The following is a 72,089-nucleotide window of genomic DNA, read 5'->3' as shown; positions in this document are numbered from 1 at the left end:
GGTGCGGGAGCAGCTTTTTGATAGAAATTCTTCCGTCATTACACATCCTTGAAAATGAAATGGTATAAATGAACTCGTTTATGATCTGTTAGAGTCATCAGTCATTTTTTTTCTATGTAACCGTGACATTAATGAATTTCAGTAAAACAAATCACATTTAAACAGATTCCTTTTTTCTTCTGATGCGTTCATGTTTTCTGACTCATAATACATTCAGGTTGATTGAATCGTTCCTCGGTGACTTGTTAAATAAAAGTGGCTCTTAAATGCTCAGGCATCTAAATCTGCATCTGCCCCTCCAGTAACTGTATGGCATAGTTCTGTAAAAGGACATTGACTAGCAGAGGGTGTACATGACAAGCTGGACAATAAGCTGGGAATGTTCAGAAGCAGTCTTAGTACACTCTAAATAATGAGTATTTTGTGGATTATTATTAAAAATATCCTTAATACAATTTTCCCTTTTTTTATTTAGTAACAGCATACAGCATATAAGCCAGGTAATACAATTAGCCTGTTCATATTTCTCATATATCTGCTGATGATTTCCAAATGATTTCCTTCTTCTTGATGGTCTTGTCATCTTTTCTTCTTCATTCTTCATTCAGGTTTGCGTATACTTAATGTTTAATGTAGATTGTTAGAAATGAAGGTTCTGTGCAGATACATGTTTCGTTTATCAAGGTACAAGGTGCCCTCAAAGGTACAGCAGTGGTTTTAAGGTCCAGTTGTGAAGTTTTTGCATTTATACCTCTTCCTAACCTAAAATTTTAAAATAGAACAATAAAATAAAAAGGCCGGAGACGAGACGGGGTGTGTGGAGTCAGTACAGCTTAGAAAACATCATTTTACTAGATTATTATGGTTCAGTTATGCTCCCTGACTAAAGGTACTGAGATGTACAATTGAAGGGACCACCCAGTGACGAGAGGGGCACTGACCCAGTGGTCGTTTCATACCTTTATTTCTGAGAATGTATGTGATATTAAACCAAAGAAAAAATTACAGCCTCATGTAGACAATAATGTTCTATGCGGCCTCATCCTGTGCTATTCTGATATATCCAGCTTTCCTTCTGAACCTCTTTGACAGGATCGGCCCATTTCTGCACTCGCTCTGGTCTCTCCTTTCCCCCAAACTCATCCAAACTCGACCAACCTCATCCCCTCCTGCGCCCCCTGAGATGAGCTGTTGTTTACAATTGAAGAATGAAATAATATTTCTGAGCTTAGCCTGGCTCTCCCTCAGGAAGACACCATTACAACAGTAACAGAGGATTAATTAGAGCTCGTCCCCATAGAGACTCGCGAGGATCCAGGCCCGGTCAAAGGGGAAGCATTAGCAGCACTATGTGCAGGTAACCCAGGCTGAGCACATCGCAGGTAATTAATAGGCCTGAGGTGCAAGTGAATGAGTTATTTACTGATGTTGGCCTTAAGACATTTCACAGCTCTGGTGAAAGCTGAATCTTTTTAACAGTGCTGAATATTTCATGGCCTTCTTGCTGTGTCGAGAGCCTGCCACACATACCAGAGGTTTGCAGCATGGTGTAGGGCTCTGTGTCTGCCAGTAGAGGGCGAGGGGAAAGACTTTTCTAACTTGCCTTACTGACATCTGGAATTTAGACTGTTCTCAGGAAATTTGTCATATGGTATTGTGTTCTGTAGTTTAAAGCTGGGTTTTTCAGGAAATTTACCCCTTTAAACCCCCCGTGGTTGGCCCACATTGTATCTTCACACTCTAATAACTACAATCTCAGAAATAAAGGTTTTCAAAAAAAAGCATGATACCATTTCACTGGTTTTAATTGCTTTCTTTTTTTTTTTAAAGAATCTTAAAGTTGAAATGTAAGTTATTCCTGTGTGGCAACACTCAAAAGAGCCTTTTTAACACTGTTATTGTTCCTATCATCACCACTTCCAAACAACTCCAACTCATTAGGTTTCTCCGGTGCCTTTCACCTCAAACCACTCTCAAAGAGTTTGTACACATCATAAAAATGTACTAATGCAGAATTCGTTTTATAAATCAGTGTAATTCAGATTAATAATGGAATGATGGAATAATCTTTGTGTTTAAGTGGTTCGACCTGCAGCAGTCAGTAATCTAGCATGTCATACGTGGCCATGATATTACCCACATTGTCGGGACAGATGTGCGAGAGGCCTAAATCAACAGAGTATATATAATATTAGAAGCTTGCCTTTACAACTTCAGCCAAAACGATATCTGACACGTAAGTCAAACCCTCAAGAATAACCAATTTAAACCAGACCCAGTTCCTAACCACGGCAACATGCACGATGGGCCTATAGCTCAGTATAACACTCCTCCCCAGCCCACTTTAACCTCCACCCTCTCTCTCTCTCTCTCTCTGCCTCTCTCTCATGAATATGTGGCCACCTGCTGAGTTCAGGGGCAGCCTCGCGCGGCGCTGCCTGGCCACCGTGTACCGCAGACAGCCAGACGCTCCAGCTCCAGTGTGAGTGTTGGGGATCTGAAGCCATTTTGAAGTTGCCATGCCAGTAATCTTTAAAGAGTGGCGCGGACGGGGACGGGAGGAGGGGTAATTCTGGGATGAAGAGAACTGTTTCCATATGGACAAGAAGGAAGAATACCTGGAAAAAAGCCACTAATCTTTGGCTGAGAAGTTGAGGAGATTTTTTAATGCTAATAAACGTGGCATTGGCAAGTGCTCGCCATAAGGATGGACAGCTATATCAGGCCTGTCTTTCCTCAAGAGGGAGGTGGTGTTGTCAAGTGTGGGCTAAGCTCTTTGGAAAAGACTCAAAGTCTCACTATTAAGCTAAGACACACTCTTCTAACCCTCACTGAGAGGAAAAAAAAAACCCTGAATCTTTAAGAAAAACTATAGAAACTGACATTTCATTGCTGTCAAAAGAAAACGTAATTGCTCCTAATATATATATTTTTTTTCTTTTAGTATTTTTGGTACACTTTAAATGCTTTTAGAGCCATTAAACTATTCAGAAGCTCCTATCAGCACCGCTTTGGACAATTTCAAGTCAGTAAGTTTCTCTAAAATGGAACATTTCACATCAAATCACATCATACCGCTCGTGATGACTTTGTGTACGTCTTAACAATTGAAAAATGCAGAATTCTTTGCACAAATCGTTGGAAATCAATTTATTTTTATGCTTTTTTTATGACAGTAATGATTTTCCAGATAAGGTCATTACATTTTTAAGATCAAGGTATAATTCTTCCCTGGTTATTATACTGATACATTCAACTATGCAGGTAGTATATCATGAAAGTTTTTTATCCATTGGTCAGTACAGTCAAAAGGAAGCTAGGTGAACTTCCTTCTCTTAAAGGAAAGCTGTAATGAATTTTCTCTCCGTATCTTTGTGTCTTTGTGAGTGAAATAAAATAACAGGGAGGGTTTCTGAGTTAGCTTAGTGTTTTCTCTATGTAGGGTGGTGGAAGGGGAAGGTGAAGCATGATATCATTGGCTAATATTGTCGTGGCATCCCGAAACTGGCTCATGCTGCTTCTTAAGAGCTTGTGGTGTAACCATGCAGAGAGCCATGCAAAGAATCTCATGGAAGGTGCACTCCCCATAAAATAGGCTTGAATGTTGTTTAAATGTCTCTGTTCATTAGATAAAGCTATGTGTATGTGTGTTATTGTGTGTGCAGGGTGGTGGGTTTAATTTGGTTAAATGTCTACCATGGAGTGGGACAACAAAGCTTTGAGTGGCTCCTTCAGCTCCTCCAGAGGTCAGTTATGAGCCTTTTCTGCTGATGTTAATAAAGTGCAGAAATCTTGGCCTCTCCTGCTCCTTCTTCTTTGCCAAGATGCTATTTTTCATGCCTGCTGGTGCATAGTGATGTAATAAAAAATCTGAAGATATTTTGAGGCTTAGAAGCCACATAATCATTTTATACTGATGCATATGAGTTGTCTTTCATTGGTGCATTTGAAGAATGCAGGATGTATTGTCTTATATTGATGCATTTGACTAATGCAGCATATATTGTCTTATACTGTACTGTAAAAGTATTTGACTAATGCAGTAAATCACTGCTGTCTAAACAAAACCTTGTATCTTCATTTTGTCATTTGTCAGTTTTTGATATTTTTGGGGCAGTCATGGGCTGGAGGTTAGGGAGCTGGCCCTGCGATCAGAAGGTTGCCGGTTCAATCCCCAGTGCCGACAGCACATGACTGAGTGTCCTTGAGCAAGACACCTAACCCCCAATTGCTCCCCGGGCGCCGTGGATAGGGCTGCTCACCGTTCCAGGCAAGTGTGCTCACTGCCCCCTAGTGTGTGTGTATTCACTAGTGTGTATGTGGTGTTTCACTTCACGGATGGGTTAAACGCAGAGGTGGAATTTCTCCGTTTGTTGTAATTAAAAAAGTATCACTTAACATGATTTGAAAATACTTGTTGCTCTTCATATATTGTGTAAGTTTCTTGATGAATGAACCAAAAGAAACATCTGGTTCCATTGACTTACATCAAAAGTAGAGTAGGTTTTTTCCTTCTCCTGTGAAGTTACCATGTTGGAGATACGAGGATTTGTTCTGACAACAACAGTATTTTACAGTGATGTGTTTGAATGATGTGGTATGCTTTACCTTATATAGGTTTTTTTATAAACAGAGTAGGTTTTTTCTTATAGTGATGCCTTCATAATGCAGTGTGTATTGTTTTATATCCACACTGTATGTATTGTCCTATACTGATGTGGTATATAGTGTTTGTGTGATTTTTCTCAGAGGCCAGAAGGCTGTAAGGTATCTTTGAGGCGAATGCTTATGAAAGGCAGGTTGGTGGCTCACACTTGGCCCTGTCTTGCATAAACAGAGCACTCGAACGGGCCACGCTAGCACTCCCGTGAGTTTGAGAAATGTCAACATCAGACCCACGGGTTGTTTCCTTCTTCAGGACCCAATGGCCTTCCGTCTTTTCCCCCTGTGGATGGCCGCTGGATCAGACGCCTCTAGACGCGCCTAGACTCAGGGAGACTCCAAATGCCACAGCATTGCGACATTCTCTGACAGTGTGGGGCAAAATGAGCGACGCTGAGGCGGAGGTAGACCCACGCTGATCCGCGATATGTCAGAGCTAGCACGGCCCATATTCTCCTCCAGCTACTCCAGACTGGATTGGCTGCGGCAAAAGGGCTCCCGCACTCCAGGGGTATCTGGACTGCATCAAGAGAGCAGCGGAGAGAGGGAGAGAGAGGAAAAAAGTGAGAGAGAGAGCCTGGGAAATGCTACAGCGGAGACAAGGATAAAAATGTAATAATGTGCATGACGATAGGTCCTTTTCACACCGCTCAAACTGTATTACTAGACCTGTCCTCAAATGAAGGGAGGAAAAGGGACATTTGGAAAAAGAGCAAGTGACGGGGACAAAAATAGAGAACGAGAGCAAGAGAGGAAGGACATGTAGGGGGGAAGGATATAGGGAGAGAGAAAGGGAGAGAGAGAGAGAGAGATGATCCTTAAAAACAGTATAAGGTTTGTCAGAGGAACAAAGGAGATAGGATATCCCTAATCCTTGCAATATTAATGTCTAAAATGTCATTAATAAGCTGCAGATTCTGAGCTCTAGACCACACCAGGATGAAAAGTCTGCGTACATGAAGGTACCTGCCAGGGCTTGTCTGACAGGGCCTTGGCTAATGAATGAATATAAAGCTACTCCAATCAATCACACAGGATTTATCTTCGCCCCGAGTATAGGTGAGGTCTGCTACGGGGTGACCACGACTGTCAGGCGCAGCCGAGCCGCAGCCAAGAAGCTGTCGCGGCATTTCAATGAGCCGCGTATTAATGGGAGCTTGTGCTTCCTCACCATGTGGGGAAGCAACTGTGTGTGTGTTTGTGTGTGTGTGTGTGTGTGTGTGTGCGCACTAATTTTTTTGGTCGTATTCCAAGTCTATCTGTGAGGAATCACCATTCTCTCTTAAGAGGGAAAACCTTGACTGGAAGTTTAATATCAGGTTTGAGCCACAGTTTCATACAGAGCTTATTCATACCAATGACAATGTTAATTATAACAATCATGAAAATCTGAGCAATCTACTACTGCTAATATTAATATTAATATTAATAATAATAATAATAATAATAATAACCAAGGCCTTTATTTTTATATATTCCAGACAAAACCAGCCATTAGACTCTAACACTGGAAATTAACCTAAACTAAAAAAAATAAATAAATAAATAGATAAATAAATAAATATTCATGATATAGAGAAAATGGGTCCCCTAACAACTGTGCAAGTCCTGGTAGACCCCAAAACTGCCCCCATCAGATAAACAGCACTGACAGCTTTTCTCTCTGAGAGAGAGGAGAAAATCAAGGTGCTTCAGATCTGAAAACATCCACAGGTGTTTCTGTCCATCCACTCAGCGCTGTGGGTCTGAAAGGACGTGTAGCTGAATCAAGAAGAACCTCACTGAGAAAAGGAGACGGACGCATCAAACGAAGAAGCTGAGACTGAACTTTGTAATATTTATACATATATACGATGACATGGACCAACTGGGATGTTCATTGCGAGCTTGGCCCATGGTTTTGGAACGAGATGTCAGATAAACTCATATCGTTGTGTGGGTGTGTTTTGGCCACGTGTGTATATGTATAGTTTTATGTAAAAGTTTGGAGGCCTACGATCAAATGACATTTTGTTGAGTTTCAATGTGTAAATAAGTGAAGACATTCACTGCAGAGGACACAGTTCTAAACATTTCATGCACAAGTACTGTTTATTTGCTGTATGGAAAGTATTTGGAAAAACTCAGAATTTATGTTTACTTTATTCCAGTGTGTTAAACATAACATAAATGAGAAATAATGCTCTAAAATTTGAAGATAAGTGTCATATTTCATAATGTTTTTTGTTCACAAATTCAATAAGACATGTCACTTTGTGAAGAGATGTTTGCATATGACTGTAAATATATGTTTATGATAATAATAATATTAATGATAATAATATTAACAATAATAATAACAACAATTATTATTATTATTATTATTATTATTATTAACAATAATGCCAACAGCAACAACATACTACTACTACTACTACTAATAATAATAATAATACATTTGAAAATCGCATTTCTTGGAATGTTGGTTTAAAAAGAAGCTTTTCTGTCCACATTCAAGACTATGCAAGCAGTTATTAGCCTAAGTGGTCCCATTATTACAGTCTAAAATAATATCTTTGCAGTTGTCTTTTGAGTCAAGTCTAAATTGGGGTCAATTTGAGTACGTTAACCGTTCTTCTTTAAGGTGAATCATAATATTCACACTACAGGTGTGAACTGTGGAATTAGAGCCTGCTGAACCGGCATGCAGCCAGTGCCAAATGACGCCTTCAAACGGCCTACTTCACCTCATCAAAGCACAGCCTGCATATCCGCTGGGCAGAAATGTCCAAATAAGCTGTGAAAATATTTAGAGCCTCTCGCTGACTATCCTCTCATTAGCACACACTCTCCTCCTCACATCGCCAGTTGCCAAAAATCCGAGAGAGAAAATGTAGTTTGAATATTCAGACAGAGCTAATCAGCCCCAGTGCCAGCTCGCCTGTTTGTGTGTGTGTGTGTGTGTGTGTGTGTGTGTGTGTGTGTGTGTGGTTCAGACGGGTCTATACATGACACACGGGCTAAGAGTTAATGAACTCCGCTGATGTTTTTCCATCAACTCTCTGAAATTAGTGTTTCACTTTTCCACACACCAAAACACATTAAACAACTCAAGCAAAGCTATAGATTAATATCTGATCATATCTGATGGGCGGCATATTTAAAAATGTTATTTTCAGCTTTTTCCTTTCGTAAATGTCTGCATCAGGTACGGTGAAAATACCTCTGTCTGATGAAAGGCTCTTTTTTTTTTCTTTATACAGTATTCACAAGAATACAACCATTGAGTGTGTTTACATGCACCTAATAATCCCATCATAATCGGATTTCTGCACTGATTATCTGATTATTCGAACGGCCATGTAAAAACAGCACACTCTGCTTTCTAAGTTCAGAGTAAGGTCTAGAAATCCGATTAAGAAATCTGATAAAGAGGCTGACCCTCCATGACCCAGGAGGATAAGCGGCTTAGATTATGGATGAATGGAACATAAAACAAGGCCTGGTTAAAAGTCAAGGCACATTTTACATTTTATGTTTCTTTTTTTTCCCTGATACGTTAAAATAAACAGAACAAAATGTGCACAGTATCAACAAAACATGTTATTTGGCCAAGGGTATTCAAACTTTAGCACGACTACACGTGAATACTATTACTTGGCTTCCCACAAAATACTACAGGTTTTGTCCCTTCAAATCACCTGTAATAATATAAGCATGGTGTTACTCGATATTAAATATTTCTCAATGCAAGTAGTGGCACCCAGCTTCCATGAAGTAGCCACAGAACAGTAGGTCTGTGATGTTGGTTAGGCTTCTATTGGTCTTCTAATGGGTTGTTCTCTACATCAGACAGACATGCCAGTCCATCAGTTCTATAGAAATTAACCTGAAAAGACAGCGTTCTTAAGCACATTGATTCATGTGCCCCAATAAACTCTGTATGTTCACCCTGGCAGTGTCAGCAGTGTGGTCTAAATTTGTGCTCTGAATGACTTTAGCTGCTGGTGTTACCCACCCCCACCCCCACCCCCATCTCAAAACACAAACAAACAAACAGCAACGGCTGCTGTAGATGCTGGTGGTGAAAAGTGACCAGACCAAAGTCAACGCTGATCGGGCAGAGGCCTGTTTGTTTAGCACCGTTTAGATTAAGGGTTTTTTGTTGCTGGGGAGGAGTATCAGGTGGTGGACGCTGAGCGTGGCTGGAGGACGGCGCTCCGGAGGAAGACTTTGTCAGTGGACATTGATAGACACAGATAAGATAAGGGCTCGGAGGGACAGTGCTCAGAGAACGCCGGACCTTGACCTTCCCTTTCCAACAAACTAAAGTGCTGTTTTCCATTGGGCTGTTATCAGATGTGTGCGCCCCAAGAGCGGTGGTGTCACTGCACTGCCACTCACCAGCAGACGCTCGCTCAGTATAGCAAAATCCACAGCGTAGCCTCAGAGGAGGACTGATCTAACCCTCGCGAATGTTCACTGAGTTTGATTTCGGCCTAAAGGCTCAGGTTATTAAACACAGGAGACCTAATTCAAACTCTTTCTCATGTTATTCAGTTATATCCTTTTCAGCAACACTCCGTCTCCTGTGTATTTAAAATGACTGCAAACTTATATACCTTAAAAACACTCCAGTTAGTCTGCATTGACATCCACTCTAGTCCATGCAGTTCCTCTAAAAAATCTGTAGAATGTAAAAAAAAGGTTTAACCTAAAAAGTGTCCATTTTTGCTGTTTTACCTACTTTTCCATTTAATTACACAATTTCTGAATGTTGTTGCGTCTTTATTGTTACTCCGCCTAAAAAAATCTGTAATAATCTGTTCTGAAAACACTGTACATCCTAAAATAAACGAATCCTTATGGATATTTCCTACAGTGACAGAAGACATGGTATCACACAAGCAGCTCTGGTTCTACTTGCCGTAACTGATACAATGATTTTACTGTTGCCAGTACCGTTTAAAAGACATGCGCTTTTGTGGTTAATTGTAAAGGCATACACTCTTAAAAACAAAGGTGCCTAGAAGAGATATTTGGAGCAATGCTGTATAAGAACCACCTGTATTTGCCCAGAGAGCCTTTCAGTATTATTTTTTATAGTTTTTACCCCTTTTTTACTCCCAGCTGAGTCATGGCCAGTTCCCCAACACACAATGCTACCAAGCTAGGAAGGTGTTGGTTATAAATAAAGGTTCTGTTCAGGTACAGTTCACCAGAGTATCAACGTATCCATCAAAGTACAAACAATCTAAATCTACCCTCAAAGGTACAGCAGTGGTTTTAAGGTCCAGTTGTGAAGTTTAAAGTGTTTCCCAGGTTAAAAGGACGTATTTGTACCTTTTCAGAACCGAATGTTCTAAAACAGAACAATAAACTTAAAAGCCTGGAGACGAGACGGGGTGTGTGGAGTCAGTACAACTTAGAAAATATCATTTTAATGGATTACAGTACAACTGTGTTCTTTGACTGAAGGCATTGAGATGTTCCCCGTGAGGGAACCACCCCAGTGACAAGAGTAGTTTCATACCTTTTTTTTTTGAGAGTGTAGCATGAGCTTCTTCGGAGACTTGTGAAGCTCCACCACACAAGCTGCTGGTAGTACAGTGTCATTGGACGGCTCAAAATGCTTGGAATGCTAACTGCCAATTTTGTTATATGAGCAAGAAACGTTTGCATTGGCTAGCATCGCGGTGATTGGGGAGTGAGAGAGGGCCATTCGAACCACAGAGAGAAGGCGGGGACATTGAAGGCTGTGGCATCGCCAGGCATCAGGCATGAAATTGATGGTGTTTTATAGGAACTATGCAGTGGTTTTCAGTCTAATTTATATCTGCCACATCTGCTGCAAAGACCTGATTACCATAATGCAATCAGACAGCAGATAGCAATGTCTATTATTTACCCCATACTTAGAAAAGAACAGACACTGACTAATTTACTCAAAACACAGTGGCTTGCCAGTTGGCTTCTAAGGCCACATTTACACAGCAGATCAAAGTGGCCTGAATCTGATTTTCTCACCAAATCCATTTTTTTTGTTTGGCTGTCCACATTATCTTTTAAATGTGGTCTGTATGTGACATCAGTCTGAACAGATCAGCTACTAGACCAAACCGCAGCACAAAAGAACAATGCTTCATGAGGCAGCACGTCCAGAGATAAACAGTTATGATGGCCAGAGGACGCCCGTCACTCCCAAAGCTTTCAGCTTCATCTTTGCCAGCATCACAGGAGTGATTATGAAGTTCCAATGGTTGACAGCTGGACTCATCACCCACGGTGTGTTCAAGTTTGCCGTACTTCTTTACATTTATGGCATTTGGCTGACGCTCTTATCCAGAGCGACATACAATTTGATCATTTCACACAGGTAGGCCAAGGCAGTGTTAGGAGTCTTGCCCAAGGAGTCTTATTGGTATAGTGTAGGGTGCTTGCCTAGGTGGGGGATTGAACCCCAGTCTATAGTATTGAAGGCAGAAGTGTTTACTATACCAACCAATCTTTGGTCCTCAGATTCTTTAAATGCTTCAGCCTCTGTCTCCTCTGGCCGCGTTCGGCCGTTTCGTTCGAAACCTCTTTGAACACGGAGTGGCTGCGGTGAGGTTCTTCTATTACTTTTGGTACAGAAACGTCAGCCTATATGTTTATGAGCCTCAGCAGCGTGAAATTTTGACAAATGTCAAGTTGGACTGACGTAAATGTCGCTTTGAATTCCGATCTGGCTGTTCGGACTGAGTCGCATCGGCACAGATCGGATACGTATCGGATTTCAGTACCACGTGTGAAAGCGCCTCAAATCGGAATTGAAAACGTCAGATTCAATGCGTTTTTTTGCTGCTTACATTCACACACAGACACGCATCTGTGTCACATATGAGGAAAAAGATTGGATTTGGGCCACTTTTACCTGCTGTGTAAACGCAGCCTAAGTGAGCTTTGAGTCAATGACTTTGACAAAGTAGAGGAAAACTGTCGAAGTTATTGTCAATGATCAGGAACCATACGCTCCAGTGATGTGATGAACAGAGATTAGGTTCAATTTTTCTGATGTATTCCCTTAAGATCCATCTATATTTAAGCTTCTTTAGGGACTTTTTTACATGGTATTAAGCCAAAGAACCATGGCACCTTAATTTTTGAGTATAATATGAGAAAATTCTTCTCTCCTGGGTTTTACACACGTGATTTTTGTCCACCCTGAAATGGAGCTGGTCAGTTTGCATTGGTTGCAACCATTGGTTGTTGTTTCTAACAATCTGATTGATTTTTTTAGATGTATATCTAGACTGAAACAAAAAACAAACAAACAAACAAAAACACAAAGCAGCCGCATCATTCAGGAGTTTTGGCTCTGTGTTGGCGAGTCATTTGTTGTTCCCTTCCAGCATCTTTGAAATCAAATTCCAAAATGGAGTCTGGCTACCTTCAGGTTGTTCCAGTTGTCCCGCTGATCTTGCAGAGAGAAAGAGAGAGAGAGAGCGAGAGAGAGAGGGAGAGTTGTGCTGACTCTACACTCGCAGGCTGCCCAACAAAGACAGCTCTAAGGCTCTGCTCCCTGGGCCTGTAGTGACGGGTTTGGCAGGCCGCAGACGTAATGAGCTCCAGACCAGCGAAAGCGGGTATTATCAGGCTGGAATTCAGTGTTGGTGGTGGTGGGGGAAGTCTAGGCCAATGTTTTCTAGAAGTCTCCACACGACAGTACAGGGAGTTCAATGAATTCCTACTGCCATCACATTGTGCGCAGTGTTTATAAACTCCAGCAGTGTACCCTCATACCAGCGCCACACACACTACCATGTCAGTGTCAGTACTGTACTGAAAATGGCCCACATACCAACAATATTTAGGCAGTGGTGGTTCTGTGGTGGTCCATTTCTAATGATGGACAGGGCAGAGGGGCGCTGATAAGCTAACGTCAGGAAAACTGAACTCTCGAAAGAACGCTCTTATGACTGTGATCAGCGGAAAGTTGCCGTTGTGGAAACAGTAGAAAACTGTTCTGATGCTGCTCCAATAAGAATGATGGAATTACCTTCATATGTCTATCAACTTGTAAAAGAAACATTGCCCATCAACCCCTTCGCTGTATCTAGACACAGATGTATTTACACGTATCCTTGCAGAAGTATAAATCAGCCCTCCTTTATCATATAAAAGGTTCATTTCCAAAACATTTACTCCCCAGTACAAAGTCCATATCTGAAAACTGAGCAGCAAAAACAGCCTGTTCTGAATTCCCTGGGTTTGCATTATCATTAACATTACATGCATTCGCCTATTTATCCAATAGCAGTTTAGCCCCGCCCACTCACATTGAAGTTATAAGGAATGTTTCAGGTTTGAATTTGAATACAATGTAGCTAATCAGAACATATCGCTGTTGTAGGAACACATCCTTGTATCTCCAAAATGGTAACTTTACAGGAGAAGGAAAAAACCTACTTTATTTTTAATGTAATTCAATGGAACCAGAATTTTCTCGAAGCAATTTTGGGTCATTTCTTTTGGTCCAATTGTCAAGAAATTTACACATAATGTGAAGGACAACAGGCATTTTCAAATTATGTCAAACATTGAAAAATGATAAAAATGGAGATACGAGGGTTTTGTTCCGACAGCAGCGATGTATAACCACAAGCTGGAAAATGATAACATACAAATTAATTATGGTACTTAAAACCATATGTTATATGTTATAAGCTGATCTAAGGGAAACACCCAGTACAACTTGGGCCATTTCAATTTTATTTAGCCCTGTCTAAGAGCACCCCTCCTGAAACGTGCGGTGAAGGTCATTTTTTGCCAACACTCTGACATTAAATGCAATTTTCTTCCTTCTTTTTTTCTAATAAACATCCTTTATTTACCAATGATTCATTTATTTTGATATGCTAACACTTTCAGAGAATGATTAAGACTGAGTGACTTAATATCATCATTATTCAGCCTCCAGTACTTTCTCGCGCTCGCCGCTCGCTCTTAGGCTGAGAGGCAAGCAGACCTAATTGATGACAGAACTTGTGATGCTGGTGTTGATTCATATTTAAATACTTTAATCCATAAAGATTACAAACAGTTCCTTTTTTTCAAGCACGCTCCTTAATATGTAATGAATTTGTAATCAACTATGATAGGTCCCTTATCTTGTTAATGGGCCTGTTAATATACTAAAGTGATTGCACTACAATACTTGATGTACAACAGACCTGTGGCTTAATGCATTCTGTCAGAAAGCAGGTATTTGTGCTCCACAGTAGAAATAAAGGAACTATTCTCAGGCACGGACACCGTCTACCTGCCCGTCTTTGGGCTGTAGGCTCTTTTATTTAATCAAGCATCATTTATAAAGTGAATGGATCAATTAAGCAATTTATACGGCTGATCTTTGGCGTGCTCTGCTTTTCTTTCTTTTTTTGTGATGCAGCCAGCAAAGCGACTGCAAACATTGTTAATGCATCCAAACAAACAAATAAATAAATAAAATAAGAAAATAAAGGGGGTTGCACTGCCACTACTCCCAAATGATTTGGAATAAATTTAGGCTAATTCTGGAAGTGGAAACAAGCCTCCCCTCCAACGCTGGCAGTCTGCTTGAAAGCACTCGGGCAGCAACTTTCTTCCAATAACTCCTCATTTGAATCAGCTAAATGGCTATTAGCTGGGCCCCCATGCCAATACGCTCAACATAATCACAGTGAAGGTGGTAGTTTGGATGAGTGTATTGTGACAGCTGTGTCTGTGTGTGTGTTTGTGTAGACTGTGTGTAGAATGAATGGATATCCTTCTTCATGTCTTTAAGACTAAGGGAAAAATAACCTATGAGAATGTAAATATTTTGCTCAGATTACAGGCATTGGCAATTTCGCATGCAAATCCATGGCTGTGTTTAAAATGTCAGATATTATCTTTCTATAACTGTCTGTATATTCGTGTCATCCAATCCAAAGCTGCATGTCAGCTGTCCTGTTAGCCTGTCCTCATGAGTTGGTGCTTGCTCCAGAATCCTATTTGGCCCAATTAGAGTCAGCACACTTAAATTTAGGGGCCAATATTCATGCACACACACACACACACACACACACACACACACACACACACACACACACACAGACACACACACCTTCTAAGCCGCTTCTCCTTCTGGGTTGTGGGGGGTGCCCGGAGCCTCTTCCAGCTGTCATTGGGCGGAAGGCAGGACACACCCTGAACAGGTTGCCAGTCCATTGCAGGGCAGACAGACACATTCACTCACACCGAGGGGCAATTTACCTTGTCCAGTTGACCTGTCTGCGTGTCTTTGGACTGTGGGAGGAAACCGGAGAACCCAGAGGAAACCCATGCAGATACGGGGAGAACATGCAAACTCCACACAGAAAGGACTCCGGTCACCCGGCCGGCGAATCGAACCCAGAGCCTACTTGCTGTGAGGCAACAGCACCAATGTCCACATTTTCCTGAATGTACTTATTTTTAAATGTGCTATTATAATGTTTGTGTACGTGCATATCCTGCCAAACCTATTCAAAGTCAGGGATTGGGATTTTAATTGATTTTAGATGAAAGCCCTTTTGCTTTGAGTGACCTTTTAACTTAAATGTATTGATTTGATTAAAAAAAAAAATGACTGAACATTTAATTTTGTCACTACCAAAATAATCCTAACACCAATGAAGCCATGCCAGACGTTTCGGCAGAGACAATTTTAGCTATTATAATTTTAGTTACTCAATTTTAGTTTACCACAAAACAATAGGGTCTGACTGCTGACCATGTGACCAGAAGGGAAGGGATGCAGTCACTTCCTGCTCTAAGGTGCAGGGGCGTGGCTAAAATAGATGATATATGATAAAATACATGAAATACTGTTTAAAATTAAACCCATGATAATTCTAAATCATGCAATTTCTAAATCTGTCAAAAACAAAATATAAAAAATGCAATAAGGTAAATATTATTTGTAAATTTATGGATTAGGGTTAAAAGGTTAGGTAGGCTAAAAGGTAGCAGGCTAAACAGGCTAAAAGAGAGCTGACAGGCTAAACTGCACCTGTATTAATATTCAGCGTTTGCCTTTAAATTGACCTATTTACCCTTTATAAAACTTTGGGCATGCCAGTAGGCCCTGGCCTGTTAAAGGGTTTAAACGGCCTATTTGCTACATTTTTGTGTACTTTATATTTTCCCTTCATGTTTATTTCTAACATTTGTGTGGCTTTAAGTACCAAAAGCAGTAATATTTCATTTTTAAAACTAAACACACTACATTTAGTTACCAAAAAACACAAAAAAAACCCAAAAAACAAACTAAACTAAAAAATAAAACAAAATAAAAATATAAAATAAAATTACTGTTATAAGATTACTCTTAGGCACAACTGCAAGTGGCTTATTGTTTTAATAGTTCATTTTTACCTCTTTTTATCCCTTTGAATGAAACAGTCTGTTGTTGTTACTGTGCCTTTATGACTGATACATGTAAATGAGCTCTGTTCTGATTGGCTGCTCTGTGCTCTGCATCATTCAATAAGCAGTCCATGTTGAAACAATCCTCTTAAAATGTGCTACTTTTTGTGACACCACAGAAACCAGTGGATTCAGACCAGGCTGTCTTTCAGCATTATTGCCATATATGGTCTGTATGGACTGAGGAGTGAATGGTAAGAAATGATTACATATTACATTTATTTAAATGAGTAAATTGGTTTTCCGTGAAACGAGCCACTTACCAACATCATACCTTGACTCACATGTCAATGGCACTGAACAGTGCCTTGCTGGTGGGTGGGCCAGTGATGTCGGTGAAGGTACTGGCCATATTGTATGGTGTGTAAGGCCACATGGTTGGTACTGCCTCTCCTGGGACGGGTCTGAACACGAGGAACTGCGTGGTCCAAGGCCTCCTGCTAGAAGACATTTAACAAGCTGGCAGTAAAAAAGTAAAAAGGCCTGTTGAGCATGTGGGCACGTCTTAAAAAAAGCAGTGCATTTAAAAGTTCATTTTTCCAGACACTATTATAGTTGCTTCATATTAAAACCTTGTGCCAGGCAGATTTTCCCTTGAGTGTGTACTATTTGTGTATGTGTAAGTGTCTGTGCGTGTACATATACAGGCACACTTTATGAGAAGTAGAGCCACTCTCCAATGTGGTTCATTATGGTTTCTTATTTGCCCAGTCATTTTGTCACTTCCTCACCATTTCAAAGTGATAACAGCCACAAATGCAATGCCAAGCTCTTTACAGCAGTCAGGACTTCAGCCTGAAAAACATGGCCCTGTTTAAAGATAAGCAGGAAAATGTAACATATTGCTCCTTTTTATAATAAGTGCCTCCTTTTTAGACAAAAAGTCTGGCTCTGTGCTCAGGACATCAGCCACTTTCCAAACTGGTGTTCCATGTAGACTATAATGAACATGAGTCTCATCCTGAGGCCGCTGTGTTTTGGAGTATTGATCCACAGTAATAAGGCAATATGAACTTATTGGAGGATCTTCTAGAGACAAACATATATATTTACAATAAATGCAAAAGGATATTGCGTAAATAGTAGCTGATACCTTGTGAGCTAGTTAACATTAATGTTTGATTCCATATTTATCCTGGATGCCTCCAGCATGGTTTAAAACAAAGACATATTGATTAGCCAAAATAAATGACACTGGGCAGCTATTATTATTATTATTATTATTATTATTATTATTATTATTACAGTGGAGGCTTGATCTGAGAGGACTGTGTGTTAAAAAAAGAATAATATACATACATACATACATATATATATATACATACATATATATATATATATATATATGATGTTCACCTGGTAAATTAACAAAACATAACTTGAGAGTGGTGTTCAAGCTTTCGCACACAGCTATAGTTACAACGGCGGCTCCCATTAAGTGATATTACATAATATCCCATAAAGTATCAGCTATATTATCAGGCATAGTAGATTGCTCTTGCCATTTTTAATAATGTGTTATAACTGCTTATTAATGTTTAGTGAAGTGTTTATGACCTAATTAATAACCATTAACAGACTAATTCTAAACTTTTCATTCACCTTTTTAAGATTAGACTTGTTTTAAACTGGTACCAACTTGCAAGTATAATATTAAGCACCCTGTGAAAAAAGAATCACATTTTTACAGTATTGTGATAAAAAGGTTAAATATATGTCCATTTTCTATGGAATGAACCAAATGATGTTATAGTTATAGTTTTACATAATAAAATCAGCACATATAAGTACATTTCTGTCCTCATGTACTCCAGTTTAGTAGCTTAATCCTCAGGACCTCCGTCCCTATAAGCGCACAGGTCACAGAATAACCAACTCCTTCAAGCCAAGTTTGGAATCAAAGTGAGATAATTAAAATCCTAATGGGCACAGTTAAGATGATTATCACTCCTGGCAGATAAGACACCTGGAGGAGATTTCAGGGTTTGAATATTTATGAAATACGATTAGCGAGGGCCGGAGCCTGCGTTAAAATGTTTAAGTAGGACTTTAAGGCCGAGAGGTGGAATATGAGTATAAAAGGGGGAGATCGGGAGAAACTGGATGAGGCTTAATAAGGAGAGAGCCTTTGTGTGGAGACTTAGTCCAGGTGCAGGTCCCCGAGGCTTTGATACGAGTCTGGGAAATCACAGTGCTGAGTGGATTTGACATAGCAAGGGCTGATACAGACAAGAATACAGGTCAAGGGATCTTTGTGAGATTTGTCTACAATGTCTATATATTATAAATCTTATAGATGGACTATAAGCATCAAATTCCTCGGTTTAAAGAGAGCTTAAGGGTCTAAATACTAGAATTCCTGTAGTTGTTAGTAAATTTGACGGCACTGTCTGCATTTGGCCATTTCTTATGTCTGAGCTTAAGTCATGCTGTTCATCCAGAGTTTAGTGGACATCACCCGAGCCATTACTCCAGAACCAATTTACAAGTCCTCAGTACCAATTCAAAGCTTGTTATTGCTGAAATTGTGTGCTTTATGAAAAATTGCCAGTTAAACAGCATTGTTTGCAGATTCTTAATGGTTTACACTTTACATTGTCTGTAGCTGAGCTACATATACTCTATATACTATATACTCATGCTGCTCTGGTTCATGCTGCTGTTATTAGCACCTTCTATTTATTGTTTATCTATCTATCTATCTATCTATCTATCTATCTATCTATCTATCTATCTATCTATCTATCTATCTATCTATCTATCTATCTATCTATCTATCTATCTATCTATCTATCTATATTAGATATCCACAGATATCTAGCCTCACAGATAGATAGCCCTCATGAGACAAGACCATCAAGTACCTGATAGGCTAACAGGCTGCTTCAACAATATTGAGAAGCAGGTCTCAGATTTAGACCTTTCCAAAAGAGTCACGGTCAACAGGCATTTAGAATATTTAACAGTACTTGTACGCCTCTTATAAGCTTCACATGTCTATGTTTAAGCTAGAATGGGCACCATATGTGATTATACAACACTGCTAGCTTGGTGATAACAACACTACCAATGCCCAATGGGGTGCTAGCAATAATTATCATTATGCCAGTAGTTAATCGGACAATGCCCAAACCCCAAAACTGTGATTATTTAGCTGGAATTTAATATTTAATTGGAAATAAAACATGGATTACACAGTTTCTGCCTTAAACGCTGCTATGTAATGACATACAAATGGCAGATCTTCATGATTTTACAACTGTTCACAGATTAAACACAACTAAGGAGCTCATGAAATGACTATAATCATCCAGGCTATCCCATTAGCAGTCGACCTTCCTCTGAACTCTTGCGTTCTATGGGCACAACACATACAGTAAAGGATTATGTGTGCTGAAATAACTTCTCTCCTGCTGTTCTAGATTAGTAGAACCAAGTGGGGAAAATCTCCCACTCTACTGTGACTGTCACTTGGCCATTTCTCCAGATTTTAGGACACCAACTACTTCATGAGTTATGAATATTGCATATTACTCATCATGCCATGCTGGACGTAAGCCGTACCCCCACGTCCGTGAAAATTCGAATAATGTTATGCGTCACTCAAGCATTTGTCACTGCCATGGACCTTCATATGTCTGATGGTAGATCTTGATCATTGTGATGCTTCTTCTTTTTAAGTGTAGTTGCTAAAGCAAGTGATATGCTTAAGCTGTTTAACCATGTTTTTAGTACCTTTTACTCCACATAGAGCACAAACTTAAACCATATTGACCCAAAACCGCAGCAGGAATCGTGTGTTGGAGCTCATTTTAGAGTGCACAATTAATTGACTACACCAAGCAGGCGTCGTTGCTGACCTTGCACACTTCCATGACAACTTCCACTCACCTTTAAACCAGAGGTCTCTGACAAATGCTTGCTTGTTCGCTTGACAATGGAACAAAACGAAAGGAAAGTTAAAACTGCTAGAGCTTTCGCAGGCACGGACAGCGCCTCTTGACAAAGGCAGAAGATAAATGGTTGGATTTTGAGCAGTTTGAGGAGCAGAGATCCTGTAAACAGTGAATGCTGTCTCACAGCAACCGGCCCATGTGTTAGCACCTTGTTGGGTCGACTGCAGCCTGGCAGACGGACTTGTTTTTACAGGGATCAGCACCAAAAGAGCCAGGGTGCTTATTTTAACACCTGCCCTGGAGCTCTGTCTGCTCTCAGCCCACCCCCCACCACCACATCCACCACCAACACCCCCCCCAGTGGCCCTCTCCATCTGGGCCCTGTGCCAAAGGCCTCAAAGGCCTATTCTCGCCACGACAGGCCCCTGCAAACCAGCCCCAGCGCGGCGGAGAGTGAGAGACTGCAATCAACTGATCTCCGGCAAAATCCCCCCGCTGCACACAATAGCTTAAATCTTCCACTTATTAAATAGAGAGATGCGTCCAAGCAATTAAGAGAATGCCCTTTGATGTTTAGGCACAGTGTTGTGCAGATGCATCGAGCTGCAATGTTTTGGAGATGTATGTACTCAACTTATGACATTTCTGTGACCCTCACAGGACAGAAAAGAACTATTTTACCAATATTCATATTAAAAGCCTTGTTTCTCACTTTTTCTCACATTTTTCACTCAGGTATGATTCTGCCTTGATGATTCATATTCGTGTTTGTAACTGTAAATTTGTAACTTTGTAAAAAAAAAAATTTGGTATTCACACCTCGGATATTTAGCTTATGTTGTTTCTTTAAAGCCTATACACAAAGTGAAATAGTAATAAGCTAAATATATACAAAATCATCATTTACAGGGTACTTTCTATTGGAAGATGGGTGTCCCAAACCCTAACCCCAAAATTTACACCTGTAAAAATACTACATTTTTGTTTTAATATCGGGATTTTTTGAAAGATTTAGATTCATTATAAGTTCATTTTTTCAATAAAACTATATTTTTCAAAAATGCTGTCCCAAGTTTTCATAAATGTGTCCCAGTACATTTACTTTAATGATAAAGGAACGTTAAAAATTGCATTTTAATAAGAAATCTTATGATTTTATGTGTGTACAGCTGATCAGAGCTGTGTTTGCCAGTCATGACCACGGAAAGTTTAATCATTTATTTGAATGCAGTCAACATAATTAGGTATAGGGCCATTCAAAGAAAAACGATTTTAGTTTTGAGTGAAAAAAGTGTTTTGGTCATTTTTCCAAACTTTAAACCAGTTCAGTAGAAAGGTCCATACACATGCACTGAAAACTGGTGGCTGTATGATTGGGCCCAGTGTGTCTAGGTCCGCTCACTTTTATCATTTGCCTCCTCAAAATGACTGCTCGGTTTTAATTTTAATATAAAATTCAAAAGAAAAACACACTCAATAAATATATGACATATTCAAAATTCATTTTTTGACACTGAACAACCAAAATCCCACTTTAACCAGCAGTTAAAACGGTCAGGATTTGCTGTGAGACATTTGCTTTCCTGAGCCGAAGAAATTCCAGCTACAGTTGGAATTTACAGTTGGCTAAAAAGCTGCTTCTTGTCACTCTAGTATGTGGAGTCCAGCATTGGCAGTGGTCTCTTTCATTTGATTCATGAATTGTAACATGAAGATGATTTAGTCTCAAGATGAATGGTGACACAGTGGGTAGAGCTCTTGCCTCACAGCAAGAAGGGCCTGGGTTCGATTCCCCACTCGGGTGACCAGAGTCCTTTCTGAGGAGCTTGCATGTTCTCCCCATGTCTGTGTGGGTTTCCTCCCAAAGACATGTAGTCAGGCTGCCCTGTGATGGACTGATGACCAGTCCAGCATGTACTGAACTGTACCTGCCTTCCACCCAATGACTGCTGGGATACGCTCCGGCTCCCCCTGTGATCCAGAAAGATAAGCGGCTTAGGAGGTATGTGGTTGACCAGCAAAACATGGCAGTTTCTTAGCTAATACAGCAAAGCTATTAGAAAACATCAGATTTGTGCCACTGCAATGTAAATCTGCACAAATTCCACAGGACATCAGTTTGTTATCACTCCTCAGTATGTATAAAATAAAATGCCATTATGGTATCACATATTCTGATTAAAACACATGTAAACTTATTACATGTGGTCCAAAGAGCTGTGACATCGAAGACATCAAAGATTCCCCATGATGCAGTGAAAGTAATAGGATAGTGGCATTTTTAATATCTGTTTTACCTTGATGGCATCCTAGAGGTACTCTGATGCACCGTCCATATTTAATGGGGCAGATTACCTAAAGGGGATGCAAGTCAGTGTGTGTGGTCAGTTCTGTCCTCTGGTAAAGTGTCTCTCTTTCTCTCTGGTAGAGTGGACTGATGGATCCCTGAGGCCCAGATGCACCCAGCAGGAAAAGACTGTCCATCCTGCGAAGCTGCAGTGATCTGACAAACCTGGGCAGATGTGCCAAGTGCCTCCTGCTCAAGGGTCACGTCCCCCTGTAAGCGATGGCCACAGATGGCCCATATTTCACTCCTGGTCATCCTCTGTTTGCTAAGGTTAGGCTCTCTCCTGAGTGGAGTTATTTGTGACCTCTCAGGAGAGTAAGGACCTGGGGATTTCTCTCAGCCAATAGGGAGAAGGCAGTCACTGCTTCTTTCTTTCCTTCTTTTTCTCATTTATCCTCTAACATTCCAGATCAGGAGTGTGAGAAGTGCTTTCAGAGCATTAAACATTCCAATTTTAGATTTTATAAATTTAAATTACATATTTCATTATATACATATATATATATATATATATATATATATATATATATATATATATATATATATATAGTCTTATCCATATATAGAAGAAGGAAGAAGTCCAGAGAAATACAGAAGAACTCTGCTGACCTTCCTTGAAACTGTGGCCAGTTGGGTTCTCCAGGACTCAGGGCTACTGGGCCTTTGAATCCCAGAGCAAAGAGGCACATTTTTTTGTTTTGAGCACTAAAACACCACTTACTGTTTATCCAGCATCAGATACATGAGAAAAAGACTCAGTAAAGGTCCATCTTGGACAACCTAGTGGAAGTAATATATAACTGCAGTGATAACAAAACCTCTTATCTTCCAAATTTAAGGAAAAACTGCTAATTTTAAGTTAATTCCAAGATAATATCAGTTTTATTCCAAGTAACAATCTGATCGGTCCATCGTAATTGAAGAACAGCTGTTGTTTTCAAAGCGTAGCACACAACAAACCTCAAGGTAGTTCAGTAGTATAGGGGTGATTATACCTGTACATGTACAGGTATAATCACAATGTACATGTACCCTCAAAGGTGCAACAACAGTTTTAAGGTCCAACTGTGTACCTAAAGTAAGTTTTTCCTAGTGGAAAAGTAGACATTTGTATCTTTTTATAAACTAATGTTTATAAAAAAAGCCTGGAGGGGAGTGTGGAGTCAATACAACTTAGAAAATATCGTTTCAGTGGATTCTGGTTCAGTTATGTTCCCTGACTAAAAGTACTGAGATGTACCCCTTGAAGGTACCACCACAGTGACAGTGTCATACCTTTTTTTCTGAGAGTCTGTGTAGTTTATACAGACATCTGAGAAAACTGAATAGCCATATATACAGAAATAGAATGACCGTTGATGCAATGTACATTTGCTCAATGTAAACTTGCCCAGTTGCAAGTCGTATAACCAGCACATACTTTTATGTGTTGCAATGTTTTCTGCTGTTGTTGTTTGTTATACTGTCACGGACAGAACTCTGGTAACTGGCTTATATAGGGTAGCAAATAGGTTACAGGTTACTTGAAGGCATGAATACTGACCGTGTTCCAGTCCAACAATTCTCATTCTTCAATGCTTTACTTTTCAACTTGCACACGTAATATTAAGATTAAGTGACCCTTGTTAGTTCCACAATGGGGAAATTCCACCTCCGCATTTAACCCATCCGTGAAGTGAACCACCACATACACACTAGTGAGCACACACACACTAGGGGGCAGTGAGCACACTTGCCCAGAGCAGTGGGCAGCCCAATCCGCAGCGCCCAGGGAGCAGTTGAGGGTTAGGTGTCTTGCTCAAGGTCACCTCAGTCATGTGCTGTCGGCTGTGGGGATCGAACCGGCAACCTTCCGGTCACGAGGCTGGATCCCTAACCTCCAGCCCACGACTGCCCCCGGTCAAAACATACATGTACAGGTTAAAACATACACGTACAATTGCTAAGTGTTTACCTTTCATATATTTTTCCTCACAGTTTTACTTTTTAAGCTTATTTTGACATCCAAGACTTCTAGCCCTGATTTAGGTTCTTTAATTATTGAGTAAATGGGTGTTCACAGTGCGCACACATGTTGGGGTGGGGGTTGCTAAGAAGACCCCCGTACAACCAATGGGGTAGTTGATTCTGCAACGTCAGGCACATGTGGCAGAGGAACCATACTCAGTGTTCATGCTCCTCCCCTTTAGTGCTCTTTTAGGGATGGAGAGGTTGATGTTTCATAAGTTAGAGGGACATCATGGAAGTTGGTTTAGCTCAGTTCAGCACCTCATACATAATGCGATCCTTTTGAGATCATTTCACTGCCTATATGTGAGAACTGAACTGTTTAAATTCATATGGCGTTCAGTGACTTTCGGTCAATCTGTTTAAAAACACACTTATACGTTTTGTGTTAAATGATATTTAATGAAAACATCGTGTGACAATTTATATTTTTTTGGCTTTCTTTTCTTATTTTTTTAATGCATGCGCCAAAGTGTGTAACTAATCTAATATATACAGTCATATGCAAAAGTTTGGGCACCACAGGTTAAATGCTATGTTTTGCTGAAACATAAAAATTCGGGAATACATCATATGATGAATACATTCATAAATAAAAAGAAATAATAAATGTTTTAAACCTAATAATAACGCATAATTTTGTGGCCTGTGCAAAGGTTATGGCATATTAAATATTTCATGTTTTATTTTTTTTCCAATATGTTAAATTGTTCAATTAAACAGATATTGTGCACTAAAATATGAAGCAACAAGAAATGTAACTGAATGTGTTCAAACTTCTGCATACAAATGTTTGACTATATCACGGCATCACCATAACTAATATATTGTCACTAAATTCAAGTTATATTTCCTCTATTACCGCTAAACCTCATCATCTGTCTGTACTTAACTTTGAAATTTGCTCTATGAATTAAGTTATCATTAACATCATCACTCTTAAAGTAACCTGCTGATTAATTACAGCACAGGCTTCTGTGCACTTTTGGGTTTTCGGATAACTTTGGGGAGTCAGTGCATCGCTAAACATGTGAAAAGCATGCGATTAAAGTTTTTACGTCCTTTGTCATTTGATGTGTGTTAGTTTAACTGCTGTTTTCCAAAGCTCTCCTTGAAGAAGCTCAGTATTTACAGTCACCTTCCAGTAGTTAGGTTATCTATTCACTCCTTCATTACATTGAACCAGGTGCTGCTGAAGGAAACTCCATACAGCTGGAGAGCAGCAAGAAGTGAAGAAACAAACCTTTGTTCCATATGTAACTGTGTTCATGTAACCAACACAATGATTTTACTCTATATAAGTTTATTTGTATGCTTGCTAATGTTAAGCTGCAACCCGAATGGGTAATCTAATAAACATTTACCAGTAGATGTGGGTGGAGAGGAACACCTTGAGAGCATCAAGTCATTTGAGACATAGCAATAACAGATAAACAAGTGAATCATGTTGTCATTTTTTAAGGAACTGAAGGCATTTTTGTATGAGGGGCACATTACTTGTTTTTGTGCTTGGACCCCTAAGATATGAGGGGCACATTACTTGTTTTTGTGCTTGGACCCCTAAGATCCTAGTTAAGCTACTGATTAAAAATAATTGAATCAATCAGTGAATCAAATCATGAATAAAATAAATAGCAGGTGGACAGAACGTACCACTTCATTATACGTGGTTCAACTTATATGTGGTTCTGCATCATGAGGAATATGAAACATGAAATGCTGATGTTGAAACAGATTTGCAACAGAAATCATTTAGATAACCATTACCAGTTCTCAATTGTAAATAAGTTTCGGAGGGACGTTTATTGCATTTCTGCACTTCTCCTGAACCGAACATTTCCAGAAAGCTGACAGATTCTGCTGTTGGTCCCACTCCTTTCGAAATTGCTAGCTAAAGACAGAGAGAATCCAGATAGTATTTTGTAAGCAAATATTTCTGAACAAATGATGCTCCGCATGTCATCTGTATATTTACGATGGCTCAAAGACATGGGTGTGTGGATCTAATTAAAAATGTGAGCGGGGTTAGCAGCCTGCTGCTTCTCCGCTAGTCTCTTGTTGCCAACTCTTGGCAGCTCTCCTGTCAGAGAGCCAGCTGTTTAGTCCTGCCCTGAATTATTGCCAGCCCGCAATGCATTGTGGGACATCTGGTCAGAGCATTGCTTTTGTCATGTTTTGTCAATGCAAAGTCTTTTAAGTTCCCACAGCTAAAACGTTAAAAGGAAAGAGCCCTCTTTCTCCGGTAGTGATTATTGTGATTGTTCTCTCTCTCTCTCTCTCTCTCTCTCTCTCTCTCTCTCTCTCTCTCTCTTTTCTGATTTTCTATGTATGTAAGCACAATAGTCACATTTCAAACCTCTATTGACACACATTAGTAATTCCTCGCATTGTTTTGTCTGGTTTTTGTCAGTTAGAAATGAATATGAGACGATGATTGAAAACCGTGAAAGAGGAGAATGGATGAGTTGGTGTGGGCTGCTTTTTAAGCCCATACAGAAAAAAAAAAAAACGTATTTAGTTTTTTTGTGAGAAAACTAAAATACATTTAGCATTGCCGGTGTAATCCAATTGTACAATAATAAAACAATCATTTTGGATTTTTATGACTAAGAGAGAAGGAGAAAAAGTGGGGGAAAGAGCAGATCACAGCACATTATTTCTTAGAAATAAATAAATAAATAAATAAAATGATTGTGTTGGTAGCAGGTTTCCCAACAGGTTATCAGTCAATTTGGCTTATTTGAGTATTTGTACATATTCACGATTGTACAGTTTAACAAATACATGGTTGGAGCATTCTAAGGTGCATAATGTGTAAAATACATATTTTATTTGATGAATATCACAGAACTTCGCAAAAGCCACATTTTTCATAGTAACAATACAAACTGATTCATTCATGCTCTGCATCTTCCCGTTGTTAGTGTTGCCAGGTTGGGCAAGCTTCAAGGAATGTTTGTACATATTTCGTTCATCCTAATGAGAAACTGCAGCACCTGGTTCCTATCAAATGAATTAATAATCATACTAAGAACAGACCAGGTATATTTTTGTCCTGTAATTGAGATTTAGGAATACTCCTGATGAAGAAGCGGCTTAGAAAATGGATGGATGGATGGATGGATGGATGGATGGATGTTTGTTTAACACATAAAGGAAAGATTTCACTGACTTACATGCTAGTTTAACATTCTAGCCTGTGAGAGTAGCTACTGAAGGATACTCTTTTACTGTCCTGTTGCTTCTCCGCAGCAGAATTAGATCAGTAGGTAATAATAAAATAATCCTCCTCTACAGTAAAATAAAGCTCTGCTGATCGTTCAACACAGTTTAGCACTAAATGGTCTTAAAAGCTGGAGTTAATGTAGAGCTGCTGATTTACCCTTCGACCCTGAAGATCAGCACAGACGCTGGTCACTGTAGCAATGCACACAACAATCTCGCCTAGCTAGTAGCTAATGAAAAGGCAAACAGAAAGACTTGAGATGAACTTCAATAATTTGGAGACAAATGGACTTATTTGCATTTCTGAACCCTCCAGCTGGTTTCCTAATATGTTTAATCTGAGACATACTGTTTTTGTTTGTTTGTTTGTTTGTTTTTACTACCACATTAGCACATACTGAGACACATTTACAGCCTAGATGGTAAAATGGACATAAAAAGTTGTGTCTCACAAGGTGGTTTGATTTTTGTTGAAAGGACAAAATGGCTCTTTTGAACATTTGGGTTGCTGACCCCTGCTCTAAGATATTTGCAGACAACACTTTATCAGTCATACTTGTCATCTATTTAGACGCACACTCACCGAGCACTGATTAGGAGCAACTCTGTGTTTCTACACTCACTGTCCACTTTATCAGCTCCACTTACTGTATAGCTGGTCTCTGTAGTTCTACAGTTACAGACTGCAGTCCATCTGTTTCTCTGATACTCTGTTACCCTGTTCTTCAGTGGTCAGGACCCCTATAGACCCTCACAGAGCAGGTACTGTTTGGGGGGTGGATCATTCTCAGCACTGCTGTAACACTGACATGGGGGTGGGGTGTTAGTGTGTGTTGTGCTGGTCTGAGTGGATCAGACACAGCAGTGCTGCTGGAGTTTTTTAACATCTCAAAGTCACTGCTGGACTGAGAACAGTCCACCAACCAAAAATATCAAGCCAACAGCGTCCTGTGGGCAGCGTCCTGTGGGCAGCGTCCTGTGACCACTGATGAAGAACTAGAGGATGACCAACACAAACTGTGCAGCAGCAGATGAGCTGTCGTCTCTGACTTTACATCTACAAGGTGGAGAGATCAGGTAGGAGTGTCTAATACAGTGGACAGTAAGTGGACTTTTTTTTTTTTAAATCCCAGCAGCACTGCTTTGTCTCATCTCTTTATAGCCCTGTTTATTTATTTATTTATTTATTTATTTATTTGTGTCAATATTGAAGCATGGGAAGGTCAAAGAATGGTGGAGATGGAGCTGCCGGGCAGAAGGAGAAGAGGTAGACCTCAGAGAAGGTTGGATGTAGTGAAGGTGGACATGGAGATGGTTGGTGTGAAAGTAGAGGAGGCAGTGGATAGGGCAAGATGGAGGCAGATGATCCGCTGTGGCGACCCCTAAAGGGAGCAGCCAAAAGAAGAAGAATTGAAGCATGGAAAGGAGAAACAGGTTAGCGCCGTCCTCATTCAGCATTGAATGAATGAAAATGTTTTATTTTTGAGTTGAAGATTAAGAGGATCACGCAGAAGGAACCGAAATGTCTTTTGACCTTACAGCCATTTCCCAAAGACAGAATGCAGAGATTGATACTGATTAATATTGCCTTATTATTATGGCATCTAACACCTGTAATTAAGGTCAAATGAATTTGATCTTTTTCCTCTTTTCTTTTTAGTTTTGTTGGTTGGCTCAGGCTCAAGTCTTGCTCTCTATCTGGATTCTGATTTTATCGCTTGGTCTTGACGAGCGACCTCACCAAAACACGCCACACAAACCATACAAGCTTTGTCAGTTGAGGTGGTTAACTTGCTTCGGTGGCATGGTGGTGTGGTGGGTAGCGCTGTCGCCTCACAGCGAAGAGGGCTAGGGTTCGATTCCTCGGCCAGGTGACCGGGAGCCTCTCTGTATGGAGTTTGCATGTTCTCCCCGTGTCTGCGTGGGTTTCCTCCGGGTTCTCCGGTTTCCTCCCACAGTCCAAAGACATGCAGTCAGGCCGATTGGACATGCTAAATTGCCCCTGGGTGTGAGTGACTGTCGGTGTCTGTCTGTCTGCCCTGCGATGGACTGGCGACCTGTCCAGGGTGTATTCTGCCTTCCACCCGATGACTGCTGGAATAGGCTCCAGCACACGCCCCCCCCGCGACCCTGACGGAGAAGCGGCTTAGAAAATGGATGGATGGAACTTGCTTTGGTAGATGTAGCCTACAGTGTGGTGAATTGGTGGTGTTAAATTACTTGTATAGTACTAGACTTATCTTCATGCATCATTGGTACAGCTATGGACGTTTTAGAGTTAAGTATACTTTAGTACATCACTGTCATAACTGCTATTTTATACACATCACTTTTCAGACAATAATTCACTTGCCTGTTGTTCATAATTTTATTCATACTCCTACATGTGTATAATTGATTGCAGTCATTTCTCTGTGCAGTACAATAGTAATGTTAACTCCAGTCCTATACATATACCCATGCACATGGATATGTATTCATTTTACATTATATTCATACTGACACTACACATTTCTTTTCATTTCTCTACATTATAATGATGGTTCTTCAGGATTCAAGGATTGATGGAGACAGTGCAGTAGATGTACCCTTATTAAAAAGGTTCTATGTAGAATCATACACAGCACATTCTCTTTCATGATGCGAAGAACCCTTTAATCATGCAAAGGGTTCTTTGAGTGTTCATGCCCTTAAAGAACCAATATTTCTAAATGTGTACATAGTGTGTTATTGAGAGTAATTGAGCCTCACTACAAGCATTTCGACATAAGACATTGTACATATGACAAATTAAAGCTTTGATTTTAGACTTTGACTCCTTATTTGGTGATGATGCTGAGTACGAAGTGATGTGCAACATTAGAGATCTGTTTGTCCAATATTGCATTGGTCTTGACTCTAAAGGTTTTGACTACTAGTCACTAGTCTTTTGCAGCAGTGCATCAACCTGCCAGTCTCCAGGCTGTGAACTTCACAAGCAGTCTTTCTCTCCCTCTGCACTCTTACAGTCGCTCGTTTGTAAAAGCCAGCCTACTGTCTGCGAGCTGCCCCTTTTCCATTTATTTCAAAAACCACAGCTAACCTCTGCTGCTCCGTTAACTGCAGTGGAGGAGTGCACTGTGATCACAGAACAGCTTCACCCAGCGGAGTGTGTATTACAGCTCACACACACACGTGCGGCCCTGATGCCCCGCCGCGTCCTGTGTTTATAATTCATTATTACTGCTAAGCATACAGCCTGGCCTGCGCCTCTCAGCGGACATCAGCCCTACTGTATGTGCTCAAACACTTTCCAAGAGCCTGCGTACCTCACATATATTCCTCTGAATCTCAGTTTTTGACGACAAAAGAAAGGAACCGATGGCACAACACAACAGAAACAAAAAAATGCCCACCCCAACCCCCCACCCCCCACCCCCACTCCTTATTATCCTGTTTTTCTTGAAGAAATGCACGCGTTTGTTCTCTTTGTTTTGCTCTGGAGATGTTTTCCTTTTTTTTTTTTTTTTTTCCGACTGTTGTCGACGCTGAAGCTCGTGGGCCAAAAGCTCATAATCATTTCAAAAGGTCCTTTAAATATATAATAAGCGATGCTACATTTCGACAAACAAAGTGTCACTCTGTGGAAGTAAACATGAAGGCTGACTTCTGCATTCATGCGACGGCCTCCGACGAAAACGCTCTGTTTCATGACCTTTGCTTTCACTCACAACCTACATAAATGCATGCATGCGCATACTCCTCTCTTTTTAATGATAAAACCTTACTGTATGCTTATAAAGCAGAGAAGAACCTCTTTTGGTTCCCTAAAGTAGCAAGTTTGAATGAGAGATTTGTGATTGTGAAGAACCTTTTAAATGTTTAACCCGTTTTCACATAACGAGTTTATGGGTTTTTCCTAGAACCCGGTTCTTAAAAGGGTTCTTCGGTCTCATACATTTGATTTGCAAAAGAATGGTTCTCTAAAGTACCAGCATCCACTGAAAGGTACTTGTTTTATGACACAACACCATACAGAAGGTTTTTAGCACCTTTGTTTTTGTCTACTTTTTTTACAATATTGCATACACTCTGCAAATTCAATAAAGGTTCCTAAGTGGTTCCTTAATGGACCTTAAATGTATGGTTCTAGAAAAAAATCCCTTATATAATGTGCAAGTTGTTTAAAGTAAAAGGTTATTCACTTTCAAATACTTCATTTATTGTGATGCTTTTCAAAGAATCTATTTAGGCACCTATATTTTTAAGAACGTACACACTTTCTTAATTAGTTCTTGGCTTAAAACAAGCCGTTGAGTAGTTGTAGAAGAAGAAGCTGTTGTAGCAGTAGGAGAAGTAGCAATAGGAGTAGTACAGGGTGTCTCAAAGAAATTGACATCATTTTGTAGTCTAATTACAATTATCTCTCAAATCATCTCAAACTTGAACAAAATGTGTAAAAACAAACCAAATTAAATTTTTTATGTTTTTGTTTTATCGCTTTGTGTGTTAGAATATACTCGAACACAGTCAAACAGGACTGTGCAGCGTATATTTTCGAGAAAATTTAATACAAATGCACCAACTGGAAAGCAGATTTGTTCATGGCGCAAAAAATTCAAAGAGGCAGGAGCTGGAATACCAACTTGACGTGTGCCGTGTCAAAGGCGGTGCGCATATTGAAGATTTGTGAATCTGTGAAATCAGTTATAAAATCTACATCCTTCTGAATTCTTTCTTCTAATTTTGATAAATAAATATTGTGTTGCTCAACACACACACACACACACACACACACACACACACACACACACACACACACACACACACACACACACACACACACACACACACATAAATACACACACACACATCTTCTAAGCTGCTTCTCCACCCATGGTCATGGGGGGTGCTGGAGCCTATCCCAGCAGTCATCGGGTGGAAGGCAGGATACACCCTGGACAGGTTGCCAGCCCATCGCAGGGCAGACAGACAGACATACACATCCACACCTAGGGGTAATGTAGCATGTCCAATTGGCCTGACTGCATGTCTTTGGACTGTGGGAGGAAACTGGAGAACCTGGAGAAAACCCACTCAGACACAGGGAGAACATGCACACTCCACACAGAGAGGACCCTGGTCACCCGGCCGGGGAATCGAACCCAGGCCCTTCTTGCTGTGAGGTGACAGCACTACCCACCGCCTGTGTTGTTCAAAATGAAGCCTATTTCATTTTGTTTGCCTTGGACGTGTAGTTACTCAAATATTCACATCTCAAATGATGTCAATTTTTTTGGGACACCCTGTAGTAATATAAGGTTTAGTAGGAGTTGTAGAAGTAGAAGAAGCAGTAACAGTAGAAGTATCAATACTATTAGTTGTAGTTTTAGTAACAGTAGAAGCTCCAGTAGTATTTGTAAAAGTAGTAGAAGGGAAAAAGGCAATGATGCTATTATTAGTAGAAAAGCTAAACTTTATAAGGTTATTTACTTTCTAATATCTCATTCATTATATGGCTGTTCAAAGAACCTATTTTGGTTCCTATATTTTTAAGAATGTACTCACTTTGCATACACTCTTAAGTTTCTAAAGTGGTTCTTGGTCTGATAGTGTGGTTCTTGAAAACCTTTACAAGGCGCAGAACCTTTATATTAAAGTTTTTTCTTTGAAAATGTTCTTCACATTCACATTTAATTTACAAAAAGGGGTCCCCAATGAACCAATTGAAAAGTTATTTAGGGATAGAAATGTTGGTAACACTTTCTATGAATGTCATGTTTGTAAGCATCTATAAATACATTCATAAGGCATTATAAACATGGTTATATATATTTAGAAAAATACATTACACTGCATTAAGCTTTATAGCCATGTTCATTATACATGAAGAATTGTTAATATACTGCATTATAAGTAGTGTTAATAACATGTTATATTGTCAGTGCCAATGAAGTCTGTCCCAGCTGGGAGAGCATGAAGTGAAGACAAATACAAAGTTTATTTACACCCTGAGATTTCAACTGTTTTATTTAGAGCTGTAATATAATGAGCTGCATCTTCAGGGCTTCAGTCCTGAATATTCAGATGCTCCAAACAAGCCGTCCAGCCTAGAATCGCTGCTACAATGTGGTTTTCTTGCCCAGCGCTGTCACTTTAAATGTTACATCACAGCAAACCAAGTACAAAAACATTACTGATGGAATTTCAAAGCTGACATTTGAAGCCTGTAATGAGCTTTATGGTGGATGTTTTAGTGTTTCAGCAAATCCTTCAGTAAATACTTCAACTGGAAACCTCACTCTGAACGCTGGAGGAAGCTTTAGTACAGTACGCTTCACTTTACTTAGAGAGGTAATACGACTTATGAGCCCTTATAATCTGTTATGAACACTACCCATAATGCATTATGTTAACAATTCATAATGCATAATAAGTATGGTAATAACTGGTGATGTATTTTTATAAATATTTATAGCCATGGTTATGATGCCTTTTGAATGTATTATAACATGTTATGAATGTGTTTATAGATGCTTAAAAACATGACATTCATAGAAAGTGTTACCAAAATATCTCATGTAGCATTGCGCAAAGAGCCTTTTTTGGCAACTTTCCATCAAAAAATGCAGCATTCCCTTGATGAAAAATAAACAAAACAAGTTAAACATCTACACATACTCTTAAATAAATAAATAAATAAATAAATAAATAAATAAACAGTACTTGGCTTGAATATGTGGTTGTAGGAAATTTGTTAGGTAACACTTTATTTGAAGGGTTCGCTATAATGCTTTATAGATGCCCAGTCTGTCTTTAAGTACCATTTAGCAGAATACCTATTAAATGCAACTAAACTTGAAGTTGTGTGTGAAAGAATCTATGAAATCATCCCCTAAGCCAAAACTTAACCTCAAGCCAAAACCTACACCTAGTCCTAAACCTACTCCTAACCACAATGTTGTTAAAAAATCACCAACAATTTGTTAATAATAGTACCTGTAGGTCATCTATAAGGAACCATCCAAACAAAGTGTGACCATTTGTTATAAATCAGAATGGTGCAGTGGTTCTCAAACCACATTTATTTTTTACCAATATTTAATATGGGGTAATATTTAATATCTTCTCTTTTTTCATAATTGTATTGCTGTAAGAACTCAATGAAATGTAGCAATCTACGATCTGTAACTGTCATAAGCCAAAGTTTGATGGGAAACTAAGGGACAGTTGAGAAATTGCTTTCAGTACAGAGTGACACAGTTGGTTTTTGTGCTCTGTGTGATATTCGTGAAGCCCAGTTGTCAGAACATGTCCATCATAGTGCAAAAAATGAAACAAACAAATTACTGAGGTATAAGAAATATGGAAACTATTATCTAGTGTTTCCGAAGTACTTGCTTCCATTTAAATGGTGTGCTTAGTGCAGACCAAACTGTTATCTTGCTGACTGTCATTTGTAAACAGGGTCTCTGAGAGCTGTTTGCGCTTAAATAGACGCTGTTTGGGGGGAAAATGAGAATTCACCCCTGGCGCTGCCTCTTTTCATAAATCTTTTAGCATGTGCCTGTTGGCTAAAACACTTGGCTTCCACAGCTAAACTTAACCTCAGTATCCAAAGCTGTGAGAGAAAGAGAAATCATTCCATGGCATCACACAGATGATACATCAGTCTCTGTGTGTTTGGCTGAAGGCCATTTATAACAATTTATACCTCTATTTTCCCACAGCCTGAACAGGCCTGCCACTCTTTGCCAAAAGAGCTCTGATTATGACTTTTAGCTTGATGTTTATGGCATTTATTGATTACATTTTGTTTTATCTGCACATCCTGTCTGATATACTGTATTCGTGATATTGAATCATATAGACTGAATTATCTTTCTGTCATCATTAGGGGTTAATGAGCAGGCTACTCACCATGTAATACCAAAACAAAATGCACATGGAAGACCAAAACAAAAAAAGCACATGGACAGGACTGGGAGGGGCCAATCGTGACAACCCAACTTCTTTGGAACTTGTTGCAGGCATCAAATTCAAAAATGAGGGAACATTTGCAAAAAACAATAAAGTTTATCCATTTGAACATTAAATATCTTGTCTTTGTAGTGTATTCAATTGAATATACGTTGAAAAGGAAATCATCCTATCATCAGGAAATCATTGTATTCTGTTTTTTGGGGTTGGGGTTGTAGAAGTACAACTAGAGGTAGAAGTAAGAATAGCAAAAGGAGTGTTATTAGTAGAAGAGTGGCAGTCGTAGTAAAAGAAGATGTTGTAGAAGCACTAAGTAGTAACAGTAGTAATAAAAGTAACTTTAGTAGGAATAGTATAGGTAGAAGTAGTAGTAGTCATAGTAGTAATAAAAGTAGTACAACTAAGTACTCTTAGTTGTAGTACGTCTAATAGTACAACTACTATGAATAGTAGTAGTAGAAAGAGTAGATATTAGTATTAGAGCTACTAACTGTAAATTCCTTTGAGAGATCTGATACCTGGTTGCAGTTCTAGTTGTCTGAATGTTAATTACTCTTTGAAGTGCATTATAGAAAACATAAGTTCATCATTTAACACTGTAGGAAATAACAGCTAATTAAAAATCAGGACAAAGCTTCTTCTCACTCAGGAGGAATGAGATCTACTGTTAGTGTGCTGCCTGAAGCAGCGTACGCTTCTCTGTCGGAGTGCTAATGATGGCCTGATCTTATTAGACTGTATGGATCATATAAATGGAAAAGTTCTTTACAGTATAAGTGTGAAAGTGTGTGAATGTGTATGTGTGGTGAGCAGAGGTATGCAGATCTTTCTGTCTGACACCACAGAGAATGACTTCTGCTCCAACTTCAGAAAGATTCCACTGTGAGGTTTTAATTATGCAGTGAGTTAAACTTGGCTGGAGTTTGAGGATCCTTATTGAACTCCATAAATCTGCAACGATGACAGTACCGTCCCCTGTGCCCCACACGAACTCTGCTGCATCGGCCGACCTCCCAGAGTTTTAGAGCTCTGTCCTGTCCTGACTTTCTTTGTCTCTCACACACACACACACACACACACACACACACACACACACACACACACACACACACACACACACACACACACACACACACACACACACACACACACAGATGCATACAAACACATATAACATTATTCTTCATTCATATAGCACTTTTCAAAGCAAGTTTAAAAATGTACAGTGTGTCCATGAACACAAGGTATAAAAAGGCACAGTAATCATTAAAAACAAAATAATAAAAATAACACAGACAGATTGTAAATATATAATTATATTGTGCATATCACTGTTGTCAGAAGAAAACCTTGTATCTCCATTTTTGTTGTTTATCAGTTTTTGATAAAATTTGAAAATGCCTGTTCTTTACATTGTGTGTAAATTTAATGTTAAACAGGCTACAAGAAATGACCCAGAATGACTTGGAAAAAAGTCTGGTTCCACTGACTTACATTAAAAGTGAAGAAGGTTTTTTTCCTTCTCCTGGGAAGTTACCTTTTTTTGGAGATGAACAGCTATATATTACTGTAATAATACAAATACTTACATTACTTAAACTCATACAAATATATGATGGCTGACTTTGAGTGGGGGAGCTGTGTGGTTCCACCACAGACCGCTCTGCCATGAGGAATTTAGAAGGTGTGGCCATTCACAGAGGCTCTGGGAAGGTACCGTGCTCCTCGGTTAAATAGGCACTGCTGCTGTTGCCGTTGTTGATGTTACTGATGTATTGGTGTTGTGTGGAGTAATTGTGACCAAGGACAGTGGGTTTAGAGTGTGTTGAAGTGTCCACCCTCCCAGTTCTACTCGGGTTGCCACTGGGCTGGGCATTTCTGCTCAAAAGCCTGATCAAAACGTGCGCAAGGTTTTCTCATCTTCTACATCAGTGGTGAAGTAGGATAACTTAGCGAAGTCAAGCGGGGCATCGACAAACTCAAAGGTGGATGGCAAAGGAGCCCGATGGAGGGGTGTACTGATCATAATGTGTGCCCTGTCCCAGACGAGATCAAACAGCCAAGAATGAGATGGCTGGCTGAGGAAGACAGCAGAAACAGTACAGCAAGACTTGGTAGTGGAGCCCAGCCAGAGCCCAGGAGAAGGCGGTGGCACAAATCTCCTTACTACACATTCACAGTGAAATTTCTAAGCCTAAACCCTAAACATAATCAAATACTCTTATGCTTAAAAGGCTGTAACAGAACATAAACTGTTGTACTCTTTCAGTATTAAATATGAAACATGGCTTTTTTGTGTGTTTTTTATCGCTTCCTATTGCTTGCTTGAAAATGCTTCTGCTTCTACTCAAAGAGTTCAGCTTCTAATGGGTTAAAAAGTCAATTCTACCAGAAAGACTTCAGAGGCAAGTGTGAAGGAAAAAAAAACCCTTTAGTCTAGATAGGATTTGATAGATAACAGTTATTGTAAGTTAAATGCCTTGGCGGAGGCCCCATTCTCAGCCCAGGTCTTGGAACGTCTGGAACCCTTGCAGATCCTGCCATATATGGATGTTAAGGGCAGAGACTACACCCTGGGCAACCAGGCAGAGGCCAAATTGGCAGTGGTGGAAAGGAAGGAGGGGAATGATGAAGAGTTGGCATCTAAAAGCAGGAAAGCAGGCGCATAATTCGGGTCATTTCTAACAGAGGTGGAAGCTGCTGATTGGTCAGAGTATTGAGTGACATAGCATTAGAGCCACCCTGGTAAAACTTGTGCCAAAGCTTTCAGGACAAGAATTCATATTGACTGAAGTAAGTTTATTGTTCCATCTTGATAGTGCTCTCTGTGTTGACTTCATTCTATGCTCTTGTCTATCTGTGTGTCTTTGTTTGCATGAGCATGCAAAACTGCCTCTGTGGATGCTCTCGCTCACCGTCTGATAGAGAGGTGCTGTGAACAGCCCTGCCGTGGGCCAGAGATTTCACCCTGAGATCCTGTTGGCTCTGCAAGTGTGGAAAATAGCTGGTCACAGAGCATTATGTTAAATACTGTGATTTTAAGAGCTTTTCATTAATATTTCCATCATGGCGGACGTGAGACCACGCTGCATCGCTAAAGCCAGGCTCAGCGTACATGTTAATGATGTCCCTTTTTCGCACCACTCTTTAACAGGATTATGTTTTTTTTTGTACCTCTGCAAAAGCTCAGTTCCAGGCCTCCATTAGCATACTTATGAACTTTCGCACTCTCTTAATTTCTAAATTAAACACCTGTATTTGTTACCAGCAGCAGAAGAGAGGTGTTTCGCAAAAGTGCGAGAGCATTACCGTCGGTGCTAATCACGAGTGGGCTGCTACCCTGCGCTCTCCGCAGGCTAGCATCCTGTGTTCCAGGCCAAACCTTTCTCACCTCTGCCACCCCTCCAGTCACCTGCCGTTTAGAGCCGTGAGAACACCCCCGCCCCCCCACCACCGCACACATACACAAAAGGCCTTCTTCTAAAGTGCAAAAATGATCAGATTCATTTCCTGTCTCCACGGGCATGCTTTAAAGCACATTAAATCTTACTAATTAAATAAAGAGGTCAGTGAGAAAAAGAAGAAAAAACAATCAAAGCTCTACTTTGTGTGGACCACTGAATGAAGACCAGTTAAAGCTAAAATGTTCACAGTGGCGGTGATAGGAACCAGACGTTCGAAGCCTCTAAAACAGGGCAGTCTGATCGTATCTACAAAGAGCTGGTGTGCCTGCAGGTTTTCGTTCAAACAGCAGAAGCAGAAGAATACATGATCAATTGTCCGAAGACTGAGACCACTTGACTGAGACCAGTTGACCAGTTGAAGTAGATTCAGGTGAGCTCCTGCTTGTTTAGACTGTAAATCTGCAGCCACACTGGCCCTTTGAAGATAAGATTGGACAAACCTGCTCTAAAAGCTGCCCCACGGAAAGTTATTACCATTTATTATGAATACACTGCCTAATGCCTGAGATACTATTTTACAATTATTTTATGATAAGAAGTTTGGCCTAAAGCTTTTTAGATGTAAAATAGTTCCCAAAGAAGACTCTTTTTGTTCAGGTTTACTACTATTTCACCATCATTTACAATACATGTAAAAGCTCAGAAGACATATATAGAATAAAATTGCTATATTTAGGTTATAGTCATCAAGACCCGTGGTTCCTCTCAAAGAAATCAGTCTGCAAGTTTCTCTACAATGAAGCATTTCACATAAAATCAGTCTGAAATACTGTTTAGTTTGCATCTCAATGAATTAATTATGCAGAAATTGTTTCTCTTTAACACGTCCAGGGAGTTTCCCGTATATATATATATATATATATATATATATATATATATATATACGGATGTTGAAACTTCATAATTCTAAGGGGTCATATTGGTTCAAAGTCAGATGGCCAACATGGAGAGATTGCAGGACAGATATGAGAACAGTACATCCAAACACAGTACAAAGATGAAACACTTCCAAAAGACCAATCAAACAGTCTTGCACAGTATGTCCAGCACAAGCATCAAACAGTACAAATCAAACAAAGACCAGCACTAGACTAATGAAAACACGGGGCATAAATACAACGAGGGTTCACAAGACACAGGTGGAAACACAGGTGAGAATAATCAGGGGAGGAGTCACCAAACAAGGGGCCAGACTAGGAAACCAAAACAAATGCACATGGAAGATTAAAACACAACACCAACACATGGACAGGACTGGGAGGGGCTAATCGTGACAGTATACTATATATATATGTACATATATATACATATATGTTGTCAGAAGGAAACTCCAAAATAGTAACTTTACAGGAGAAGGGAAAAAAACATACCTTACTTTAAATGTAAGTTCATGGAACCAGAATTGTTTTCAAGTAATTTTGGGCCATTTCTTTTGGGGTTTTCCAATTAGCATTTTCCAGTTGCATCAAAAATTGAAAAAATGGAGATACAAGGTGATGTTTCCACAGCAGCAATATATATATATATATATATATATATATATATATATATATATATATATATATATAAATCCCTATCAAGCACCTTCATGAGAGCCCATCTGGGATACTTTTCTGGCAACTTAGGAAAAGTTACTTATGCTGACAATGCTTAGAATGTGTTGCCTGTAATTGTATTTAAGCATATGGCTTTAGATCAAAATAGATTTAAAAATAATGAAAAACATCACTTGTGTCCAGACATCTGACTGGTGTAGTTATAAGTGTGGGGAATTGAAGTGAGGACTCTCATACAGATCCCTGCAGTTTAAGAGATTAAGACAAAATAAATCAAGTTAGAGAAAAAAAAGAAAAGTAATTTAGCGCAGATTGGACCTTCAAAAAGTTTTGAGCTCCGACGCAAAGAGAAAATAAAATCAGTCGTCTTATATCAACACTGCTTCCCAGGTGTGGGCGAACGTAAATTAGACTTGGCTGTGATTTGAGGTAAAACACAAATATGTTGGACACACTCTTGTTTGCTTGTTTACTGCCTTTGCCTGCTTTTTTGTGCACTGAAAGGCAGCATCAGTGGCAGGCAGAAGGATTAGCAGTAAGTGAGATGAGCGATTTTGGTCCATATGTAAAGCGTTTGGCTCTACTGCACCTGCTCTGCCAGGCTTTGTCATGTGCCCTGAGCCGGGCTCAATGCGGGCATAATGGAAGGTACACACACGGAAAACAAGGTACATTTCTAAGGCTTTAATGGCAAGCATGGTGCAGCAAACCCTGAAATAATATGATAGAAAGAGCACTTGAAAGGCATCCTCTGCCTCTTAAGACTGTGATTTAAAGGAGGAGATGGAGATGGAGAGAGGCATTACCTCCATTTAGCACACAAAGTGCTTTTTACATTGGTTGGTTCATAGGCTTTCGTAACGAAAGGCTTTTTCTGCGCTTCCATTTTTATATTCCTTATTTTGTCTTTTGTTTCTGGCTTGCTTTATGGTTTCTGATGCATATTATTCCAGTCATATCAAATCTTTAGTGTTCATTTCATCATTTTACATCATTTTTCATTATTTAATTACGTCCAGCTGCCCTTTACATTATCTGAAGGTTTCATGAAGAATGGTCCAAGAGAAATGGTCCATAATAACTTATAATAACCTAGTAAGGTTATTTTATATTAAAAACCAAGGAGCATTTTCCCTACTTCTAGCCATTTAGTATTTAAGGGATAAGAATTTTTGTCATGACAATGAAGCTGATATCTAATTTTGCTGCTCAAATTCCAACAAAGATGTTTGAGTGAATCTCAAAGTTTAGCTAAACTTTTAATTGAATCTCAAATTCCAGCATAGATGTTCAATCAAATATTAAATTTTAGCAAAGGTTTAACTTGTATTTCAAATTCCAGCAGTTAAATTAACAATTCTACCAAAAATGTTAAATCAAATCTCAAATTCTAGCAAAATGTTTCATTTAACATCAATTTCCAGTGAACACTTCAACTGAACGTCAAATTGCAACAAAATTGTCGAGTCAAAGTGCAAATTCCCGCCAAGGATTTAAAGAAATATCAAACTCCAGCAAAACATTCAATCAAATTGCAACTTCCAGCAAAAAACATTCAGTGAATTCTCAATTACAGCAAACACTTTAAACAAATCTCAAATACCAGCAAAGATGTTCCATCAAAACTGAAATTCCAGCATGGATTTTACTTCAATCTCAAATTCTAATAAACATAAACAACTTTACCAAAAACATTAAATTGAATTTCAAATTCCAGCAAAAATGTTCTATGAAATCTTAAATTCCATGAAAGACATTTAGTAAAATCTCTATTACAGCACGTACTTCAAACAAATGTCTAATTTCAAAAACTTAAATTCCAGAAAAGATGTTCAGTCAAACATTAAATTCCAGAAAAAACTTAAGTTGAATCTTAAATGCTAGTAAACATATTTAATTAAATTTCAAATTCTAGCAAAAACTTTCACTCTTCACAATCACAGTTTTATTACACACTTCTATAACCAAAGAAAAACTCAACCAGTTTTCAACTGGTTTTCATCCAGTCCCTGCAGTTACTAAATAATAGGCCTTAATATGTTTTAAGCTGGGGATCTTAATGGGTTAATTGAATCTCAAATTCCAGCAATAATATTCAATCAAATCTTTACAACAGTCTCTTCAAATGAATCTCAATTTCTAGCAAAGACTTCCATCAAATCTCAAATTCTAGTAAACATGTTTAAATGAATCTCAAATTCCAGCAAAGATTTCAATTAAATGTAAAATTCCAGCAAATACATTGTCCCAGCCGACATTCAGTCAAATCTTAATTGCAACAATCACTTCACTTGAATCTAAAATTCCACTAAAGACATGAGTCAAAATTAAAATTTTAGTAAACATTGAAATTAATCTCAGTTTCCAGCAAAGATGTTAAATCATATCTCAAATTCCAGCCGACATTCAGTCAAATCTCAATGATAGCAAAAACTTCAAACGAGTCTCAATTTTTTAGCAAATACTTCAGTTCAATCTCAAATTCCGCCCGAGGACTTCAGTCAAATTTCAAATTCTAGTAAGCATGTTTAAATGAATCTCAAATCCCGACAGACATTCAGTCAAACCTAATTTACATCAACCATTTCAACTGAATCTCAAATTCCACCAAAGACATCACATATAAAATTCTAGTAAACATGTTGAAATGAATCTCAATTTCCAGCAAAGATTTCAATTCAATCTCAAATTCCCACAAAACCTCAGTCCAAACTCAAATTTTAGTAAGCATGTTTAAATCAATCTCAAATTCCCACAAAACCTCAGTCCAAACTCAAATTTTAGTAAGCATGTTTAAATCAATCTCAAATTCCAGCAAAGATGTTAAATCATATCTCAAATTCCAGCCGACATTCAGTCAAATCTCAATTACAGCAAACACTTCAAACGGATCTCAAATTCCAGCAAAGACGTTGAAAATGGGGCCCATAAGATAATCAGCCCTTAATCACGTCCCAGTGTGTGCGGCTATTAAACGACGAGAAACAATGAGAAGATTTCACCACAATATGCCCATACGTGAACGGAGAGCATCAGAAACGGATTCCCACACGCCCATTCGAGCAAGCACGCTAATTAATCTTCAATCAAACAGCCCGTGTTTGGATTGAAATGTCAGGGACAGATTTACCAGGTGCCCCTGTGCAAACGTGCAGTTTTTGCTGCAGAGTGGCTGTGTTAGTGACTGGGGCTTGGCCTGCTTTCTGAGCCCTGCCCGCTCCGCCGCTAATCTGATCCTGGCGGAGGAATGTGGGATTTGGCAAGCGCGCGGCCATAAATAAAGAGAGAGGGGGCTACACAAAAGAATGTGTTAATTACTAATTATACAGAGAAAGGGAGCAGACCAAGCAAATGAGAGCTGGAAGGCTAAATGGAGATGTCTGCGCCCGAGCTGCACTGTTACTGCCACTAAACGCAAAACAGAAATCAAACGCCGCAATCAGTCAAACCATTAAGAATGTTTTCCCTCCATGACTGTTGCGAAAAAATTTCCCTCTTATGATGATACGCCAGGCTACAGCACCCAATCCCACCCCCAACCACCCCCACCCGCCTCCCTCACCCCCCCCCCACCCCCCCACCCTCCTTCCAGAAAAAGGCCAAGCGAGAGAGACGGGGGGACGTAAAATATTTCCACACTGCTTTAACCTTCGCTTAAGACTGGTCTCAGCACACTCAAACATTTAGATAACCTGATTCAATCTCATTATCCTTCCCTTCTCCTCCCTTTCTGTCTCTTTTTTTTCCCCGCTGATACATATTTCATAACTCAGAGGGGCTTAAATTAAATTAACGTCATGTTATGAAGTTTCAGCACATTCGGATACAGTACGCAAGGCGTGGCATAAGCATTCGACTATTATTCGAAAAAAGCAAAGTATTAAAAAATAATGTGTTGTTTTCTTATTGTGTGGCCTATTAATGGAAGGGAGAGGGAGAAGTGGGAGAGAATTAAAGTTTAAGCAGTTAGTGACACCCGCTGAAATTTAGAATCGCCTCTTTGTACAAAAAAAAAAAGAAAAAAGAAAAAAAAAAAGGCGGATGGAATGAAATAATAGATTTGTGGCTGGCATCTTGCCTGCCTGCAACTTCCTGGGCTGATCATTAAAGCTGGCATCTCCAGGTCGCTGGGAAACATTCGCGGCCCCTCAGAGTAATGCCTGCTTCTGCATCTGTCCCGGCTGCCTGTCTCCTGAGCCTTCCCTCACTGATGTTAAAAGAAATCTTTATTGTCAGTCACATATCCTATTCACTTTGTTCACCTGCGCTGACAGTCCTAGGCTGTGTGTGTATGTGTGTGTGAATGAGAGAGGTTTGCCGGTGTGTTTGTATTCCAGTGTGTGTGTGTGTGTGTGTGTGTGTGTGTATTCCCACCACCACCGCCACCCCCCAACATTGGCATCTCTGAGTTTCTAAATGCTTCCTCATTAGTTTAAATCTGTTTGAAATCTCCAAGTGAGAGGTTGATAATGAAGTGAAGCAGTGGCCCTCTCTTAAAGCCGTGACAGGTGGGGAGACGGAGCCTTCAGCACTGTTGGAAAAGGGGGAGGACGATGGCGGGGGTGGTTGGAAGGGGGGCTGGGGGGGTTGTTGGTTTGTTGGTTTAGAGCCACAGGGTGGTGGACTTCTCAATGTTTTCTCAGCCACTCCAAACAAGCGCATCCTAACACCAATGCCGCCACTCTCGCCGCCATTACTGCTTTTACCACTTCCCTTCATCTGCGTCCATGCAGCACTTTGGCATACGGCGCTGACAGTTTGCTGAATTATTTAGCTAGCCGGTGCTGGTGTTTGCGCTGGTGTTCATTATGCACCCGGTGTCTGTTAATGAGGTCAATAATTCGAGGCTGACTCCCGTATGCCATGCACCTAATGAGACTGCCCCGGTGCTTATAGAGGGGCAGCAGATTCACTTCATAGAGAAATAAAAACAGAGGAAGAGTAAACTTCTCCAGACTCCATCATCAGCCATTAGAAGTCTCAGAAAAGCATAGCTTATCTCAGTTACTTCTCACTGGCAGCTCACTGAAACATTTGGATGGAAAGTGTAGATTCTAAACTTTCAGGCCTTGACATATTTATGTTCCAAATTTGATGAAAAGTTTACTTTCGCCTGTTAGTTGTTGTGTTTTAATTTTGACTATAGTTATTGTATGGAGTCCTGTTTTTTTCTTTTGCCATGATGTTTTTCATTTTATAACACTAAAAAAGTACAAACTCAAACCTGTCAATATAATATGTAATTACATGTATTAATCACAAAGTTATGCATATATATATATATATATATATATATATATATATATATATATATTTCAGTTTTTGACAAATCTTTTGCTCTTTATATTGTGTAAAAATTTCACAAAGAATGGACCAAAAGAAATGATCCAAAATGACTTGGAAAGAATTCTGGTTCCATTGACTTACATTGTTGTTTGAATATATATATATATATATATATATATATATATATATATATATATATATATATATATATATATATATATATATATATTCAAACAACAATGCAGAATTTTTGCAATGCAGAACTAATTTTAACCCACAAATTCAAGTTCTTACTTTCATAGTCTACACATTAGTGTCACAGTAGTTACGGATAAATAAGCCTTAAGATTAATAACTCTATTAAAAAACACTGAAAGTTTATGTGTAAATCCCTTAAAATCCCAGTTCATTACATACTAGAGCTTTTTATTCAGTAACTACAGGGACTTAAATGTAAACCGGCTGAACTATTCATAGGTTATAGAAATGTGTAATAAAACTTTGGGCCCACTGATGGGTGCTGTTCATGTAAGGGACTAATCATTTTATAAGGTCATACAGATCATCATATTAGTAGCCAATACTTTATATTTCAGTGTTTATGTAGTTTGAGCACCTCTTGTCAAATTACTGTTTTGTTCAGTTTTTAAAGCAAAAATAAGTACATAACACAACACATACATGAGATAAGATGTAGCCTGTGAAAAGGTTTTATATATATATATATATATATATATATATATATATATATACATATTCTACATTAATTTTCTTAATGCAAAGAAATAGAAATTATTCAATTTGTACAGACAACCCCACAATTAAGTTTGTGGCCTGTAGTCAGTGTATTCACTTACAATGTCTTGTCTTAGAAAAAGAAAAAAAAAGAAAAAAAAGGAAAAAAAAACTTTGTATCTCCAAAATATAACTGTACTTTTAATGTACGTCAATGGAACTAGACTTTTTTTATAAACAATTTTGGGCCGTTCATCATGAAATTTACATATAATTTAAATGCCAACTGACATTTTCAAATGATGTCAATTTCCGCCTTTGCTCTATAGAATAAAAGAAATACATTGAAATACAATGTCCAGTTCAGTCTGAACTAACAGCATACAGTGAATCTAGTGCAATGACTGTGAATAGTGAGTGTCATATCTTTCCCATGCTACAGTACAGTGTCAAACTTTTACAGCAGGGTTTAATGAAATGATTTACTTGATGTTCTCCACTTGCCTCAGCGTGAGAAGTTGAACTCTCCTTACTTTGCCTTACAGACGAGGAGGCAGAGGGGAAAACATCTTTAGATTGTTGACGACTCAGTAAATCAGCCTCCACGCCGCAGAGACGGGTGACAAACTAAATTTGCGGGATGCAATCGGTTTTAAGTCTTGTGACCTCGGAGCCCGGGAGCAGATAAAGGCGGGCGCGTGACGGAGAGAAACGGAGTGACGGAGGAGGAGAGATTTAAACTGCTAATCACGCTCGCAAATTCCAACCCTGGCATCTCGGTTATCTCTCACTTTTCCAGAGGGAGAGATAAGAGTTTATGCTCAGAAGGATTGATTATCTCCCAAATAAACAAATATGGGAGCCTTGTCTATTAAACCATGGCCAAATCTACTCACTTGTGTGTTTATTTATTTATTTATTTCTCTCTTTTTTAAGTTCGGAGAGGAGAAAAAAAAGAAAAATGAATAAATACGAAGATCCAAAAAAAAAAAAAAAAGTTTGCAGGTGCAAGAGGACAATCATTCTCTGATTAAAAAGCGCACCCCTCCCGAGCTGAGCGGGCACGAGGATGAGGATGAGGATTCCTTTTCCATGTTTTCATGTTTTGTGTAGTTTTATTTCTGTTTTGTGGTTCGTTTGAGGACCAGCTCACTTGGTTTTGTATCAGAATCATTGCAAATGTTATAGATGTCATGTGAAGAGGGCGATATGGATTTTCCTCTCCTCTTTTCTGCTCCTTTTCTTTTCTAAGATATAAACATTCTCCTATATTTTTATTGGATTGCTATTTTCACCCCTCTTACCAGGAGAGAACGAGCGAGAGAAGGAGGTATGTTGACTTTTAACAGAGGGGGCAAGCTAATTTTTTGCTTCAATGAGTAGGAATCTGAACATGTCACATAATTCAAATCTGAATGAATACAGGTGTGCATGAGCACGGCTGTGCCGAGGTAAAGCCCTATCGTGGATCTGTGGAGTCGGACGCTCAGGAAAACAACCTTTTGATGCATGTAAAAGACCAGCTGATGGGCCCACGTATGGAGAAATATCACATGAAATGCACGCCAAGTCGAAATACATGACAGTCCAAAGATTTCATCTTATCTTCCATGATTATTTTTCTTTCTTTCAGACGAGATCATAAAGAGCAAAAACGTTGACACAGGCCACTGTTATCCTGTACCTGACAAGTCTCACAGCATCACTATTTTAACATGAAAATATGTATTTATATGGTTTTACACCTCAGAAGCCCAATTGAATGGCTTGACAAGCTCATGGAGTCCCATTAGCTTAATTTCTGTTTGATTATTTTGAAATATGCACGCTGAACATCCACAAAGAGACGGCAGCATCTCTGTATGGATTCATAGCCTCTCTGTTTCGCCAATCAGTGTCAGAAATATTTTGCTTTTCTTGTTTCACGCTAAGATTTAAACTAATTAAGTGAATTATGATGAGGTTGGGGGACGCCATCCTCAGCACAGCCTGTACTCCGAACACCTTTTCTTGATGTGTTTGACCACGATCTCACCAAAATGTTTATCTCCTTGAAGTTTATTTTTTGATTTTGTGAGTAAGATTTTGTGAAATTGCAGGAAAATGTGGGTTGGTTAGTTTTCTTTCACAAGACAAAACTAAGCCACAAACTGATATCATAGGAAGCTGATAGGACACTAAAAGCTTCAGTTCTAAGTAAATTGTGGTTGGTTAGTGTAGTGGTTAACACCTCTGCCTTCTACACTGTGGACTGGGGTTCAACCCCCACCTGGGCAAACACCCTACACTGTACCAATAAGAGTCCTTGGGCAAGACTCCTAACACCACCTTGGCCTTCCTATGTAAAATGATCAAATTGTAAGTCGCTCTGGATCAGAGCGTCAGCCAAATGCCATAAATGTAAACATCTGTTCAACCATTTCTGGTTTACTGATGTACAAGAAGTTAAAATAGAGAACTATCACTGTCAGAAACATCAGATCTCCAAATTTCTTGCTTTTTATGGGATGGAAAAATGTTCCTAAAGTAGCAAAGACAATTGTAAACGGCAGCCTACAGAAACCCAGTGGGTGTTACCGAAGTCCATTTTGCAGAAAATATGTTAAATATGAACATAAATGACAGTTTGTCTGTGTTTGAGTTTTAGTGTATTGTGCATATTAACAGCTTGATTTCATTATTTTCGTTTTTGGAACTATGTTAAGCACCCGTTAATAACTGTGTAGTTACACATGGGCAATTCACTGTTATAGATGGGTTACAGTGGTAAAGCTTATGTAAGAACACATGTGTATCAGTGTTGTTTTTATGTAATTACACAAGTGTATATTGATAATTATACAGATTGGCAATCCAGATCGAAGTGTTTTAAGTAGTTTTATACTTATAAGTAGCATATATTTTATTTACATTAAAGATAGTACTTTGGTTTGGTTGCCATGCCACAACATACATAAGCATATTACTATAGGTAGCTAGATGTTGCCATGCATGAGTACTCTTCTAAATATACACCTCCTGTTACAATCAGAAAGGAAAAAAATACAGACATTTATACAAATGTAAATAATATGTGGTTACAGATATCGAGAGATTCTTGTAAATTTACATAAGTAAAAATGTTTATGCAGATTGATGCGCATATATTTACCTGAGCTGTTACTGTAATCAATTTATAACAGTGAATACGTCACCAATAGTTATACTGCTGTTGCATGCATTCTTAATGTGTAACCACACAATCATTAGAGAAATTATATTTTACAATATGTGGTATCATAGTTGGGCTTTTTTAAAGGTAGGCAAGGCAAAGTGCATGTTATCAGGCCATCAAGCTATAAAGTGCTTTTCTTATACTTTAGTTTCACAAAGAGAGAAGATGAAAAGGTATAATTCATAAGTTTTAAAATATTTGTACATTTGAGTAACTATGGGATTTACATGGGACCAGGTAAACTTTGAAATTGTGTTCTGCTGCTTTCTGATTAAACAGAACCTCTTCGGCATGCAGTCACATCTTCACATGTGATTTTCAGAGGTTACATAACATCATGCCTTTGTTTCTGATTCTGATGAATCTCAAACAGGCCGCATGTTTGGTACAGTTTATTTTTTAAAGGGAAAAAAAAATCAGCATGTTAAGTGTTTCTGCAGGCCACCACACAGTTTTATTCCAGCTCATTTTGGAGTGTTTTTATTGGCCCATGTGTGGTAAAATGTTCACACTGTGTATAGAAAAGCTGGACTTTTCAAATGTAGTTAGAAAATATAATCTGAGCAAGTGACAAGGCTTTCTTATGACACTGACAACATGTAAAAAAAATAAATAAATAAGCAAACAAATAAATAAATAAATAGAAATTTCTCTTTCTGCAGAGCCTCACATAATGCCTCCCCACTTCAGCCCCTTCACATCTTATGCAAAGCGACTTACAACAGAAGGCCGATGCCAAGCAGCATCAGCGCTCCTTCGCCAGAGAACGCGAGCGATATTAAAAAAAGGCCCCTGATGGATGCCACAATAGCGCTGCCTTCTATTATCGCCCCTCCGCCTGTGTCACGTCCCAACATAGCCTTCATTGTGCATGCATAGTAAATGACTATTTACCTGCCAATGCCTTTGATAAGTCAGTCTTGTCAGTGGTGGCCCTGCTGCCCCCTTGCCCCCCCCCTCTTTATAACCCTCCAATTCCCTCCCCCTTGGACCCCTGGACCACTGCTTTTCTTTTTTTTCCCCTTCCCTTTGCTCTCTCCCTTCTTTCGCCCCACAATCACACACTGATGAGCTCGCGTTCATCTCCACCGGCCGGCTGCTCGGCGAGAATTTGTAAGATTACATTTTCCACAGGTGCCATTCTCTGGGGTTTATCAAGGAACTTTCTTTGATTGCTTCCTCTTTTTTATTTTTTTATCCTTTCCATTTCCTCTCTCCCTCACCCTGCCTCCTCCTGCTTGTGTCTCTGTTCTTCCTCCCTCGTCTTCCTCTTGTTCTTCATCCCCTTTCCCGCCTGTCGCCGTCTACCCGCTGGGGTTTTGTATTGCGGTCGCTCTGTTTATGCAATCCCTTGTTTTGAAGTGACAGGCCGGGATAGATATGCAATATTAAAGAGGGGCCTTATGAATTTTTGACATCTAATTAGTTAGCTTCCCCAGTTAACATATCGCAGCTCATGAGGGCAGGGCTATCAGAGAAGGCCCTTCTGGAGCGTCGGCTGTAGGGTCCCTGCCATCTCTAATGTATTCTTCCCTAATGTAAGTAGTAATCATCGCTCTAAGGTTAATTAATGGCCCTTGCTGGCCAGCATTTTCACAGATCAGCCCTGTAGAACCACCAGAGCACCAATTAGGCCTTTTTTTCCAATCTGATCTCTCTTCAAATGTTAATAGCTCTCTTTCAGGGCATGGATCATGCAATGGATGAGGACCTCTGTGACACAGTTGCAGTTTATGGATGACACAAAGCCCAAAGTTCAGGATATTCTAACCTTCTAATCTAAGTTTGCGTCATCAACAAGTGTAGCGTAATACCCATAAGTAAACCAACTGAAATGGGAATGCATAGAAGAGTAGGTGCTTTTGTGCTTTCTCTGAGTTCTTCCCTCGCTTGCCAGCTCCAGAGACCCCTACTACTGCAGCCAGTAGGGGTGCGCACTTTGAAGTAAAGATGTTACCCACGCAACCCCACCTTTCTGTCCCTGTACGCCACCCCCCCTGCTGCCCAGTTCTTGTAAGACTCCCCCGTCCTTTGTTAACATTTGATTCCCAAAGGTGCACCTGAGTACAATAGGCCTCAGTGCCTTCTCTTTAATAGTCAAGCATATGTAGAGTGCAGAGGAGAGCGCAATAGGGAGGCGGCCCCGGCGGGCCGTGTAATCAGACACTGATAGAGGAGGAACTGGAGATGTACAGATAAGATGAAAATCTCCCCATTTCCTTTCATCTACACATCTGTCTCCACATCCATGTCCCAATCGCTCCATCTTAATCACTGCAAATACCTGCTTATTCCCACTCTTATAGAGGCTTAAGCTCAGGCAAGAATGACAAATAGCTCTGCAGTTGTATGTATACACTGTCAGAAATGATTCAGTGCAGGTACATTTTTTGTTCATCAAGGTGCAAACAATGTAAACATAAGATGAAACAACAAATAAGTCTTTGTGAAGTTAATGTTACTTCCAGGAAGAAAACTGTATATTGGTCCAAGCCTTGATCGAAGGGGGATGCAAGGGGGTGCTGTTAATTCTTCCGAGCTAGTCATAGTAGCCATTTAAATAGCAGAAGTTAAAGCTACTTTAGGCCAGCCTCAATAAAGAGGCCCTGGAACTTGTCTACATATCAGAAAAAAAGGTCTTAATGCAGCATTACTGGCTTCACTTGAACTGTTACATAACACTGATACGATCATGTCATAAACATGTCATGGCAGGTGTCATATGATGATGAAGAACCTTTATTGTCACTAGTCACAAGTACCAGTGAAACGACCATCAACTCGGCCGAGCACATACAATATGACAAACGGGGGTGGGGGTGGGGGTGGGGGGGGGGGCAGGACGGGAAGACAGGAGAGGAAAAATACAGAATACTGAATACATGGGGAAAGGGAGGAGATAAAAAAAAACACCCCCAGACTATGTTCCTAAGGGAATACAGTCTGGGAACAGAAAAAAACACCACAGCACATAAGCACATAAGTACACATTACAACCCAGAGTCCAAGACTTGCAACGGGGGTGGGGTGAGGGGTGAAGACGAACCCAGCACAGCAAGCAGCCATCTGGTTCTGCAGCCATATTCGGCGCTGATCACAGACCCGTCATGCCACGCCCAGGGGGTAGAAGCGGCGATGCTGGAGTTGATTTGGAGTTGACAGATTTTGTTCAGTAATATAAAAGTATCATGTTTATCTTTCCATAAAGATGTAATATTTGGCATCATAACAGAACAGAATGAAACATTGGGTGGTTGGTTAGTGTAGTGGTTAAGACCTCTGCCTTCTATGCCATAGACTGGGGTTCAATCCCCACCTTGGCAAACACCCTACACTATACCACTAAGAGTCCTTGGGCAAGACTCCTAACTTCGTCTTCGCCTACCTGTGTAAAAATAATCTAATTGTAAGTCTCTCTGGATAAGAGCAAATGCCATAAATGTAAACATTATGACACCTGTCATAACAATCAAAGGAAATAGTTAAACCGTTGCAACTAAATGACCCAAAGATTTTGCCTGAAAACATTTGGCAGACCACCACAAACATCCAAAATAGACAATAAGCTTTAAAGACAATATCAATTAATGATTAAACCCATCAGATAAAGTGTCACATGGTTTGGCTGACTGAAGGTACACTTTCAGGTGTCCCTATCAGTAGTCAAACAAAAAGTATGCATGATTTGGCTGTTCGAGTGTTTAGATAGAATGACATCTCATGATATGGACAACTGACAGTGCACCGTTCATCTCCATTGCTCCTGAGCTAGCAGGACAAACAAACTGCAGCTTTAGAGCTCCAAACAGACCACCAAATCACCCATACTGACAGCTCTGGCACCTAAATGATCAATTAACTGATTATTCCAGTGAGGGCCTTGATTCGATAATCAGCGCAGCTATTAATCACTTTTTATCTGCTAATCAGAGGCTCCTTATTCATTATGCGGAACATATCAGGAGAGAAGTCAGGCTGGGCCATGTTTTCAATCAGGCCTTTTTCCCTTAGATCCTGTGGTAGGTAGCATGGCACAATTTTACGAAAATACATGCTTGTGAGCTATCCCAGCTATGATTGATTGTGCTCTGGAGAAAGTTGAGCCAGGAGGGGCAGCACAATGGTAGCAAAGTAAACCTCACCACCAACTGAAAGACAACAAAAATGCATGGAAGAGGAGAAATTGATGCACTTCTTTTCCAAGATCCTGCCACAGAGATTCCGTTAAAAAGGAACGAAATCTGTGAACCGGTGGCTCTGAAAAGGACCAGAGCAGAAAGTCTCTCTGATAGCATTTGATGCAGTGAATCTGAAATCATCCTCCTCTTCCTAAATGTTCACCTCATTTTCCGAGCCTGCCTCTCCTGACATAAATGCTTTTCACTTTTTTTTTTTTTTTCATTTAGAGTCAATTGACCTGACAGAATGGTTAGCAATTAAGTGATTTTTGTAATGGTCCTAGGGTAATTTGCTTGGGCTTGTCAGCTGTATTTTATGAAGTTACCCCCACCCCTCCTCCCTCTCGCTGGGGCATAATAGCTGATAATTTCAAAATCTTTATCCTCTGTTTCCCTCTCAATAAATTGAAATTACAGGAAGTTGTTGGAGAAGCTTAAATTTCCCCCTTTTTGTTCCATTCTTGCTTTTTCGTAATTGACAGTAAAGGGAGGCTTTGTACTTAGGCAACCATAACATAATCAAGGCTAATGTGTAAACTCTGTCACTTAGTAAGCAAAGAAATGCAGTCTCCTGGGTTCGGCTAAAAACACAGGAAGTTTTCTGCATAGCTAATTGAGGATATCATTGCCTTGACATCACCCCCCCCCCTCTTGCGCTTCCTTACGCTTCTTTAAATCTGTACTCACAGACTGCATGTGTAAAATTGGCCGCGCACCAGCTATAACCGAATCCGAAGAAGGGACTCTTTCCTCAAATAACGGTACAAAACGGCAACGTCTATTCTCATCTAATCAAATTACGGTCGTGATGCATGCCCTGCTCTGTGTTGTCATTAGGGATATTGCATGAAATACCTTTAGCTGTCTTCTAGCTGCCACTCCTCCATCACATAATGTTTTTCAGCTAATCATCTCTGCTTGTAATAACTCCAGCTGCACATCTGCTTTCCACCATAACACTTCACTAATTCTTCCCTCATTTCACCGTGCATCATTCGCTCCTAACACAATCTACATGTATTAGTTGGTAATGACTTAGTGGTTAAGAGCGAATAGATGTCAAGGGAGCCTCAGATGGGTGTTTTTTTTTTCTCCACTGGAGCTCACATGAGTTGAATCAGGAGGAGAGGAAAGGAGAGGAGAGCCTTGTCAATCATGTTAAATTTTCGCATGTCTGCCTTTCAAAAAGTGTAGCTGGCAAGACATAAACCCAGAGGGAGGGGATTGAAGCACAAGCAAACATTCTCCTTCCTCTGCAATTAGTGTTACAGGTTCTGATTAAACACCGAGAGGTGCTATTTATCAGGAATATGAAGTTTCAGCATCGTGCTCGAGTGACAGCTTCAGCGTCTTCAAATGAATAATCAAAGATCATGAGATGTTCACTAACACTACATTTGCTCTTAATGTTGTCTCTCTCTTTTTTTTTTTTTTTTTTGAGTGCTATAATATGTCTGATTATGTCATACGACTGATGAGATGTGAATAAATATTCCACCGTATTTCACTTGGGTGTAGCATAGTTATAAAAAAAATGCCTTTTGGCTTTAAAGCATCTAAACATCTCAAAACACTAAAGAATTTTAGTAATTCCCAAAATAATGCAGTGCATTTTTTTTTGTTTTACACATTCCGAGTTGTATTCTGGGAAAGCATTTAATGTGCAGGCTGTATCAAACACCATATATGGGCATGGCTACCATAATATTATACAATATTGTAGCAATACATCAAAGCATATTAGTCAAATCATCAGCTTTATTGTAACACTAGGCATCAAAGCAGCAAAGGATCATCTTCATTCTTCAGTTGTTTTTTCAGTTTTCCTGTATTTGAACAATGAAGAGCTGCTGAAATGCATTAAAGTCTGTGAACTAGAGTAAATGCAACACATTTGTACTTAAATTGCTATAAGTACTTATGTAACGAACAAAATACATGAACCCCCTTAAATATCCCATGCTTTATGTTATGTTTGTAGAAGTTGAGCTATGTTAATGAACTTTACCACTAGTTAATGTAGAAACGTTTACTTTGTAACGATCTTTATTTTTCTTTGAAAGTATCTCTTTATCACTTCAGCTGGATATGGGATTCAGTTTCTGTTGGATTTGCGGTTTCAGGTAAGCACCAAGCTAATGGTGGTGTACATTCACTTTCCCACATCGAGTGTAATGCACTTCAGTTTGAGCTTAAACATGCACTTTTGGAGCTTGGAAGACATGCATGTAGAATATTTTCACTTTGTGCGTTGAAGATTTTAAATCTTCAACTTAGAGCCGAACTGTAAGAGAAGCCTCTTAGCCTGAAAAGAAAACATTCAAAAACAAGGTTATTGACAGGGAATATGTCCTCACATTGCTGCAATAGCAACCTCACCTCTTCTTGGAAGGATTTACACTAAATGTGGAAACATTGCTGTGAGAATTTGATTGCATTCATACACAAGAGCATTAGTGAGGTCAGGTACTGACTTTGGGCAATTAGTTCTGGATCACAGACACCACCCCAACTCATCCCAATTGGAGGGATCTTTCCATAGAAGGTGATTCCACTGCCCCGCAGCTCAGTACTTTGGGGGCTTTATACCCTCCTAGCTGACACTTGGCATTAGGCATGGTGACCTTAGGCTCAGATGCAACAGTGAATTCTCACATTACAGTAGCACAGTAAGTACACTGTAGACACAATGTAGATGCATTAAAATGTACTCATTAGTTTATAGCAACATTTATGTAATGAACTTGTGCCGTTGGCTTGACATACTGAACGGGTGGTGCAACTGTAACTATCAGTTCAAACACTGTACAGACACAATACCAGAGCCAAGTTTATGTAAATACAAATCCTGTAAATTGTAAATAATGATTACATTTCCTATCTAGGCTATGCTACACATTAGAATCTGGTATGTTTTAGGCTCATGTTATGGTTCAGGGTCTTCTAGACTCCACACAACTTACAAGATAAAAAAAGTACTTAATATTGTTTTATCAGCTTGATACTTAACATTTGCTCCATTACTTGTGGACTTTTTTTGGTACTTAAACCATCAAACACTTTCATTTAATCTAATGACAATCTTTTATGGTAATTTCCAAATTCCACCTTTCTCAAATGTGCACACTTACTGTGGCAGGAAGGAGTATTTTAAGGAAAATAAATGTTTGAAGTAAAAAAAAAAAAAAATATATATATATATATATTATTTTCACGGTTGCATCACTGGTGCTCTGAGACCCCAAACAATGAGGAAGTGAAGCCAGTCCGTACCATAAGGGACGATGCTGCCATCAAGTTGTCGGAAATATCGTATTTATGAGTTGAACATACATGGATGGCACCATGTTGTAACTACCCGTGGGAACCTGGTATTAATGAGCTATGACTTTCTGAGTTGGGGGCGTGTCAACAAACAAGCAATAAGCCAAAAATGAGCATTACACACGAAACACTTTTAATAAAGTGTCACCGTCATCTAAACGTGGAAAAAAGATTATTACTAAAATGAATTTACTCTCTTAGATGAAAACAATGCCTATGTCTATCTTGTTCCCAGCTAAAACCACTAGAAGACATATGACATTTTACTTACTACCTCCAAAGAAGTGAAAAAAAGCCTCAGAGAAGAGCCTGAAGGCAGCATAAGTCACTATGGCTGTGCTCCAATCAGTCTGTATTCTGTATACTGGTGCAATAGAAAACTAGATGGCTAGTGTATCCCTTAATGCCCACCAGCCTCTCAGAACACATTTCAAAGCCAGCAGTGTTTTATTTCACCTTTTTTACATCTGACACATAGGTTTGACCTCAGCGGACAAATTCCAACTCTTACGCAAAGCTCACAAAACAGAGCGACTTTAATCATAAGTCACCGTTTCTGAACAAATCCGAGTTTCTTCAGTGGTCTGAGCAATTTTTTTGTGTTCTAAACGGGAAGACTGAAATCTGTGATACGTGATGTGATCTACTAAATATGATGACTAAATATCTATTACATGAAACTGACCTTCAAGTTCAGTACGAACGATTTAGTTAAATCTATTCCTAACCCTAAACCTATCCCTAGCCTTAACCTCAAGGCAAAACCTACACCTACTCCTAGCCCTAACCATAACCATACTGCTATTGATAATCTACTGAACATCTCCAGAAAGTTTGTTAGTCATTTAAGTATCTGTAAAGCATCTATAGGGGACCAGCCAAATAAAGTGTGACTGACCATTTAGGAAGATTTCTTAAATCTGAGCACTGCCTCACCTTTACAATCACATCTAGATGCCTAACCCAACTAAGGAGAAGCTATATTTGTCAGAAAGTTTGGTAGACCACCCCCCTGCCCCCCACACCCCCACACCTTCTCTCTCTGCTCTTCCATAAAAATTCAAGTCTTTCACCAGCAACCTTCACGTGTTATCATTTGCGTTTATTATCTCATATTAGGAAGCACCACCATGCTTACAGTTTTAATGGGTTTCCTTGCTGTGCTAAATTTGGTTTGAAATGGGATCCCCTAACAATCATACGCCCATTAAAGACACAACTGACACATACATTGCCGGAGATATGATCTTCTTTCTGGATAATTTTGATGAGAATTAGGATGGAGCCCTAATTTGTGTAAATTAGACCTTCCTATAACTGCATTTTTAAGTATTATGACTCATCAGCTGAGCAAAATGAGAAGAAAAATGAAATGTTTAATTGAGATGATCATTCTTGCCAACGTGTTGTGTGGGGAAGTTTTTTTGCCCATTTTCCATTTTATGCATGAACAAATCAGATGTTTCTCCTCTTAAACTGATAGAAGCCTGAATTCTGAAATATTGCACTGAAATGGAATGTATAAATAGATAAAACCATAAGTAAAAATGAGTATAAGAACTTACTTCTACAGATAATGACATCATATGACAGCATATGATATACGATTCATTTGCAATACATATTGCATGTATCTATCTATATGATATTCTATATGATATTTATTTACAATATTTGCATTTTACATTTAAACAGACAGAAATAGATATTTCTCTAAGTTGTTATTTTTATTGCTATAAAATCATAAATGCATGTATGTTTATAATAATAAAATATTTTATAACAAAAACAAGCATTATTATTATTATTATTATCATTATTATTGTTGTTGTTGTTTTTATTATTGTTAAATTAAAATGTAAACCATTTGCTCTAGATGTACAATATAAGAACAGTACAGTAAACGGAGAGTGTACTGTACATTTTCACATTTGATCACTTTATGTGTCTAAGTGTCAGGATGATGGCCATGTGACATGCTGTATGTATGTAACGATGGAAAATATTACAGCTCCCGACATTCCGCAGTGTTTTTGTGTGAAATCAGGGGAGAGGAAGACAAAGAGATTTAGTCACACTTAACTTGCAATTGCGGCTCCCACAACGACACTCCTTTGCCCAGACACCTTTTTCATACACGAGTGAACCATTCATATTCCATCTGTTCCAGCTCGCACTCTTTGGGGAGGCTGTCAATCTGAGCGAGTCACGTGAGGCGGGGTGGGGGGGAGGGCGAGGGGAGGGGGAAATGTCCCGCTGTTACGCAGATCAACACCCCTGCGTGGCTCCTGGGACACTTCCCCACTCTTCCCACTGCACACAGCTATAGGTAGAGAGCGAGAGGGAGAGCGAGGGGGCAGTGTTGAATGCTGCTGTTGCCGCCGCCGCTGCAGCATGACCGCGAGGCTGAAGCAAGGCACCACATCTGTCACAGTATTAGCTTTCTGTTCCCCTGGACCCGCGAGTCAGCCTCTGTGTTTTCTACATGTACTCTCACAATATCAGATGGAACACAAAAGCCGCCTATTGTGGCGCTGAAGAACACCTGTCATCAGCCCTCAGCCCTCAGATGGGTACCTTTTAGAAGAGCTGGGCTTTCAAAAGGCAGGACTCCAAACCACTACAGATGTAATAGTTTTAAGTCCTTTTTAAATGATTTTATTTCATTGGCAGATGGCTGCTCGTTTAAGGCATCATTTCCTGAAAGAGATTCTTCTTGAAACAAACAAAATGATCTGCCAGGGGATCAAATTACCCGAAGCAAGTGAAAATGTCTTCAAATAATCAGAATAATCTTATTATATTTACACAGCCAGACATGTTGATCGTATCTAAGATGATCTGCCAACGTATCATTTTTTAAGTGACACAAAATCATCTTCTTCATCATTTACAGGTTTTGTTTATTAACTATTGACGTCTAGTCGCTTTCCTTCAGTCGTAATACCTCATATTCACTGGCCTCATGTTAATTTTGGAGTGATATCATAGGTGGTTCCCTAAAGAACATTATAATGGTATAATGGACCCAAAGAGAACATGTAAAGATGCTTTGTAAAGATAAAAGAACCTTATTTTTACTTTTGATCATAGTAGGTCCTGGTATATAGTTACACAGCAATTACAGAGTAGTTACATATTTCAATAATAATCATTAAAAGGCTATTCTTATTAATCAATTATTGCTAGTAGATATTCAGGACTTATTGTAAAAATAATGTGTATGCTCCGCAGTAATGAAAGTGGGGAACTGAAGGAGCCTTCCTCTTTCACGTATGGTCTAATATTAATAACGCTAAATCTCCTGTGTTGTTATGGCCACTTTTCGGCTTGCTTGTCATTTCTTGCCTTCTCAAATCACTTACTGTGTCCCTGGATGACCTAATAGACTGTACCACAGGTGGAATTTGACCATAAGGCTGGACCTGAGGGACTTGCTTTACATTTCTCTCTGGAACAGGCCATTTCAGGCCTGATAACTGACCCCTGAGCACTGTTCACAATATGGTGCTGATTAAGAGAGCTTTAACTAAAATAGCCCCTCAAGTCCCAGTGGATGTCCTTGGTGCCACTGTTGCTCTTGTTGTTTTGGAAACCTCTCCATCTCTCTCTCTCTCTCTCTCTGGCCTGCAGGGCATTAAGATGGCCATGAATTAATGAAGAACACAGAGGTAATTAAAAGTGGTAGCGACGGGCTCCTCTGGGCTTTTTTTTCGAGGGACTGCAGGTTGCTACGTGTGCTACGGGCTTGATTGGCCTGCTGGGCAAATGGGGCAGATTGCAGCGAGGCCTCACCTGTGGCTCAGGAACACACAGGAACCCCTCCCAGGGCCGTCCCCAGGCAGCCGGGTCATGCGGCCTGGTCTAAACAACCCCCGCGGACCATCGGGGAGAAAAAACAAGAGCAGGATGCAGGGAGCGACGGGAGCACTTCCCCGGATTATTGCACCATGCTGGCCTGTTTACCCTGAGCTGTGATGGACAGCTAACAGCCAGTGCTTGCCCTTTTATTGGGTTTACCGCTAACAGTTAAACACTAGGCCTGTTAGGCTTCTTCATGAAGTCTGTGCTACAAACATGCCAACAAGTTTGCTAGTTTCAAACTTGTTTTATGCTTTATTTTTATTTATTTATCATATAATGTGATATTTCTTTGCTTGTCATTGTACTTCATTGTACAGAGCAACTTCTGAAACAGTGACTATTAATCATAACAACGAGTGTAAACTTCTAAAACTTATAATACTATTAATTAACAGAATACCATCTATTATAAAAGTGGTCAACAAACCTTGATGAAGAGGATGTCACAAAAAATCTAAATTATTTTTGTTCTCAAAACACTAATAAAATATAAAATATGTCTTGTTTAGGATGTAATATTTAATTCTACATTATTAATGTATAAACAATAAAAATATGCATTTTATAATCCAAGATAACAATGTGATTGCGAACATTTGAACAGTGATGTATATAAATTACCCCTCTATGATATGAGAAACTATGCTTGGAGATAAAAGTAACTTTTGAAACCAGCAGGAAATAGAAAGAAAATAATTTAGCTGAAGGCTATGCAGTGCAAGGTGCATACATAAAGGGTCCTAAATGATTCATAGCTTGTATGTACGATTCTAGGAAAAGTCTTTAATTGGTATTTAGGGAGCCAAACATGGCACTTCTAAGCCTTTATTTTGAAGCATGTAATGAAACAGTGAGGAAAAGAGTGGATAAATGTGCACAAACCAGATTTGCAGATGCCCCTGATCCCCTGAGTATGCAGAGCTACAGGTGGGGGGCTGCATGGGGGGTTTAGAGGCAGGGTGCAGGGGAGTGTGTAGGGACGAAGCGGGACGTTACTGGTTCTGCACTCCAGAGACTGGGCTTTTGTTTATTTGCCCCGCGACTGCAGTCTATATAATCACCTGTATAAACGTTCGGCTCCCAGTTGAGCCCACCATGCTCTCCAGTCCACGCGACGCCTCGGCGGAAATCTTCCCCGTGAGACGCAGCGTGTGTGTGTGCGTGTGCATGGTGAGCAGGGAGCTGGAGCTTTTGTCATTCGCTGCAGAGGGAATTGTGCAGTGGAGACGTTCGTTGTTTGGCTGCCACAGAGATCCTCATCAGCTCCCTCCATCTGCCCATACTTACCGCTCTCTCTCTCTCTCTCTCTCTCTCTCTCTCTCTCTCTCTCTCACTGTCTGCTTCAGATCATCTCAGACCACTGTAGACCTCAGCTCTGAAAGTGTAGGAGCTAATTGAAGCACTGTCGAGCTGTAAATACATGCACTACCATTCTGTCACAACATTCTGTGACCCTTGATTGCCCTCTAAAGAAACGGGTATTGATTTTCACTGTAACTTCTCTTGATTTTTGCATATATTCTAAAATTTGCCTTTGAAGGCACTTACATATGACATGAAACTATCAAAATGTTCAGAACAGTCTCAGCTCTCTTTATAATGAGGAGCTTTTGACCTGGAGAACTGTGGAAAGAGACTATTGGGCCCAGAAGCTGAAAAAAATATTAAATCCAATTCTTAATATCAATTGTTATTGGCTTTTTTCACAAAAGTAGTGGAATGCATGAATAAAATAGAAGATAAATGATATTCTCATTTCTACTTTCCAAAATAAACTTTTCGGGAACGTCTTACACCCCACTCGCGTCTGCGTCCAAAGCAACTGAAAGAAAAATTGATAGGTCAGTGCTTAGTGAGTGTCCATTGGTCAGTTTCAAGCAAAATATAAACAGACACAGTGAGAAGCAGATGGCAGGTGACCTGTCTTCATAACTTCTGATGTAAATCACATTCAATCTCGTAATGATTTTGAATGGAAAGGGTGACTTTTCCGATTCAGGAACTCTTTGAACCGTATTTCTGCACAATATTATCGCAAAGATATTAATAGAAACGCCAAGAACCATCTAAATTGACACACTGGCCCATTCGATGACCCAGCAGCTCTGTGCTAATACTTTGCATATATTTAGTTTCAAAGCTTTACAAAAATTGAGATTTGGGCTTCTTTAAAACTTTTAACTATTTGAACTTCAAATAATAAGTTTATAGATTCTTGTAACTTGTAAGATTCTTTAAACTTACTATTCAAAATTCAGTTAACTCAAAAAAGCCCAAAGCCCAAGCACTAACTGTGGTTTGTGGTTAAAACAACATAAAAAAGCATTATTTATTTATTTATTTATTTATTTATTCATTTATTTTGGTGAAGACACAGTTTGATGTTCATCAAAGTGTCTTTCTTGGTATCAAGTGCTTTGACATGCGTTGACAGTTTTCTCTCCAAACTGTTGTTAAAAGCACATGTTGAAACTCTTTTGGCCTAAAGATGTTTAAAACTCCTGAAAGGCTCTGGGCAGCGATGAGTGCTAATATCACAACAAAGGGTAAAATGTGTGGACTCCAAAGCCTGCTTTTCTAATTGCAGCATATTATCCACATCGATGATATTGTGATTATTTGGAGAAGTATAATGGTTCTTGGCTTACGAATAAAAGTCTGACAAAAATCTTTAAATGTTATAGATCACAACTGTCCATTGTGTTTCCTGCTTGCCAAAGTTGGACCAAGACCACACTTGATTTAGTGCAACAGAACGGTTCCCCTACTGCCCGCCCCCCCTTACTGACAGAACCAACATATATTTACACTATACACCGTTTATTATTTATTTTTTCCCCTTTTAAATGTACAGTTTTAATAATTCCAAAGCAACTTAAAAGTTCTTCTTAGCACCTTTACGTTATGAGTTTTTTTTACATTATGAAAGTTTTTTCACACTCACACTTTAGAAAAAGCTGTCCTTTAAAGAACCACCCATTAAAAAGTTCTTCAGGAAACTAAAACTGCGCATCTATAGCATTGTGTAAATAGTTTTTTTGTACTGTAAATAGTTTTTTTGTACTGTAAATATTTTTTTTTGTCTTTTTTTTAACCCTCAACCCACCACAAACATTATATTTTGGACATCCCTCCCCCTCCCAGACCCCTCCAAAGAGGCTAGGACAAAACTGATGTTCAGATTGTTATTTATGAGTGGAAAAAACTGCATCTTGCATAATTTCAAAGATTTTTCATATTTAGTCTGAGATGATGTGGGAGGTGGATATTTGTGGAGAAGAAAAACAGAAAAACAAGACCATCCATCCCCAGCAGACTGGAATACCCCTGATCTTTGGACGCTTGACTACGCCTGGACACGGAGTACGGAAATGCGCTGATTACGCGGAGAACAGGTGCGGCGAGGCCCCTCGTGGGACTCCCTCACTGCCACTGGCTTCTGTAGGGACACTGTATGAGTGTGTATGTGTGTGGATGGAGACGGTGAAGCAGGGCGCGAGAGCTCAGCTCATTAGAGAGCTTTTGCTTCTGCTAACTCACCTGCCCCATGGGACTGGACTAATCATCACAAAGGGACCCAGCAGCAGTTAAAGCAGGATGCAGCACGCTTTATTTACACACTCTACCCTTTTTCTTCTCCTTATGGCCAGCCTTAGCTTTTCAGGCTTGTTTAGCTGTACTTGTGTTAAGATAAAACAAACAACAAAGGGGATAAACAAATACATTGAAGTAAACATATTCTTTTGCCTTTCACAGTCATGAATTACAACACAGACCCTTAAATGTGTGTAGGGTTCTTCAAGGGGTTTATTGATTAATCTAACAAATATAAGCAGTTGTATGCAAAAGCTTAAGCACACCAGATCAAATGGCATGTTTTGTTAAGACAACATCTTATAGACAACACACTTCTACACATTTCAACATGCAACCATTGCTAATTTGCTGTATTTGACATGTTGGAGAAAAAATAAAACATAAAATGTGGCATGCACAAAAGTTATGGCATATTTTCTATTCAATTTTTTTCCCTAGTATGTTAAACTCAGCAAGTAAATGCACACTTTATGACCGCTGCTCTCTGCTCTTTACACAATAAGGTACATGAAGCTTTGCTTCTAAGCTCTTTGAACAATAAGGTACAAGTACTTGTAATTACTATGTTTATGTATTAATGTCTTACCTCTTTATTTATGTCTTACATGTGTTTGTGAACCAACGATTAGCAAAGTAAGAATGTCATTGTGCACTGTAACAGCCTATTTTGCCTAGCATGTTAAAATAACACTCTTTAATCTTGAATCTTACCTCAAATTACCCTCATTATTTTATTATAATAGATTATTAGAAATTGTCCCCTGCAATTTGTCATAGTTAGGTGTGTTCTCTGTAGAGTATTTTCATATTTTCGCTTAGAAAATCAACAAAATGTACATTGTAACCACCTAATCAACCATTTGAATGCTTAACTGGCTCTTTGCAAGGTTAAATCTTTCTTCTCAATGCCTGAACACATGTAGAATGTAAAAAGAACTAAATTGAACTGTAAATTTGTTTGAAAATGGGCTCCACTATTGCTACATTTTAAAAGACGTGTTTGTTAGTTCAGAAAACCTTTGTAAGGCTATGAAAAGTATACATTATAAAGATTGGGCAGCAAGATCAGGCCTGGGCATTCTGCTTTGGAGTAGAATTAGGAGTTATTTGCATATTTCAATAAAAAGATTTTATTATTCAAAATCTTTCTGTAGATGACGATTTTTTGGCGGTGCTCCAATTTCAGTAAATAATAGCATATGCAGTTATCTACATCATTTCACCCAGGTTAGTTTATAAGAGATGAAACACTGATAAGAAACATAACTTTAAAAAAAAAATCAAATCAAATAAAAAAGAATTTGTTTGTTAGTGAATGAATTCATTCATTCATGCATTGGTTCACTCATTCAATACACCACACCTGTGCATTGTAGTCAGACAAAACGCTTTGGATTGTCGCATGTTTGTGTCTTTTTTTTTCTGAACCTCAGCAGTGAATGGGCCTTCATTTTCATATCCAATTAAAAGTTAAAGAACTTCATTATGAAACTTCTACTTGCCTGTATCCAACCAAAACGACAAAATATGACTTATTAACTGATATCCATTCAGCCTTGCATTTTTCTCTACAGGAGATGAGAGCTGCATGCTTTTTAATCTGAAATATTTCTTGGTGCCTTTCCAAAAACCATTGCCAGGTTGTTCCCTCATTTGAACTCATTTGAACTAAACATCAAAACAACACAATACGGCTTCATGTGTTTTTTGTTTTTTTTGAGGGAACGCAATTGCAATGGATTTAGTTAGAGGTCATAAGAAAAACACCAAAAGCCACTAAACATCTCCAATAAAAGAAACATTTGAAAAGTGGCATCGGAAAGTGGCAACTGTCTCCCTAATACTGTAATTTAGCATAATTCAAAATGTGCTCCTACATATCTGCAGTAATCTTACATATATTATTACAGCTATTGAGTAGAGAAAATGTAAAGCCATAATAAACTAGACATATTATCAGAATTATAACAAATTATAGTAAGTGTTGTGAAAGTCAGTTAAGTTGCCACTACTTTACTGTACTACAGATGTTGTCAACTACAGTAAACAGCGAGCCTTATCAGGGCTGATCTTACCTTTTGGGAATTGGGAATTAACGTTTTGGGAAGTTCCGAAATTCCAGGATGGTTTGTTCTGCAGGAGACAGTTAATATTCCTCCCAGAATTCGCAAAATACAACAACATAATAACATTTCAGATTTTAATTTTTGTAAACTCACTCATCATCTAGGCCGCTTATCCTTCTGGGGTGCAAGGGGTGCTGTAGCCTGTCTCAACGCTTGTTGGGTGGAAGGCAGGAAGCACTCTGGACAGTACGCCAGTCCATCACAGGACAAACAGACAGGCATAAACAGTTACACACACATTCACACCTAGGGGCAATTCAGTATCTTCAACTGGCCTGACTGCATGTCTTTGGTCTGTGGGTCAAAACTAGAGCACTTGGACGAAACCTATGCAGACACAATGAGAACATGCAAACTTGTTATTGTAAACTATTTAGTACATTTGCAGTCAAATCACCACAGTTGTTTACAAAGCCCCTTTGCTGAAACCAAAACTACAAGCGCCCTTCTAGAAGTGCTCTCATTAAAGGGTGCACATATTAACAGTTAGAGATAAGACAGGCTTTAGTGAGTGAGTGGACAAACACATTTCAAAGATAGTGATGATGAAAAAGGCAGCTGGAAAACTTTCATTTTGTTCGTTTTATGACAGTCACTTAAAATGCTAAAACCCTAAGAAATGCCATATGACAGAATTGATAAAAGCAATTGCATAATATTTTGTGTGGTCTATTAAACATTTACAGTTTTCTGATGAAAGTTTTTAGACTTCAGATGAGTGTCAGAACAAGCTTTCTAAACCTTTTGATCAAACTGGCTTCATTCTGAATTGATTTAGGTATCATTCTCTATTATGAATGCCAAAATGATCATTTAGAGTAGATGCCACTAAGCCCAGCTGAGTCGTTCAGAGACTGCGTTTTAATTACTCTCAGCTAAAAAGCTGGATTCTGTTTGTTTGAACATGCGTCTGTTTATGGCTACTTTCGACATTTTCAGCACTAAAAATGCCCTGACTTCGTAGAGGAAAACAATAAATTACATTTTACATTCATACAGTACTGTGCAAAAGTCAGAAATGCCCCTTCATGCATTTTATGTCCACTCAAAATAGTCATTAAGTACAAATTCTTACTTTTTCAGTGTCAAGAAAAAAGCTGACATAAAATTAAATGAAGCCTACTTGCTTTCAGTATTGCAAAGAAATCTGCAGGGATATTTTTACAGACCTCCACTAGAAGCACCTGTGGAATTTTTCAAGATCTGAAGCAAGTGTGGAGTTTGTTTTGTTTTTTCTATAGCGTTCAATAATGTAGAAATAACTTGTGCCTAATTTCATCAGAAATATCTCCTAATAAATTAATAATGTTTACTTAATGTCCATTCTGACTAGACTTTGCGTGAATGATGGGTGGTCTTTGACGTTTGCACATGCAGTGCTATAAATAAACACATTATTTTGGCTCTTTCACTGTGAACCTTGGCAGAATGGAAAGATCAGCTTGTATACTCTTTTTTTAAATTATTTATTTATTTATTTATTTATTTGCAAAAACGGCAAAATAAAGATATCAGGCTTTATTCCGACAGCAACAATAAATATTACACATTGCTCCTGTTAGAACAAAACCTGGCATCTCCAAAATGAGAACTTTACAGGAGACCAGAAAAGCAAATATTACCTTTAATGCAAGTCAGTGGGACCAGACTTTCTTCCCCAAGTCATTTTGGGCCAACAAGATGTAAAGCGCTCTTTTAAATTATGTCAAAAAGTGAACAACAAAAATTTAAATACAACATTTTGTTTTTCGACAGCTGTGATACAGAACACATGTACAATCTTGTGTCCTGGCAATGTATAAATGCAAACCTCGGTGTGTGAATGTGCTGTAATGAAGAGATCTCTTACAGGATCAGGGTCTCTGCCTCTTCTGACCAGCAGTCTTCTCGCCAATTTGCTGAACACACTTCACTTAATCCCATGAGGCCTCCTGTGGCTGCAGATATACATTTAAGAGGATAATTAGGCCCATGCGTGGGAGCACTCTGCAGGACAGGAAGGGGGATGGCAGGCAGCGGCCAGAGGAAACCTCCACAGCTCCCACAACTGCCTGGCTGGAGCTGGCAAAGCCCTGGCCACCCTCGGAGCCTTGCAGGTGTCATCTGATTTATATCTGTTCATAAATGTTTAACCTTTATAGTTTTCATCCAAAGGAAAGGGCATCCCACCTCTCCCCCCGGCTCTGTTAATTGCGTATATGATTAGAGCATGCTGCTTGACTCGACAAGCCAGTCTCTTTTGTTCAGAACAGGAAGGCCAAAGGACGATTCAGGGGAAGTGCCTTAGCATCAGTGCTTCTCTTCTAGGAGAGTTGCCATCTCAAGTTGTGCCCCTTGATAAATGCAGCGCACCGCTTTTGTACATTAGATAATTTTATTACTTAAATAATGAATAAAAAAGGAGCTTAATTACAATGAACATAATTACACTCTTTGTATCTGTAGCTGTTTGTGTATCTATTCAAAATATGCATCTGTATCTGCCCATCTGCCCACTGTCCATACCAGTATTTACATTGGATGAAGCTGGTGTAGTGTAAGCTGTAAGTGGGTGTGGTTCCTACAAGAAGTGGCAAGAATGTGTCATTTTTTTCTCATATTGTCTAACAATGAATACTGAAAGCCCCATTTTTCATCTTAATTTGTCGTAAAATTGTTTTGGACTTCAGATGGTTGCAAACCATGATTATTACAGCTAGGCCTTCGGTTCAGGGCAGAAACGCCAAAACTCTACGGAACAAATTAGAAAAAACACCTCCAGTATAATGGCAATTTCTGCTAGACCATCTATAGAATTTCTGATGCTATGTGAGCACTAAGCTCATGCTGGTGCACGAGAACAGATTTTAGATGTTCTAAGTAAATATGATTTTTCAAGCTTCTAAAAAACAATCCCAATGTCTGATTTGGCTTGTGATACACAACAAACATCCAGTTTAACTTTGTATGCCTGTATGCCGTTTTATAGTTGCTCTTTCAGTAAAGAGTGCTGCCACAGAGCTGCTGTTTTCCATTGCCGACTGAAATCTGGTTAGACTACCACCCAGATTTGCAGTGAGTATTGTTTTGTTTTCCATTGGGCATTTCAGGATTTTAACCCCTTTTGCTTCCAAGCTAAGCTTAACAAACCGAAGGAATATTCCTGTAATACTTACAGTTACAGCTAAGTTAAATACAACAAGTAGGCCTTAAAGGCTCTGAGGATTCCCCACTGGCTTAGATGAAGTAGGAAGGATGGTTTGTTTAGAACTGCATTTTTGACATTTCAAGAAGCTGGATTTAAGGTCGTGTTAGCAGGACATGGCTATAAAGAAATGGAGAGTGAAATATTCCAAGTTGTTTCCTACAAATCCCAACTTTCCTCCAATATTGCGACCCATTTAGAATGCATTATGTGTTCACTCTGAATAATGCGTTCATATTCAGATGAAGTCCTTATTTCTGTTTCGGATGCTCACGCGATGAACAGTACAGACTAACCCTGAGGACACTACCATGTTTCATATGGTTTTCTAAAAAAAGGAAGTGGAATCAAACAAAAGCGTAGTGACGAATTCTCATTTTTTAACGTTAGTCCTACCTGCAGAGCCTAAAGAACTAGCACACATCCTCTTCCTTTAGAGGCACCTGCTTGTTCACAGACCATCTATTAGATGCGCATATCAGAGAGTAAATTATAAGGTCTGCATGACCCCTTTTTTAGAGTAATTTTCCAGTTTATTTCAGTTCTGTAACTGAAAGCTCAGGTCAGGTCAGCGTAACCTGAGGCCTGAGTATACTACATGTAATCCTCCATAATTGGGTCATTTGCTCCTGCCCTGCTTCTTGCTACTAGGTATAGGGATGAAAAGAAAGAACAAGTTCAGCAGGCCAAGAATATCAGGTCAGGTTGGGTCTGTGGGTACAGTACAGATGTTTCAGTCTCAAAATTGCTGGACTTGAAATAAAAGGGGCAGGATAAAAATGGCATGGTGGACTGGGGCTACTAGAGCTTCACCTTCAGTTTGGGATGTAAATGTCAAAACTTACTTCTACGTGATGCCAAATTTTGCTAGCTTTTTGCCTATGGGATTCTAGTGGTTTGTTAGCACTAAGCTAATGGAGATGCATTGATTGAACAGTATCATCTGAAGCTTTTAAAAGACAGTTTTTTAAGCTTCTAACAACCCACTAATTTGGCTGCTGCTCACTGACTTGAACTTCCAGAAGGTCTAGAATGACATTTTTCTCACAAAATTGGCCCCACCTATCAAAACATGATTGGTTGATTCCACTGCCATTTCATTATTAAACTGATGGTCAATCTGAGTAAATGACCACCCACCTGTCTGACTGGACACTGATGGACGACTGACTGTCGAGCTCTCCTGCTACCCACTTCAGACCAGCTGCCCGTGCCCCAGCTATGGCCACCTGCCTTGGACTAGCTGCCCACCCTACACTCATGTTTTCATGGACTCCCAGCTATTACTACTACTAATACTACTGCTATTAATATTAGTAGTATAATCACTTGTAGGTAGTTTGACCAGAGGAGGAGCCTTGGTTCCTCCCAAGGTTTCTTCCTCAGCTCTGAGGGAGGTTCTCCTTGCCACCGTCGCCCCTGGCTTGCTCACCTGGGGGTTTTACATTCATTTTAAAACTCTGTCTTTACTGGAAAATTGTGAAGCTGCTTTGTGAAAACATCCATTGTAAAAAGCACTACAAATAAATTTGACTTGACTTAATTTAATGCGTTTGGCCTTCTCTTTAACTCTTGAAGTCCTAACCAATAGGACAACTTGCTTAGCTATATCTACCTAGCTTTCACAGAGAAACACAGTTCTTACTTGGCCTGTTTTCTACTGAGCATTGCAAGAATTGAATAGTTCTTTTACAAAAAACAATAAGCAGAATCTGTAAAAAAAAAAAAAAATACATCTGATTGTTGTGAGTTATTTTCAACATACAGCATATTCCGTACTTTAAATATGTTTTTAATTTTACAGCAGAAACAGCCAAACACCAGCATTGTTCTTAAGCAGAACCTGATAAATCTGTTCAGCCAACCAACACCGCCGCAAACTGTTTTAGGCAGATTCTCAAATGGCTCCCTGCTCCCTACAAAGTGCAGCAGGTAGATCTTAAAATACAGTTTACTGCATCTAAACAGAGCACAGTGTCTCTAACAGAGAACCACTTTGGATTCAGCCATGTGTGCA

At 39.3% G+C, this 72,089-nt stretch overlaps 1 long non-coding RNA gene across 1 annotated transcript; it reads left to right on the top strand.

Annotated features, from left to right (window-relative positions):
- Nucleotides 1-54,691: 54,691 nt before the first annotated feature.
- On the top strand, nucleotides 54,692-61,049 carry LOC119264147. The gene is made up of 3 exons (XR_005130803.1): nucleotides 54,692-54,738; nucleotides 56,041-56,100; nucleotides 60,935-61,049. It is a non-coding gene; the product is annotated as an uncharacterized LOC119264147 (long non-coding RNA).
- Nucleotides 61,050-72,089: the final 11,040 nt, after the last annotated feature.

This window comes from Pygocentrus nattereri, chromosome 10, assembly GCF_015220715.1.
Source record: "Pygocentrus nattereri isolate fPygNat1 chromosome 10, fPygNat1.pri, whole genome shotgun sequence".
Taxonomy (NCBI): domain Eukaryota; kingdom Metazoa; phylum Chordata; class Actinopteri; order Characiformes; family Serrasalmidae; genus Pygocentrus; species Pygocentrus nattereri.
The sequence above is the reverse complement of the archived record's forward strand: the minus strand, read 5'-3'. Positions and strand labels throughout refer to the sequence as shown.